Source organism: Dasypus novemcinctus, chromosome 14 (genome assembly GCF_030445035.2).
Source record: "Dasypus novemcinctus isolate mDasNov1 chromosome 14, mDasNov1.1.hap2, whole genome shotgun sequence".
In the NCBI taxonomy this organism is placed as follows: Eukaryota; Metazoa; Chordata; class Mammalia; order Cingulata; family Dasypodidae; genus Dasypus; species Dasypus novemcinctus.
The window spans coordinates 50,994,753-51,066,841 of NC_080686.1; positions in this window are offsets into that span (position 1 = coordinate 50,994,753).

Below are 72,089 nucleotides of genomic sequence, written 5' to 3' on the forward strand. Positions count from 1 at the left end.
TTATGAAAGCCAAACAATTTCCGGTCTATTGCCTTGGCAGCCTTTAGCATACTAAAACAGATTATGGCAGAAAGAGAAAATATATTTGCAATGTCTAAAACTGACAAGCTATAATTTTATAGACTATGAAAGTTCTGTTACATATTGTCAAAAAACAATTGGTAAAGTGGGTGAATAAGAATTCAGAGAAAGGGAAGCCTGGAGACTAACATGTATATCAAGAGGTATTCAAATTCATTTAATAAGAAAAATGTAAAGTAAATGAATTGAACAATATGACAAATTATTCATACCCATTAGAAAAGCAAATATTAGAAAGATGGATAATACTAAGTACTCTTGAGGTTGTGGATACATGGAAACTAGTGTAGTACTGATAAAAATGTAAAGTAGCATGGCTGTACTAGAAATTTGAATTTCCTAAGGCCCAGTATTTCTATCCTAGCTATTTAGCTCAGAAATATCCTCAAAAGGCTTCGTAAAGTAGTATGTACAAAAATGTTCACTGCAACGTTATTTGAGGTAACAGGGAGTTTGAAGTCATGTAGGAGTCTATTATCACAGTAGTGGGTAAGAAAACTGTTGAGAATCTGTAATATTGAACGCTTTGAAGAAGTAAGAAGCAATAATCTAATTATTCGTAGAACACCATGAATAAATTTCAAAACTGGTATGGAATGATAAAAGTAGGTAACAGAAACAGATCTATAAAACACTAACATTTATGTACATTAGAAACAATGCTCCCTATTCCCTCAAATGCTGTATATTTTATAGTATACACTTCTACATAAGGAAATATATTAAATACATTAATGTGGGTACCTATGGAAAAATAGGATAGGAGTGGGCTTCAGGGAAGAAAAAGACAAAATAAATAAGTAAAATAAAATCAAACAAAAGTGGTACTTTTATGGACCTAAGGCATATAATATACTATAAATAGAGGTATATGACAAACTCCTCAGGATCAATCAGAAAGCTTATTTTTACAAAACATTTTTCTTAATATTTGAATAAACTTTAATACACCAATAAATACAATTTATTTTAAGTGTGTTATAATCTTTAAGGAACTAAACAAAAATCTATAATATTACATTTTCTAATGCAACCATTTGGACATGTTCTTTTTGACTCTGATCTTTCATTTTAACACTCAACAATTTGTGCAAAAAATGTCTTAAATCACAGACCATTTAAAAGAATGAATATATTAGCAAATATAATTTCTAACAGCATATGAATAAAAAATGACTGACAGATACATATTAAAATTTCAGATAGAACAAGATTAACAATGATAAACAAATAACGCCCTGCTGGTCCAGTCAAAAATCAAATGAAAAACCAGCTGTGTAATTTTGATCTGAACTATTTGAGCCTTTCTTTCTCTATCATCTCTTTCTCTCTCACTCACTTTCTCTCTCTCTCACTCACTTTCTCTCTCTCTCACTCACTCACTTTCTCTCTCTCTCTATTACCTCTATCTTTCCTTTTCTCAAAAGGCATTGAAGTTCATGCACTCACTTAGGGCTGCAATCCGTATTTATTGTTAGCACTCTATTTTGTTTCTAAAACTTCCAAGTATTCAATATAATGAGATTTTAAGTAACTGCCTAAGGCAACACAGATTTTGTCATAAATAAGAAATTAGCTACAGCAAAAAGAACAGCATATTAGCATGCATTGGGCAATTGTTCCAGTTTTCCTTAACCTGAATAGAGCGTTAGTCTTTGCCATTTTCACACATTTTTGCAGGCAACTTGCAATGTGTTTGTATTTTCTCTCCCTAGTAAGTGAGGGTTCTTTATATTTGCAAATTAGATTCTTTTTTGCCTTTTATCTCCTCCCCAGGTTAAGCTAATGAAATAGCCATAGTAAATTACACTATACTCAAATTCCAGTTTTGAAGTTCTAGCATTTTAAGAATTTTGTCTAGTTCTGAACTCAGAATGGTAAAGACAAACATGAAATCTTCGACTGGTCCCTAGTTTCATATCTCTTCCTCACTTGAAAAGTATAAGGCCAAAGCTGTAAGAGGGTCACTTATCAATATAGCCCTAAACTGACATTTCTACATCCTGTTGAACTCCTATTTGCTAGTTTTTCCTAAAGACATCTTCTCAAGTTCTTTCATGACTCTACCCTATTCAAAACTTTCAAAATTTATCATTGTACAAAGCACACAGTTCCAAATCCTTCTGGTACGCAAGGCAATTTAATCCCTAATGTTATAACAGAATGTTAAATGGAACTTTCTATGTGATCTCAGAATTTCTACAGTGACCCCAGGGGCCAAGGAAAACTGTAGGCACCAGATTAGCTATGATGGTTAGGCTAATGTGTCAACTCTGCCAGGTAATGGTGCCCAGGTGTTTGGTCAAGTAAGTACTAGGCTAATTGTAAAACGAGGGCATTTTATGGACTTTGATCATCAGTGAGCACTTATGGCTGATTACATCTGCAGTTAACTGAGGCGATTGCCTTCAGCAATGAGTGAAGTCTCATCCAATCAGTTGAAGACCTTAAAAGGGGAAGTGATTTCAGCGTTCAGAGAGAATTGCCTTCTCTAATTCAGACAGCCAGTGTCTCCTGGGGAACTCATCAAGGACCTTTATTGGAGCCCCTGGCTTGCAGTCTGCACTACAGAATTCAGACTTGTGCATCCCCACGGTTGCGTGAGACAATTTTATAAAATGTCATACTATTTATTTACAGATATCTCCTGTTGGTTCTGTTTCCCTAGCAAACCCTGGCTAATATACCAGCTATGCAGAACATTTAAAAAGATTTGCAGCATTGGTTTTACAATCCTTAGACCATTGCTCACATCCCAGCTATATGAGGAAAGGCTGTCATGATGGGAAATAAAAGGCTCTTTACATTTCCCCCTTTTCCCCTGTGGGTATTTTTCCCACCTTAGGCCACATGAGAGGAGTTTAAAAATCCTTAACTATGTCTACAGGATGTGAGGGGTGGTGAAACCAGGACCACACGTGATAAATCTAAGGCCAACAATTCACAGCTGCTGTGAGTGCAAACTTCCCTCCCACCAAGTGGGAGGCCAAGAGTGTGCTTCTCATGTTCCAGAGTTGGATCTCCCTGGAATGGAACTGGATTTGGATTTTCCTGAAAGAAAATCATATACACAGTGAAGCACAATGAAGAGAGTCTTTGTGGAGTATACCCTACTTTAATCCAGTGGCTAAGGGTGTGCTGTGGAATAGGGAAGGAACTCAAAGGAACACAAAACACATTTAATATATAAAGTCAGATCGGAGCACATGCTATAATGCAAGAGGAACGATACCAGATTCAACTCTACCAATCTACTCTTTACTTCCCTCTTTTTCTGACTCTAATTTTGCAGAGATCAGAGGCAGTGGAGTGAATTTTGGGAGACTCTAAGAGATAGGTAATAGAGAAGAAACCAAATGCACTCAGCTTCCCCAACTGCAGGTTACAAAACCAAATCAGATGCAAACTGGGGTAACAGAGCTATGCTTTTCTTACAATGTGAGTTTGAAAATTTGATATTAGACAAGATTTTTTTTTTCCCAGCACCTGTAAATATTTCTATGCTATACCAGAGGTTGATTGGAACAATTAGAGAATCGACCTGATGTCTGATCCAGGGCCAGAGAGGGAAAAGGTGTCACGAACTTCCATAAAGCTGCTGTCCCTTTCACTACCTCCCCCCATGCACCGTCAATTATAGGATAGTGTTATTTTCTCCATCCATTTGACTGCCAGCTTTTCTTCAAGTTGATAAATACTTATGTACACTGTGTATACTATTTACAGAATAACTTCATGTTACGAATCTTTCAAAGTTTAGGTTTTGTAATTGAAAGATTGTGCTTGCATATTTTCTCCTACTTTGGGTGATATTATCTTCCCTCTGAGACAATGATTGCCACGTACTAAACTGGGGGCGAGGTTCATGGAAAGCAAAAGTTATAAGAACATTTGGGAGAAAACTATCATTGATAATATATCAAAATACTATCAGTGTGTGCCAAGAGACCCTTTTTTATATATTGTAATAGAATTTCAAGATGGTCACTTATCCAGATACTACATTTCCCAGCCAAAGAAATTAAATTTTACTAAATGGTTGTAAGTAAAATCATACCTATTCCTCTGCCAGGCCAAGTCCTTAAAGAGAAGAGATATGCTCTACCTGTCCTTCTTTTTCCATTTTGTGGTCTGGAAAACAAACAGGTTGTAAAACCATCTTAAATCCTGTGGATGAGGGCAGTGTTCTCTGCATGGCAGAACAAGTGACAGAAGAAGCTGCCATGTTGACCCGGGAGTGCTTAAGTTCAGACTGTTATATCAGAGAGCTGTAAAATTATATTTTATTTAGGCTAACTTATTTTGGACATCTTAGCCAACACCTCTACCAAAAATATGATAATTTTATATTAATCTTGCAATTTGAAAGATACCATGAAATAATATCTTGCACATTTACTTTCACATTCAAATGTACATGGTTGTTATTCATTTAATGTGGTTTTCTTAATCGTTTCAAATTCACAAGGTGACATATTTTGATTCTGTTATAAAGTTAAGAAAATTGTAAGGTGACTACTAATGTTCAAGAAGATTTAGCTAATGCAGTAAGATGAAACATTTATAAGAATTATAATCTTTAGTAACAAGAGAACTGAATTATCTTTATTTGCAAATGTTATGAAGTCTTAACTAGGAAACTCCGGGAAATAAAATGAAAATCATTCAATGTAAAAATAGAGTTCATAAAGATGTTAGTTTACAAACAAATACAGAAAAATCAATAGCTTTCTACATAATGAAATAATCCATTTGAAAAACGATTCCTTTCATGAGAGTAATAAAAACTATTAAGAGGAAACTTCTAAACTTCATTAAGGAATAAAAATAAAATAGTAATGATATAAGAGATAGATGATATTACTGAATGGGAAAACTGAATATTGTCTGTCAAATTCTCCCCCAGTTAAACTATAGTTTGATTTAATTCCTCTAAAACTCTTAATGGGATATTCTGAAACTTGAAAAATGACTCTAAAGTAACAAAAATAAATAACTAAATAGAAGAAAAAAGAAAAGGATTCTAAATCCATGAGCAAATAAATGAATGTCTTTCCCCTATATTGTCCAAATATTTGTTTTGGATTCAAATTCATTAGATTAACGTTCAGAAATTAGGAAATTAGATTTGGATCATCTGATCAAAGCAATTACCTTACAGACTGCTTATAACAACTTGGTAATGACATTTTAGAAATAGCATGCACAGGTGGAGTGATCACCCCCAGGACTGGGATGGTGAAGGGTGAATTAACAAAATAATCATCACATTCCCTAAACTGTAACAGCTGAAATGATTGGTTCCCAGTTGTGGGGATAGGTACTTCTATACCATATTTGGATATCATGAATATCTTAAAAGCTGTATTTCTTGTTATTATACAGATCACATTAGTATATTTTATCTGATTTTTATCCTGATTGATCTGATTAGAGGAATGACTATTATTTTCGTTTCCCAGCTGCTAAAACTAACAGCATATAATGGGTTGGCTAAAACATTTGGAATTTATTGGCTCATGGTTTTGAGGCTAGGAGAAGTCCACAATCAAGGTATCAGCAAGTGGTACTTTCTCCCAGAAGACTGGTATTCTCTGTGTAGACAATACACGTTGGTCCTAGGCTTTTCCATCACATGGTGACGCACATGGCAGCACCTTTCCCTTTCTGTTTTGCATTCTGTTGACTTCCAGCTCTTGTATCCTCCCTGTGGCTTCTCTCTCCATCTGATTGTCAGTTTGTTTATAAAGAAATCCAGTAACCCAGATTAAAACCCACCATGATTCAATTGTGCCACACCCCAAATAAAGTATAACTTGAAGACATCCTATTTACAATGGGCCACACCCAATAGTATACGGGTCAAGAACATGTTCAAATTGGGTACAGAATTCAACCCAATCATAGTTACCATCCTAAAATTATAAGTGAGGCAATTAAGGATGAGAGAAGTTAAAATTGGTTCTTTCAAGTGAAACAGCTAGTAGCATTTTAGTGTTAAGTCTATTAGCCCATGTTGCATCTCCAAATTCAACACTTAGCAATGATAGCTGCTGAAATGCTGAAGAACACCAGTGAAAGTGGACATCTTCCCATCTTTGTTTTGGATCTGATAAGACAAACCATGGAACCTCCCTTAAATTACATACCTCTAATCTAGGCTGATTCTGCATTTATTTCTCTTGCCTCTCCTTGTTATTCTACACAGGCTTCTTCCCTTCTGTCCACCCCACAAATGTTAGTGTTATACAAAGTTGTGTTGTTTCAGTTTTCTTTTCTTTTTATTACAGGGTTCCCCCATAGCCTTTTTCCTAAAGGCATACCTTAAAGATATTTTGAATTCATTTCCAGACCACTGCAATAAAGTGAATATGGCAATAAACTGAGTCACAAGAATATTTTGGCTTCCCAGTGTATATAAAAGTAATGTTTACACTACAATGTAGTCTATTATGTGTGTGATAGCATTACGTCTAAAAAACAATGTCTGTTTCTTAATTTAAAAATATTTTATTGCTAAAAAGTGCTAACCATCATCTGAGTCTTTAGTAAGTCATACTATTTTTGCTTGTGGAAAGTCTTGCTTAAATGTTGATGCCTCCTGACTGGTCAGAGTGGTGGTTGCTGAAGGTTGGGGTCACTGTGGCAATTTCTTAAAATAAGAAAATAATAAAGTTTGCTGCATCAATTGACACTTTATTTCATAAAAGATTTCTCTGTTGCATGCTCTGCTGTTTGATAGCATTTTACCCACAGTAGTTCTTTCAATATTCGACTCAATCCTTCTAAACCCTGCTGCTGCTTTATCAGCTAAGTTTATGTAATATTCTAAATCATTTGTTGTCATTTTATCAATTTTCACAGCATCTTCACCAGGAATAGATTTCATCTGAAGAAATCACTTATTTTGCTCATCCATTAGAAGTAATTCATCTGTTAAAAATTTATCATGAGAGTGCAACAATTCAGTCACATCTCCTGTTCCACTTCTAATTCTAGTTCTTTTGAGATTTCCACCACATCTGCCATGACTTCTTCCACTGAAGTCTTGAACAAAGTCATCCATGAGAATTTAAATCGACTTCTCCCAAACTCCTGTTAATGTTGATATTTTTACCTCCTCCCACGAATCATGAATGTTCTTAATGATATCTAGAATAGTGTATCTTTTTCAGAAGATTTTTTGGATAGTAATTTCCATCAGAGGAATCACTATCTTTGGCAGCTACAGACTTACAAAATATATTTCTTCAATAATAAGACTTGATATTCTAAATTACTCCTTGATCCAAGGGCTGTGAAATGGATGTTGCCTTAGCAGACATGAAAACAACATTAATCTCATACATCTCTGTCAGAACTCTTGGGTAACATGTGTATTGTAATGAGCAGTCATATTTTGAAAGGACTGTTTGCTTCTCAGCAGTAGATCTCAACGTGGGCTTAAAATATTCAGTCAGACAGGTAGTAAACAGATGTGTTGTCACCCAGGCTTTGTTGTTTCATTTACAGAGCACAGGCAGCATAGATTTAGCATAATTCTTAAAGGCCCTAGGATTTTCACAATAGTCAATGAGCATTGGCTTCAACTTAAAGTCATCAACTGCATTAGCCCTTATTCAGAGTCAGCCTGTACCTTGGAACTTTGAAGTCAGGCATTAACTTCTATTAGCTATGAAAATCTTAGATCTTCCAATAGAAGGCTGATTCATCAACACTGAAAATCTGTTGTTTTTTTGCATTGTCACCATCAATTATCTTAATAGATCTTCGGAATATTTTGTTGCAGCCTCTACATAAGCACTTGCTGCTTCACCTTGCATTTTTGTGTTATAGAGATGACTTCTTTCCTGAAGCCTCCTGAACCAATCTCTGCTAACTTCCTACTTTTCTTATAATGTGTTTTTAATTCTCTCAGCCTTCATAGAATTGAGGAAAGTTAGGGCCTTACTCTGGATTAGGCTTTGGTTTAAGGGAATGTTTTGGCTGACTTGGTCTTCTATCCAGACCTCTAAAACCTTCCTCTTATCAGCAGTAAGGCTGTTTTGTGGTCTTATCATTCATGAGTTCAACTAGAGTAGCATTTTCAATTTCCTTCAAGAGTCTTATCTTTACATTCACAACCAGTTTAATGGTTTGGTGCCAGGGACCTAGCTGCAGTCTATCTTGGCTTTCAACATATTTTCCTCACTAAACTCAATCACTTCAAGGTTTTGATTTAAAGTAAGACACAAATGACTCTTCCTTTAACTTAAACACATAGAGGCCATTGTAGGGCTATTAGTTGGCACAATTTGTCAGGGAATAGGGAGGCTTGAAAAGGGAAAGATAGATGAGGAACAGCCAGTCAGTTGGGTTGTGTTTTTGTTGTTTTATATGGTTGTGATTCGTGGAGCCCAAAAACAATTACACTAGTAACATACAAGAATATTTATCACAAATCACCATAACACATATAATAATGAAAATTGTTGAAATATTGTGGTAATTACAAAATTTGACACAAAGACATCAAGTGAGCCCAAGTTATTGGAAAAATGGCACCCATAGTCTTGTTCAACACAGGATGATCACAAAAGTTCAATTTGTAAGAATCACAATATCTGCAAAGCACAATAAAGCAAAGCACAATAAAACAAGGTATGGCTGTATTTTTGTATGTGTCTTCCAACTCAATTTTAATCTTCAGACCCTTCTTTGAGATCCATCCAGATTTTGAATATCATTGGCTTCTCGAAATATATGCCTCCTCACTGGACCTATATGGAAATTATCATAAACTTCATTTTATAGTTGGAAAAACTTGAGTCCCAGGAAGTCAAAGTAGCTTACTCAAGGTGCTTAAGGTAGAAAGTGCCAGATGATCTTTTAATCCAGACCTGTCTATAAAGATTGCTTTATTTGCATTAAATTATTTCAGAACTCTTATAATATCATATCATCTCTTTCTCCATCTTTCTCTCTTCCATTATTCTGAGGATTTCTCTCAGACAGAAATTATGTCTTTTTTATTTTTGCCTTGCAACATCTAGCAAAGAGTCTGACACATAGGACTTGTCCGCTAAAAATCTGGACAGTGAATGATCATAACAATACCAGGGACTATATTTTATGTCTGTAATGAAACAGTATGATTGTAAAATGTAAAATACCAATTTACTACTTTTATTTTCAGCTTACTGCTAATATTATTCTGTTCCTCTTCTTTTGTACAGCCTGTTCCAATGACACATGCATTTTTTTTCTCTCTAGAATAAAATGAAAGAGCACTGGGGCATTAGCTGCTCTGAATTACAGAAGATAATTGATCATGTACACTTTCGCTAAGCTGAAGCTAGGAAATGACCTTACTGCTTAATTTGGATGTTTCCTGTAATAGAGCCTCATACAGTAACTGCAAATTAGTAGGCTAAAGGAGCAACATAGCTTATGCCATGCAATGAAGGATTAACTACAAGAGTCACCATAATATAAGGGTAGTCTATTGCCACAGCTGTGACTGCCATTGTAGCTCCAGCGTTTTGTATGAATTTGCCTTTTTAAATCAATGAACTCTTTATAGAGCTCAATCTGCACAAGAAAATGTATTACACCATGCATTTGCTTTCTATTCACTTTTATTGTCCCAGTCAAACTGTAATGACCTCATTTGCCCATTCTAATTTGTTCACCTCTTCCAACATGCTTCTTGTTCTAAAGAGCTAATCCTCACATCAATACTATAATTCCTTATCAGTTTTCTGCAAATTACAATGAAGGTATGTAATTTTTCCCCATGCTTCAAAAACTTCCTTAAATTTTAACTGATACTAATTTTCCTTTTGACTTACCTCTATTATAATAATTGGGGGCAATTTTGCTGGACACCCTATTATCCCTTATGTTTTGTTGGCAATATCATTCCATAGATAAAAAATAAAATGTTGAAATTTTCACCAACTGCAGTTAAGTTTGAGATGATGCTTTTTTAAAAATTGCAAGTGCCTAGTCTTTTTTTGTTTTTTGTTTTAAAGATTTATTTATTTATTTCTCTCCCCTTCCCCTTCCCCGCCCCATTTGCTCTCTGAGTCCATTTGCTGCGGGTTCTTCTTTTTGTCCACTTCTGTTTTTGTTAGTGGCACAGGAATCTGTGTTTCTTTTCGTTACATCATCTTGCTGCGTCAGCTCTCCGTGTGTGCAGTGCCATTCCTGGGCAGGCTGCATTTTCTTTCATGCTGGGCGGCTCTCCTTACAGGGCGCACTCCTTGCACGTGGGGCTCCCCTATGTGGGGGGCACCCCTGCATGGCATGGCAATCCTTGCACACATCAGCACTGCGCATGGGCTACCTCCACATGGGTCAAGGAGGCCTGGGGTTTGAACCGTGGTCCTCCCATATGGTAGACGGATGCCCCAACCACTGTGCCACGTCCACTTCCCCTAGTTTTATTTTTTTATACCCATGCACTGCATGATCCCTTTTGACAAGTTTATTTTTTGACTACCAAAAACATCAAACTGAGGAATTATAATACCTACAAATGGAGAGGAAGAGGTGTGAAGCGAAGTCAGCAGGAGTTTTTCTCATGAAGCCTGATCTTAGCTTGAATAAGGTCCCATTTCCACTTGTTGGTTGAAACATTCAAATGAAAGCATTAAGTATAGTTTAACTATAAGTACTTTGGAATCCTTTAGCATATCAAATTCTTAAGGTACTGAGAAATGTACGTTTTATTATCTAGGCAAATTATGCTAATTGCAGTTTACTAAACTGATCCAAATTTTTTTAATGATAAACCTTTGAAAATGCCTCTTTACTGCAAATATCTTCTCCAATATGTACAGATTTCTACCCCTCTAAATCATCCCAATCCAAAGTATTTTTTTTTAGATTGCATCTGTTTTATTGATTTATTTTTTTCTTCTTTATTGTCTTTTAAATGCTACATTAAAAAACATGAGGTTCCCATATACCCTCACCCCCACGCCACCCCTCCCACATCAACAAACTCTTCCATCGTGGCACATCCACTGCACCCGGTGAATACATTCTGGAGAACCACTGCAGCACATGGACAGTGGTCCACATTGTAGTCCATACTCTCTCCCAGTCCATCTAGTGGGCCACAACAGGACACACAACGTCCAGCATCCATTCCTGTAGCACTACCTAGGACAACTCCAAATCCTGAAAATGCCCCCACACCATATCTCTTCTTCCCTCTCCCGAACATCAGCAGCCACGGTGGCGATCCTCTCCACATTACTACTACAATTTCTTCCCTTACTAACGACAATAGTTCCCCAGCAGAATAACAGTAAGTCCACTCTAATCCATACTCTATTCCTCCATCTTGTGGACCTGGGGTGGCTATGTCCAGTCCCCCTCTACATCAAGAGGGGGTTTAAATTCTACATGATCAATCCAAAGTATTTAAAGTATGTTTCTGATAGCTTCTAAGAGGTTGTGCACTATGTGAGGGCAGCTTCTATACCTTCTTTACATTTTCATCCACTACTACATTCAGAGTAAGGCTTTGCACAGTTGGTGCTATGTGTTAACAAGAAAGGAACTAATCTGTGCCTGTCAGTCTCAGAAAAATCTCCCACATTTTGATACTTAAAACATAGTTATTGTCTCCAGCAAAAAACCACAATGTTCTTTAAAGAATGTGTAAGCCAGTATTAAACAAAAAGTAATAAGTAGAATTAAATGGGAACTGTTGGGTATAGAGAAATATAATGCAAATTAATAATGAAGTACTATTACTTAATTATATTTTAATACAAAAAGACAGACTGTGGAATCAATTAGGATATATGAACTTCAGCTTTGATGAACTGAAATAAAAGTAAAGGATGGCTCAAGATTATAGATCATAGTTAAGGATACAGTTAGGTGAGAAACAAGAATATTGGAATATAAATTAATATGATATGACTTCATATGAATTCTATGGTTTAAAAGTTTCTTCACTCATTCAATAAACACGGAGTGCTTTTATGTGCCAGGCATTGTGTTACATCCCAAGGAAACAAAGTTGAGTAAGACTCAGGGGAGTCTACAGGTGATATACACCATAGTAAAAAGAAACAAATCCAGTTCAAATCTATGTATCTTTAAAAACAAAGACAATTAAAAAAAAATTTGCTATAAAAAAAGAAAAGAAAAGGTACTACATATTGTTTGACTCTGCCATACAAAATATATATACAAGTAAATTAGAGACATAAAGAATAGCAAGTATATACAACAGAGGAATAAGAGAGATTGAGAGTGATCATTAGGGGTAGAGGGTTTTCTTTATTTGTCTGTTTCTTTTTTATTATTATTATTATTGGAATAATGAAAATTCCCTAATATTGAATGAAGTGATAAATGCACAATTATGTGATTATACCAAATACAATTTATTGTACACTTTGGATGGATTGTATGACTTATGACTATGTGTCAATAAAATTGATTTTTTAAAAATCCAGTTCAAAGATACCTCTGTTCTTCTTAGATCCAAATAAAGAGCTCTAAAACATTAAACATGCCTTTAAAGTGTCATATTTATTCTCAAACATATTCTAGACCAATAGAACTGGCCTGGAATTCTACTAGTAGAGAGATGGCAACTAGAATTATTTACTCTAAGTTTCTAATTTTCTTCTTCATGAGGAAGATCACTTGGAAAGAAAAAAGAAACGTCAAAATACTTTTGCTGTAGCTCGCTTTAAACTGCTCTTCATAGCCATCCTGCAGTGACCTAATATCTGAGGGCTATAGACCCGTACATTGGTGAAACAAATCTGAGCATTTAGGGAGTCTCCAACTGAGAATCTTCCTAAAGGAAATGAGTGTGTGGGGAGACTTTCCCAGTCTTATCAGGGCACTCACAGAGGTAGTGACAGGAGGTATGATGCCTGAGGTATAGTCTACAAAGCACTGGGACTGTTTAGAACATGTATATCCTTTCTGGAGTTAGATAGCGTTTCGTCAAACAATGGGACTGTAGGATGCCTGCAAAAAAGATAGGCAATTGAATTGATATCATTTTACTTAGAGTTAGGAATAATTCTGTCAGAGAAGAGCACCCAATTTTGTTATGACTACCTTTACTCCATTTCTGACAGTTCAGGGAGAAAGGGATGCGGTCACCCCTCGGGCTGAAGTGTGGTTTGCTGGCCTGGTGGGGGAGCGGCCGCGGCAGGCCAAGCCGCTGCCCCCATAATAGGGTGGCTGGTCGGACTCACCGCCACCCCTGAAGGAAGCTCGGCATGGGCGCAGAGTGCCCTCGGGTCTCCCCTTCTCGGCAGCCATGCTTCCGCGGCCGCCCCTCCTCCCGGATGGCGCCACACGATGCCTGTGGGGCGGCACCCTTCTTCTTCTTTCTCCCTGCGCAGGCGCAGGGCGGAAAATTCCAATCTGCCCTTTTCCCCTCCCCTGACAGCAGCAACAGCCAGGCGTGGGCGGAAAATTCCAGTCTGCCCTTTTCCCTTCCCCCGACAGCAGCAACAGCCAGGCGTGGGCGGGAAACTCAAGTCTGCCCTCCACCCCAGCAACAGCAGCCACCAATCCCTAAACCCTGCCCCTTCCCCCAGCAACAGCGACAGCCAATCCCTAACCACCACCCCTCCCCCGTCCAGTACCGCCCACTGACCTTTCGCCGGCAACCAATCAGAACAGGGCGTGGCTTCGACCAATCAGACTTCCCCAGCCCCTATAAAACTGTTGCCTCTCCCTCAATAAAGTGGACTTGCGTGTTTACCTTGTCTCCGCGGTAGTTCTTCTGCCGTGCGCCCTCCAGTCCTGAGAGCCCCGGACAAGGGCCTGGCCTCCCTTGTCCCCAGTTCGTCGCCTGCTTCTCCGGGCGACCCCTTCATCGCCTGCTTCTCCGGGCGACCTCTTTGTCACCGGCTTCGCCGGGCGACCCCGTCAGCTGAACCGCACAACCCCTTGTGAGACCGATCCCTCGTCTGCTGCCGGACCGACCCCTTGTCCCAAGTGGGACCGACCCCTCGTCCCAAGCGTGACCGACCCCTCGTCCAGAGCTGGACCGACCCCTCGTCCGCAGCCAGACCCCACCTCTACTGACCGAGCAAGCCGCCGCAAAGGGATATTAAAGGTTGTGAGTATTTATTTATTATGCACCAGGTAACATCCTGGGCACTTCTACAAGAATTAAGTTATTTAATACGTATATAGTCTTGGGAAACAGGTATAACTGTCTCCATTTTATATATATTGAAATCAAGCTTAGTTAAACTGATAAAAATAAAAACTAGGTTTAAACTCAGATAAATTTCAACATGAATCCTTGACATCTATTCATGATAGTCAAAGTTTAAATTGTGGAAAGGAATAATGAATATAAAATACTCATTCACCAGTTTACCCAGTGATATGCTATAAATATTATTTATTTCTGTAACTAGGTAAAATTCTTTAAAACTGTACAGGATCTGCAATTATTGCTAGCCAAGTAATATTATATTGGAGGCCCTCTGATATCATCAATTAATTTCTCACCTCACAGGTAAAGATTTTCATGAATAAGGAGAGACTTTCATATTCAGAGAAAGCTGTATCAGAATACCTGTAGGTTAGAGCTAGGAATTAGAAAGAAATTTCAGACCCCATAGCTAAGTAAAAACTAGAAAAGATTACTAAAGGTAATTATGGAAATATGCTTGCCAAACAATATTTAGAAGTAGGAGAGATAATCAGAATTTCCCAGAATGCTTTACATTCAATCTGTAGAGATGCAAAAAAGATAACTTGATTTTTTTCTAAAGCATCTTTTCATTCTATTGTCTTAAGAATCTCCAATATTATAAGATTATTAGTAAAGATTTTAGGTACTATATTATATTCCTTCTAAATTTTTAAATTAAATTACATATTGATGAATTTAAATGCATTAGTTTCTGCCATTTTGTTATAAATGTTTAAACAGCTACTAATTTAAGAATTCTGCAAATTATCACAAATAATAAACTTCTAATTTTGCATTATTTTAAAAAATAATATAGGCTATAAACTGTAAAGCTTGAGGTTAAATTGCAGATGAAAACTTTTTTTATTGTGAGAATGAAATTGGTGCTTTATTAATACTTAGAATGCAAATTAATCATATTAATTCATTGTTTCTTTTTTTCAGAATCAGAAGAAAGATACTATGGGTTTATTTTGAGTTTTTAAAATACTGTTTGAAAATACCTCTTGTTTAAAATGAATTGATAAATTAAGCAATCCTTCTACATTTTCCATAATTTAATAGATGAAAAATGGAATCATTTTTAAAGAAAAACAGGCAAACTGTTGCTAATAACACTGATTTTAAATGACTAAAGAATTCATAATCCCACCTCTGAGAGAACAGAAATGTGTTAATCTCTAGTTGAATGAATTTCTGTCGTATTACTTAGGCACATTAGGGTAAGTTATTTGGAGGAAATAATGAATTTTAAATTAGCATAGTACAATATATACTACTTAACTGTGATATGAAATGATAGTGGAATAGTCATAGTGGAATATGATAAACATTAACTAAAGTCACCCTTAGGCACAAATATTAATACTATGTAAATCTAAATTATTTTGGGGGTTATATTTTTGTCTACATCAAATTTTTATTTTGGGGTATGTAGTAGTTTGATATTGTTTATGAATTCCAAACATAGATATTGGATTATGTTTGTGAACGGTCTGGGCATATTAGATGTATTGGATTCAGAGGTTTCACTTTTACTTGATTAAATAATGATTAAGGCTCTGACTGGGCTATATCAGTAGGATGTTGAGTCCCCAACCCCTTGGTGGATGGGTACTCACAGAGAAAATGACAAATCACAAGAGTTAGTTGTAGTTTCTGAGCTGGAGCCCTGGGAAGTAAACACATAGGAGAAGAACAAGAGGCACTTGGTTGTGAAGCAGAGGCCCTCGGAAGGGAGATGAGTCATTTGTCTGATAGTCTACAGATGGCCTTGTTGAGAGAGCAGAGCAGCTGAGCCCAGAGAAAATGAGCCCTGGGAAGAGAGGAACCCAGGAAGACTGAACCCTTGCACATATCGGCAGCCATCTTGCTCTAACACGTGGCAACAGACTTTGGTGAGGGAAGTAATTTATGCTTTATGGCTGGTAACTGTAACCTTCTACCCCAAATAAATACCCTTTATAAAAGCCAGCAGATTTCTGGGATTTTTCATCAGCATCATTTTGGCTGATTAACACTGTGTGTGTGTGTGTGTGTGTGTGTGTGTGTGTCTGTTTATATACATAAATATGTTTTTAGTCATATTTCAGGGAATATTATGTGCTTTTTCACAAATTTAGAATTTAAACAATTATTAATCTATAGCAAAGCTGTAATATTTTACCAAGAAGTAATTCCCCCTAAAATTCTTTTAAAACTCAAACATTTGTTTCTATAGTACCCCTCAATAATACTATACAAATGAAAAATTAAAGAGTCACAATTGTTCATAAACCATCTTGCTCTATTTAATTAGAACTGCTATTTTACTGTGCTTCACTAGTCATGACTTACTCTAGAGAGCTGAGTTTTTGTACAGCTAAGTATAAAAGTTACAATTAAAAAACACATTTTTAAATAAAATTCTATGGAATAAGATGATATAATTATTATAGGGTATTTTGCAGAATACATATGATTAGAAAATCTGAGGTCTCAAAAATAATAAAACATTGGTTAAAATATTGCAGATATTCTTTGTAGTAAAATTCTGGAATTAGACTAAAGTCTATTTTCAAAAAAATATTCTAAAAAACAACGACAACAACTGAACAAAACACCTTTGGAATATTATTAGAATGTTCCTTTTTCCTCATTTATTTGCATATTTAAAACATTTATATTAAAATTCCCTTTGAAATCAAGATAGATGCTTTGTATTTTCTACCTAATGTGTGACAAGAAGGCAAATTTGTTCCTTAATCTTTTTTTGAAGAGGAGGTTTTTGCTTAATCTGTCAATTTTTCACATCTCTAGCTATCCCATAAAGAATAGAAGGAAGGAATGAGATAAGAGAGTGAATAGCCAGTTATGCTTTTGCTCTATCTTGGTTACTCTGTACAAAAGAAGAAAGAAATGATCAAACCTTTGAAGTGGGATATCCAGTGAAGGTGAACGCTTCCTAGAGAGGGTTTTGTGAATATTGGATTTGTGCTGTTAAAGCAGCAGTGACTTCTGTGAACTCTCTGGTCTCTCATTAGCTCTCCTCTATTCCACCTACTGAACCAAAGTATATTAGGTTGGGGGTCAAGCTGTGGTTGGTGGAAGCTCAGTGTTCTGTTAGACTCTTTGGTAGTCAGTCGGCAGGCTTTTTTTTTGGTGCCATTAATCAAGGATCAAAAGGCAGCACCATTGTATTCTGTTCTTTTAAAGTGTTTTCCAGGTATTCTGCTGAAGTCTATTTTCAGTAACTTATAGATGTTCTATCCCAGTTTATATATATATATGATTACAAAACAAAAACAACTAGTAAAAGAGAAAAAAGAAGGAATTTTAAAATAAAATTGATTCAAGTAGAAATATTGACGAACATCTTGATAAAGTACAGGTGTATTTACCTATAAGATGCAGTGCAAAAATCACAGGTTTTGGGAATTTTAGCTAAACAATTGGAGGAATTTTTTAAATGCCTATCTGTTCCTTGATTATTTAAACAATTCAGATAGAAGCCATGTTCTCATGTAACTGATAATGTGGACTGCAGGATAAACACAAAAGTCTTCTTGTTTGTCTCTGCCACACTTTATGATGGATAAATATAGCCCCAGTGATATTGATCTTGCAGTGATTCACGTCAGTCAATAAAGCTACAGCTGTACTACATGCAGAGACTGAAGCAAAGAAGAGGCCCTCCATGAATACTGATTGATCAATTTCTAGATTTCATGGTTTGCTTTTATTTGTGAGATAGATTGATGCAGGTAGACATATAGCTTAGAGTTATTTTGACATTTGTAGGTGTATAGTTTTATTTTAGTACCTCCATATTTAGCACTCCAAATATAAATATCATGGTGTTGAGGATTGACTCATGTCCCCCACAAAAGTCCTGTTCACAATTCCAACCCATGATGTGAATCCATTTATGAATAGGATCTTTGAAGACATTGTTATTTAAGTTGTGTCCAAAGTGAATGAGCTTGGGCCTTAATCCAAAATGGCTGAAATCTGAATCTGCAAAGGAAATTGGACATGGAAGAAGCCACAGGGAGCAGAGAAGAGCTGGAAGTTAACAGAACCAGGAAAAGAGATGAGACAACACTGCCCTGTGCATTGCCAAGTGAAAGAAAAGCCTAGGACCAAGGTTAATTGGTGGCCAGCACCAGAATGCCATAGTCTTCAGGGAGAAGGTATTGACTTTCAGATGCCTCAGTTTTGGACTTCTAGCTTCAAAATCATGAGCCAATAAATCCCCATTGGTTAAGCTGAACCATTGTATGGTATTTGTTTTAGCAGCCAATAAACTAAAACACATGGCATTTTTTTCTCCAGGGTGTTTTAACTATTGTCCACGTATGTGGATTCCAGCATAATGAATTTCTATTGTGTTTCTGTCTGTTTCTTCCCAAATCCAGAGAAGGCAGAAAGAATGACTGGAATTTCTAAAATGAAACTTTGCTCACCAATACACCAAAAGAAAAATGATATAACACTTATACTAAAAATACTTGAATTTTTGATCTACTGGAAATGGAGATAAGTTTGTTCCATTGCTCTGTTGTGCAGGAATAGTAGCCCTAGGTCACAAACTGAGCCACCCCCAAGGCCTGGGAAGGAACAATAAATGTGTGAAGTAGGATGTGAGATAGTTGAAAATGGTGGGAAATACCTGGAGAGTGAATGCTTCCTTTAAAAGTGCTCAGATAACTAACGGGAAGCAAAACAACGAACCAACAAAAAATAATATGCTAGCCAAACCAAAGCATGATAGAATTCTTGTTTGCTGCCTGCTGCCTGCTGCCTACTGGTCACCAGATGGAGACCACTGATCTCAATTTTTAAGATTTGATGTTTAAATGAGTTACAACTATCTCCCTAATTAGCTGTTGATAGCTTTGAGTAAATTCAGCACAGTTCATTTACTATTATATCTTTTCAGCTGCTTAGTGCAGAACCCATGCTCTTTGCTCATTAATTGCCCTTCCTGTCAAATAAAATGATAAATATATTTGTAGTCTTAGCTCCAAGATTCATTTTTATATATTCTGTTTTTGGGGCTAATTAATTGCACCCACTCTTGTTGGGTGAAAATAGATTTCCTATAACTTAAAAAATACATACTTTGATTAAATTAATCCTTTCATGAATTATTGCTTTTAGTATCTCAGGAATTTTTAATTTCCATTTTTATTAGGATGTTAACATTAAAAGCAACAAGAAATTAGATTTATTCATCACTGGATTAGATTCCATTTCATAACAAATTTAATATGAATAACCTGCAGGGTTCTAACTCCTCTCACTGCCTTTGCAACCCCCTCCCCCAACCACACATACAAACACATATGTACAAACATATACACTGAAACCTGAAACACTACTACTATTGAATCAGTAGTAGTCATCCCAACATTTTAATTACAACCCCAAAGCTGACTTATTGCAGTTTATGAACATTATACCAGCTCTTCTTTCTCTTGTTATACATTCTCTCTCGTTCCTATGCGGTTCTCCTCTGTCCTTGTCATCCTTTCTCTAACCCTCCTTAGTGGGCACTTTGTTTACCTTTTCTCTTAAAGCAATATTTACTTCCTTTTCTGTAGTTTTGTTTCTATATTTGTACACAACTGAAACAATTTTTCTTTATGTAACCAATGAGCCTTTTCAATATGATTTGACTTGTCTCAGAAGGTGAGGTAGAGAAGCTTTCTTCTTCCCTGTAGCTCTCTGTGATTTTTACACAATTGCTCTAGCAACTTCCCTCAGTAATATTAGCTATTTTAAGTTTCCATTGGGAATAACATTCCCTCTTCCATCCTTGTTTCTATAATATATTGGTTTAAAGACAAATGACTCATACTCCTTCTATCACTATTCCAGCCCATTGTCCACATTCATGTACTCCAAGCCCTTGGAATTATCCTCTATGGTTTCTGTATCCTTGTTGGTAATTTTTAAATTATTCTGTCATCACTGATCCTCCTCAAAGTCAATAATTTCCCACTCCATGGCATGGCAGCTACCTGAGTCTAGTCTTATGATCCTGGATCTTGTGACCAATTAGACCAATTGTTTAAATGCCAACTATAAGCATCAACTATACTCTGCTTTCTCACTCTAGGCAGACCACCTACACTCTCACAGCATTTAGACAGCAGAAACCTCTGCTCTTCTCACAAATAACTCCACAGTTTTCAATAGCATTCACAAATTTCCACCATTTCTTTGTTTACTTATTTTCTCTTACCATCAGGAATATAACACCAAGAAGGCAGGAAACCTGTACACTTTATTCCTACTATAGCTCAATGGCTGATCCAGAATAAATACTCAAATATCTATTGCATGAATGAATGAATGAACTGTGGGCTTCCACAAGTTCCATTTTCCATTATCTTGGTTTTACTTTATTCTTGTCAAACTTAAATAAGTAGAATTCCTCCTTTGTTCTTTCTACTGTCTTTTTTTCCTCTCCCCTTTCCTTCCCAACACAGTTGTCTGTTCTCTGTGTCCATTTGCTGCGTGTTCTTGTTTTGTCTGCTTCTGTTGTTATCAGCGGCACGGGAATCTGTGTTTCTTTTTGTTGTGTCATCTTGCTGTGTCAGCTCTCCATGTGTGTGATGCCATTCCTGGGCAGACTGAACTTTCTTTAGCACTGGGCAGCTGTCCTTACGGGGCGCACTCCTTGTGCGTGGGGCTCTCCTACGCGGGGACATCCCTGCATGGCAGGGCACTCCTTGTGTGCATCAGCACTGCACATGGGCAAGCTCTACATGGGTCAAGGAGGCCCGGGGTTTGAACTGCGGACCTCCCATGTGGTAGACAGATGCCCTATCCACTGGGCCAAGTCCGCTTCCCTCTACTGTCTTTCTAACCTCAACACTTGCTGTTTGATTTCCCCCCATCAACCTTCTCTACTATTTTGCAACTTTTCCATTATTAACTCTATTGGCTCTTTCCTTGCTAATTAAAAAAAAAAAATGTTCAGTTTTCTGCACTCAAGGAAAAAAAATGTTCCCAGCCTACTCAAACTATGTTGCATATTTTCCCTCTCTTTTGCTAACTTCATGTTAACATAATATTCCTCAGGTACAAAGCTTCCATATACTTTAATGCTCCTTCATATATTCTATGAGATATCATCTTTACTTATAGCTACATCTATTTCCATATAACAGATAAAGAAACTGAGAAAATAAATAACATTCCCAAGAGGTACGACAAATTTCACATATGCATTTTATGTGAAGTTTTGATTACAAAAGAGTTCAAGTCACTTGTCTATTCCATAGAGCTTATACTTCAATGAAAATAGAAATTTATTCAGGTCCTCAAACTCAAAATCCTAATACTGCCCTCATGCTTTCATATTGTAATTGATTGCCCTAATACTACCACACAATTTAATACAAGACATTGTCTTCTGCCACCTCCACATTTATCCCTTTCCAATCTGTAGAGACAAATCTCTTTAATAACAGTGACTTGTCAATAGCCAAATCTTAAGATGCTCACTCATTTAGCACTACTGTTTATCTGTCTTTCGTTTCTGACACTACTGAGTACTTCTGCTTCTACATATCCTGTTTTCTCTTTATTTAATAATATGTTCCTTTCATGTTATCCAATCTCTGCACTTCTTTATAATACTATTTTCTTTTGTTATTTTTCATCCTCTTGTTAAACTCAGAATGTAGAATTTTCTGAATGTTCTTCTGTCTATCCTTTCTCCATTCTCTTTCATTAGCTTGGCTTTTAAAAAACTCTGCCTTGGCAATTTATTCTTCTGATTTCAGTTACTGTTTCTCTTTGTGCTAGTTCCAGATTGTTCTTTCCATTCCTAACTTGTCTTTTGACTGCTACCTCCTAATACCTGCTTCATTGACCCTTACAATTGGATGTCTGTCCAGCCACTCAAGTCAAATTCACCATTTACAAATTGGGTAATCAGGTATCTTCTCAAATTTATTCCTCTTCTTGATTTTTAAAACATTTTTGCTCATGGTGCTTCTATTCACTCCCAGTGGCAAAGAAAAAATGTTAAAGTCATTTCTACTTTGTTTTACTTCATGGTTTACCTCAACATCCCAATTGCTTCCACATTCCTAATAACAATCGCAAATATCAACATTGTTCTTATAACCATATTCATTTTCCTTCCTTTGTTATCCTTTATAGTCTCACACTTCCATCTGTGTTTAATATCTCTTTGAGACACAAACCAAATGACATTCTTAAAATAAACTCTTTATTTTGAAATAATTATAGTTTTATAGAAATGTGGCAAATAGTATGAGTTCCCATATGTCCTTTATTTAGTGTCCCCTTACTTAGCGAGGGCACATTTGTCAAAAACAAGAGATTAACATTGGTAAAATACTGCTATACAAAGTACTGAACTTATTCAAATTTCACTAGCCTGTTCCAGGATCTAATCAAGGATGCCATATTGCAATTCGTCATCATGGACTCTTAGTCTACACTGGTGCATGAGAGTTTCCCAGTCTTTCCTTGTTTATTATGACATTTGTATTTTAAAAGGCATTTTGCAGAATTTCCTTCAATTTTGAGTTTGTCTGATTTTTATCCATGTGATTAGACTGGAGATAAGTGCTTTTTCAGAAGAGTAACACAGAGGTGAATTTTGACAAGAAGCATAATGTAATTCGTATTTCTCCATATGTAAAGTTTCTATCCTCCTCCTATGACTGAGTATATTTCCTTGATTTTCAGAGGTTAATACTGTTTCATGTTCTCTGAGAATCTTACATCTGCAGTTTGGTGAGTGCTACCAACTTTGTAAAATTCTCAACCATTATTTCTTCATTATTCCCTCTGCCCCATTCTCTCATCCTGTACCTTCAGAGATTCCAGTTATAAGTATTTTACATGGTTTTACATTTTATAAGTTTTGACAAAATGTATAATGGCTTGTTTCCATCATTGCAATGTCATGCAGGACAATTCCAATATCCCCAAAATGCCCCCATATTGCACCTGTTCTTCCTCCTCCCTTCCCTTAGAACCTCTGGTGGCCATTGCCTCTTTAAAAATTTTCTGTCTCTTTATTGAGATTCTCATATTGTTCATTCATTGTTCTCTTGATAATCTTTAGTTTTTCCTCTGTGTTTTCCTTTATTCACTTGAGTTTATTGAAGATCTTTTTTAAAAAACTTTTTGTCTAATATATCCTAAAGTTGGTCCTCTTCCTTGGATTTTTGGATATTTATCTTTTCCCTTAGGATGGATCATCATTTCCATGAACCTTGAGGCATCTCACTCCTAAGTGATATAACCCTGTAAAATAATAAAAGGTGCTGCCTGCCCCTTTGTGTGGCTACCATTCACTGGCAAGCACCTTAAATATTTAACATTTTAACTCTGGGATGTAGGCCCTCAGCTTTCTGACTGAAGTTTATATCCATCTACTGATATTACAGTGATTTCTTTGAGTGCCAGGGTCTAACAAAAACAAAGAAACCAAACCAAAAAACACCTCTCACAGTCTGCAAATTTGCTCTGTGTTGGGTGAGTCTCTCCTTTGGAGCTTCTGTCACCTATCAAGATCAGTCCGGGCAAAAGTGAAGTGCAGGGTCTACTTATCTTTTCTGTGCCTGTGTTTTGTTCTAAGCTTGCATTTATCTGTGGCCTTAGGATTGCCCCCACCTACAGGAATACCAATGCCCACACTTCCTATGAAATAGACGTTCCACCACTCCTGACTGTATGTATTAAAGCTGGTAATCCTTTGCCCTAGACAGGTTTGGCTTAATTGCTCTTTTGCCCTGTTTTACCTGTCTGCAAGCTTCTTTTGATTGCAGAGTACGTTCTGGGAGGGTGAGCAAGAGATGTGTTTCCTCGTTCAGTCTTTTAGGCTGCTACCTGATAGCCTGGCACCAACATTCATGCATCCCAGTATGCACATGGAGGTTAAATTGCACCTCTTAGAACAGGGCCACTTATCCACAACGATAGCATATACAGCATAGAGCATAAAACTATGTTTTCTTGATTTGGCATTTGCCTCGTTACTGCAACCCTTTAACTGTTTTCTGGAGTTTTGAGAATATGGCTCTGCCAGTTTTTGTCACCTGTTCAAAGATTCTGTAGGAGACTGGAACCCTGGAGCATCTTATGCCACCATCTTGGTCAACTACAGAAATCCAGGCATTGCCAATTATGTTTTTAACTTTCAGACTGAAACTCCATCTTCTCTCTCCCGCTTAAGATCACTGCCTCTCCTCAAAGCCTGTTTGAAAATGTAGTTGATGTACTTGGTTTAATGAAACTTTTACATTCTTTCCCTCCTCTTTAGATTTTTGCTGTAATGACTTTTGAATTTAGGAATTCGCGCTTACCAGTGAGTGGTAGCCACGAAGAGAGACAGAAAGCACCTTTTATTTCTTACAGGGTTATATCACTAAGGAGTGAGATGCCTCAAGGTTCAGAAAAGCATAGATCATATGATCACACCAGAATCTCTGAAAAAAGTCAGTGAATGGAAGAAACGAATATCTTTCAACTCTAGATATGACCCAAAAATGGACAGATAGCTATTGCATGTAAGAATTATTTTAAATTATCACATTTGTGAACTAATACCTATTATTAATCTGACATACACTGTAAGAGTTTTTATGAGATTTATAACTTTGCTATTCATTCATTTAATAAAAATTGTATGTTTTAGAATATACTTTAGGGAATCGGACTCGGCCCAATGGATAGGGTGTCTGCCTACCACATGGGAGGTCCGCAGTTCAAACCCCGGGCCTCCTTGACCCGTGTGGAGCTGGCCCATGTGCAGTGCGGATGCGCGCAAGGAGTGCCCTGCCACAAAGGTGTGTCCCTCGCGTAGGGGGGCCCCACACGCAAGGAGAGCGCCTCGTAAGGAGAGCCTCCCAGCGCAAAAGAAAGTGCTGCCTGCCCAAGAATGGCGCCACACACATGGAGAGGTGACACAACAAGATGATGCAACAAAAAGAAACAGATTGTCGGTGCCACTGATAAGGATAGAAGCGGTCACAGAAGAACACACAGTGAATGGACACAGAGAGCAGACAACTGGGGCAGGGGGGAGAAGGGGAGAGAAATAAATAAATAATAAATCTTTAAAAAAAAAAGAATATGCTTTAAAGTTTCTAAAAATGTAAATATGAATGAATTATAGGAAATTTAAGAAACTTTGAAAGAATGCTAATGAAACACTGGAATAATTAAATAGAAGAGACAAAAGGAACCTATCTGCTGTGCAAATAAACATCACTTAAAGGTGAAAAAAACTGGAAATCACATTTGGAAAATCTCATTAAATAGAAATATTTGTTGTGAATCACTGACTAGTTAGAGTCTGTGTGGAAAAGACTAAACATGAGATAGGCACTGCAGTAAGAAATACCAGATATGAGTTGCATTTAATAAATGCAAAGGTATTGTTCATTTATATAAATTTTAATATATGAATATATCAATTATTTATTTGAATATTAACAATAAATATTATATCATGCCAAAATTGTACATAGGCCTAGAGAATATAAATATTGTTATTCAACCAAAGATATACCCTTAAATTCATAGCATATCAATAAATCTTGCTATTTCTGGCTAACATAAAGTAATTGAATGTGCAACTACTATGTAATAAAATATCATTGATTGCCAAACAAATTAGGGAAGGAAAGAAAAATATTCCAGATGAAAAAGTTTGTATATTACACAAAATGGAGAAGAGACTGATTTATCTCTTCCGTTACACAGAAGGAAAATGATTCTTACGTTTAAGTATTATGCTTTTTTATTTTAACTGCTGGGAGGTAGAAATTATGCCTTTTTATTTTTAAGGAGCTAAGTTGTGGAAGCCGTGTATAACATGCATCGCCTAATACTTACAATGAGGTTAATGTCTATTAAGATGGTTCTTCTACAACACATACCATATTTGTGTCCTATGCTTAATTCCCCTGTAAAACAATGTATATTTTTCAAATATTTTGTCTTAAGAAACTATGTACATTTTTAGGACTCAAGGGAAACATGACTATGAGATGCCATATTACATTTACTCTTGGATTTTCCCTCATTGGACTATGCCAACTTCACTAAACACATGCTAATGCCACTCTACCTGATCCAAGTTTACAGAATTCGTGGCAAAGCATTTATGAGCAAGACACAAGAATTTTTACCTTGATCATTCTAAAGGGCTAGATAAAAATTGACATGATTGTTTGTCTATATGGACAAGCATATAAAAGGTATTTTTGCTATTTTTTAATAAACATATTTTTGTTAGAAAAGTTGTGAACTTACAAAACAATCATGCATAGTGTGCAGAATTCCCATACATCATCCCTCCACCAACACCTTATATTGTTGTGTAGCATTTCTTATAGATTATGAAAGAACATAATCAGACTATTATCATTGACTATTGTCTATAACTTACATTTGGTATACACCTCCTATTATTAATACCATGTATTAGTATTGTATTTTTGTTATAGTTCATGAGAGAACATTCTCATATCTGTACTGTTAACTACAGTCCAGTCCATCTTCTACCTCATGGCTCACCATTTTATGCAGTTTAACGCTTTGTACAATCTATCCAAAATCTACCCTCAGTGGCTCTCAGTTTCATCAGAGTTGTGCAGTATCTTTGCTTTTATTGTTATTATGTTTGTTCTTAGCATTGAATTTATAAAACAGTTATTCCACAACAATCTACTAAACTGAATGACAGGTTTGGGGAAGACTACTGGGAACTGGAGAAGACATAATGCTTTACATATCACTGAAGTACATTTACTCTTTTTCAACTGAAAATAACATAATTATTTGGGTTATTATTTGGTCATGAGCTCGGCAATGGAGAAGTGATGATGTCTCAGTTTGCCAGGGCTGCTGTAACAAAGTATCATACTTTGGCATTGGTAAGCAACAGAAATTTATTTTCTCCTAATTCTGAAGACCAAAAATATGAAATCCAGGTGTCAGCAAGGCCATGCTTCCTCTTAAAAAGGGAGAATCTGTTCCATGCCTCTTCCTTGAGTGGCTGGCAATTTTTGGTGTTTTATGGCTTATGGTGGCATAACTCAGTTTTTGCCTCCACACATGACTGTTTTCTCTCTGTCTTCTTTGTCTCTCTGTTTCAAAATTTTCTTCCCTTATAAGGATGCCAATCGTATTGGATTAGGGCTCGCCCTATTCTAGTTTGGCTTCATTTTAACTAACACAACTTCCAAGATCCTATTTATAATAAGTTCATAGTCACAGGATGGGGGGTTGGAATGTGAACATGTCTTTTTAAGAACACGAGTCAACCCATAACAAATGGTTACAAAAGAAAAGCAAGAAATAGGTAGAAACACACAGCCAGAAAAAGAAAACACTTTTTGCCTTTTGAACAAGATCCCTAGTATTTTCTTTGGTTATTTTTCAATATGGGGAGTCTTAGTTATGCCATTTCATGTGTTTTTAAACAAGGGGTCCCTCAAAGGAGCAGAAGAGCTTATTGAAAGAGCTCCCAGTGACTAAACCTAGAAAAATTTGAACAAAAAAAAGAGAGTTGTATTGGATTATTACCCAAAATATGAAATAAATATCTATGAGTCCATATTGATAATAAATCAGTCATTGAAAAATTAATAAATAATGGAGAAGAGATAAATATCTTGAGCACAATAATTCCAAATAATTTATGTAGATGTCCTACCCTCAAGAAAGGAGGCATAACTCTCCATTTATTAAATATGAGCTGAGCATAATGACTTCTTCCAAAGACTAGAGTATGGAAAAGGGAAGGATGAAGAAGAAATTTACAGTTGAGAAACCTGAGAAACCCTACCTCAGTCAAGTGATGAAGGTCAACGTCAACAACAACAATCATAAATCTTGTTGATATTATGTAACCTTGATAAGATGTGATGAAAATGGCACTTTACCTTTGTGACCTTCCTCCCCATAATCTATAACCCTGAGTCTTATCATGAGAAAACATCAAACAAATTCCAATTGATGGGAATTCTATAAATACCTAGCCGGTATTTTTAAACACTGTCAAGGTCATCAAAAACAAGGATTGTGTGAGAAACCTTCACAGTCAGGAGAAGCCTAGGGAAACATGACAATTAAATATAATGTGGTATCACGGATGGAATCCTATAACAGAGAAAGGACATTATGTACAAACAAGAGATATCTGAAAACCATGACTTTTGTTAATAATAATATATCAATACTGCAATATATTCATTAGTTGAGATAAATGTATCATATAAATAGAAGATGTTAAAAATAAGAAGAAACTGTGTGGGATATCTGGGGACTCTATAGTACCTTCTCAATTTTTCTGTAAGCCAAAACTGTACTAGAAAATAAAGTCTATATTTAGAATGTGGAGTCATTAATAGCAATTCCAAGTTGTCTTTCCGAAGATCTACATGAATATTCTTAAAATTATGCTTTAAAACATAATAAACTACTTGCATTATAACACTGATCATTAAAGACAATAAAAAACTTAAGGATGCAAAAGGAGCTTTGTAATGGCCACAGAGTATTCATACAACCAAAAAATAATTTGCAGATTGATAAAATCAGCAGCCTGAAAAATCTGTTTCATTAGACTTTCTATTTCAATATGTCAAATATATAACATGGTCAGGCTTTCCTAGGCAGTTTCTCTTATAATAACAACAGAATTTTTACACCCCATGTCAATTTTTTTTAAATGCTCAATTCATGGTTACAGGGAAAAAAACAACTCAATGTGCTTGTATTAGTATCCAGTTCTCTTTCTTTGTGTAATGAGAACAAAAGCACTGAAACTGATGCCGAGGGCAGGAGAGGGAAGAAGAAGTGTGATATGGGGGCATTTTCAGGACTTGGAGTGTCCTGAATGATATTGCAGGGACAGATGCAGGACATTATATATCATGCCATAACTCACTGAATGGACTTGGGGAGAGTGTGAACTACAATCCATGAAGTGTAGCAGTGTTCCAAAAGGTATTCATCAAATGCAATGAATGTGTTACACTGATGAAAGAGGTTCTTGATGTGGGAGGAGTGGGGGTTTGGGGTGAGGAGTGGGATATATGGCAACCTCTTATATTTTTTAAGGTAACGTTTTGTGTGATCTATTCATCTTTAAAAAAAAGACAATTTAAAAAACTAAAAAACAAAACACAAAACACTGAAACTGAAATAAGCATTCAAACTTTTCCCTATCCATTTAGGTGAAATACTAAGCCCAGGAAAATAGAGTAATTATTATCAGTGAATTAATACATATCTACTGACGTGATCATTTTTTTTCTTTTATTTTTTTCTTTCTTTATTTTTTAAATGTTACATATACTCATATACCTCCCAGCCCCCTCACCACACCCCTCCCCCCATAACAACAACCTCCTCCATCATCATGAGATACTCACTGTACTTGGTGAATACATCTCTGAGCACCGCTGCACTTCATGGTCAATGGTCCATACCACAGCCCACACTCTCCCACAGTCTATCCAGTGGGCCATGGGAGGACATACAATGTCTGGTAACTGTCCCCACAGCACCACCCAGGAAAACTCCAAGTCCCAAAAACACCCCCACATCACATCTCTTCCTCCCACTCCCTACCCCCAGCAGCTACCATGGCCACTTTCTCTACACCAATGCCACATTTTCTTTGAATACTAATCACAGTAGTTCATGAATAGAATATCAGTAAGTCCACTCTAGTCCATACTCTATTCCTCCATCCTGTGGACTTGGAATGGTTATGTCCACTCCACATCTATATCAAGAGGGGGCTTAGATTCCACATGGATGCTGGATGCAATTCTCCTGCTTCCAGTTGTAGGCGCTTTTGTCTCCCTGGTGTGGTGGTTGACCTTCTTCACCTCCATGTTAGCTGAGTGGGGTAAGTCCAATAAACCAGAGTGTAGGAGCTGAAGTCTGTTGAGGCTCAGGGCCTGGCTCTCACATGGTCAGTCCAGAGATTCAGGTCCCCTGCATTTACACTAAACCCCAGCGCCAACTACAGATCGGTAAAAGTATCAGGAGAGGCTTGTGAACAAAGATCACATCTGAGTTCATCTCCATCACACAGAAACACAAACTCCAAAGTAGGGCCATCATTTAATACATGCCTAGTTTTGTGTTAAGTATTGTGAAGAAGACAAGATAAAAGCCATTGGGGTTGGCTTCGATTTAGGAGGCCTATAAGAAAACAGAATTATTAGGTATTCAGCAATCTGCCTCTCTTCATTTATTTAGTAGTCTAGTTACAAATTCTTCTTGTAGGATGATTGAAATTATTCTAAAAACAAACAGAATACTCCTCTGAATGAGACTGTGGTGCCATTTTTAGAAGTAGGTGAGATGTCTCTTTATTTTACCAGCAAATTCTACAGTCACCTAAAAGCAATTATAGTCTGTCTCTTCCTCTTCCCATGTGAAGCAATGTCAGGAAAAAGTAGTGGCTAATCTTGAAGTTTTTGTTGATCAAAAAAAAAATCATTATGAGACTTTAGCTCTTAAAATGTTTTGCCACCCTCAAAATCTGAGTGTTAAAGTATTTTTTTTTTGGTTATATCTGATGAGGAATGGTTTTTACTGTTTCTATAGAAGACAACAAGTGCTATAGGCAGACTTTTGATATTGATTCATTTTCAGGGTTTTAGCTAATCTGGTTTCAAGATTAAGAGTCTCAAAATTCATATGTCCTCTGTGCTACTGGCTGGCTGTAAAGTTGAGAGAGAGAGTGAACAGAGGAAGAATTGTAAAGGGCAAAAAATTCACAAGCTCCCTTCGATTTTCAAAAATACTTTTTCCCGTGAGTATGTTTGGAACTATTTTTATAAATTTTCTGCAGTCTTTTTACCTTTATATTCTGGCTGATTTTTGTCTGTTTTTATGGTTGTTTGAGTGAAAGTGACATCTCTGAAGAAATATTGGTTTAGAATTTCATTTTTAAGGTTACTTCTCCCTGAGAGAAAACTTGGGACAGATTCAGTTCAAAACATTTTCTGGAGAGGATACCATATGCAATACTAAACAAATGTCATATTTTCTTTAGGAGGCATGATGCTTTTATTGGCTGAAAAATAATAAATCAGTGCTTTATATCTCCTTCTATCTTTTAGGTGCATTAATTGACCGATTTCTAAGTTATGCTATCTTAATGTTGTGCTATCTTAACGTTCTCTCAAGACCTTACTCGGGAAAGGAATACAGTAAAGCTCTCATGCTGGGTGAATAGTGGTAGAGACATTCTGGTCATTTTTTTCCACAGTCCATGGTATACATAGCGCTTTTCCACCTCTCTCCATTTTGCTGCTGGTTTCAAAAACATGTTCATTTGCGGTGGCTTTGCAGACCACTAGAATGCGTTTGAATCCTGCCTCTTCTACTTATGAATTCTACAACCATGGACACATCTACTCTTTCGGAACCTTAGTATCTTGTTTATAAATGTGAATAATACCTTCAAGAGTTCTTGTGAGGAGTAAATGTGATCACTAATAGAAAACACCTAACCTAAAGTAGGTTCTCAAAGAATAAAGGGAACTTTCCCTATTCATTCTCCCAAAAGCTTTCTCTGAGAATTGAAACCTGGAGAATTTCCATTTTTAAATGGCTTTTTGTGAATCTTGACATACAGAGGAAGCACTGTATACTTTGATTATATATGCCGTGTGTATAGGCATTTAGAGAATTATTTTGAGGCAGAGGTTTCAGCTGAGTACCCTTCAGATTATTAATCCCCCACTCCTGGGGAGAATATAAGAATGCTTTGAAAGCTATCTCTATAACTGGTGAAATGAGACAATGGAGTACCACTATTTTCCTTTTTGAGGCTTGTTCTTTTACTTGTTCTCACCTGGCTATACTTGGCTGGGCTTTCTTTCATTGACTAAAAGGAAATCATTCTCCAGAATTTAAGACAGAAAATTTAGCTCAATATTACTTTGAGCTTCCCCAGCAAAAAGCATGTCTTATAAGCAGTGTTGTCAGCTCAGTTCTACACAGCAGTACTGACATACACATGCTAGTTTACAACTAAGAAATAAAAGGTTTGCACTGATGCAGCTAAGACGACGGTAAAACTAGGTCTAGAAGCCAAGTTGTTTTACACATACAAGCTACTGTCAGTTATTTTGTTTAAGAAACTTAGCTGAAACTTTTTGTTTTTCACAAAGAGAAGTGAATGACTAAGAGACTAGATAAAACAATAATAGTGAGAGGTTTTCTTTCTGCTATAAATCATTCAGTCTACTTGTAAATTTGCTCTTCACTTGACAATATTAAAGTGGCTTGAGCAAGTTCAATCGAATCTGATAGAAATGCCAGAGCACACTAAGATAGTTTATTGCCTCAACTTTTGTAAACAGACTCAGCTTTCACTTATACATTGTACTACAGATATTTTGAAGTTATTTTTGTCAATCTCCAGTAAGTTTGTCCTCCTAACTCCTCCCATTTCCCTAATAACTGAATGCTCATTGAAATTAGAGAAAGATAATGTAAAATATTTTGAATTTTGTCATTGTGAAATGATAATTAGTAGGACCTAGTTCTTTATAACTGGCATGAAATATAATTTGACAAAGAGTTTGATGATTTGGGTCTTTAGAAATCCACTTATTCCTTTGCCCCAAACAGAAGCAATTTTAAGAAGTATCTTTGAAGAGGCAGACTTAGCAGGAGATTCAACTCTAGTACTAAGTCATTTTCAAGTATTTTCTGTTAAGCGTTTTAGGCTAGAAAACTAAGAATCAAGCAGCAGCAATGAATTAAGAATCCTGTCTTCCCATACTAAATCTTTGTTTCTGATGTCTTTAAGGAATGCAAAATCTCGTGATTGTTCAACCTCTAACGTAACCCCCCAGACTTCCTGTTTCTGGTCCAGCTTATAGGGACCGTGGAAGCCATCACTGTTATCTCAACAAGAAGCGAAAACCTGAACAAAATGAATAACAGCACTTCTCAGCCCTATCAGAGAATTGAAGTTGCAGGGCAAACCATAGTCCCTGAAGCACAAATTGGCAGTTAAAGAGAACCATGGCTTATCTGGAGTAGAAGCTCCTAGCTGGAGCAGTACTGATAGGAATGCTTGAAGTAGGGTTTATGAATTATTGAAGACTCCATAAGACCCCAGGAGGAGAGGGGGGTCAGTTTTAGGGGAAGGGGGTTTATTTTTCTGAGTTTTACAACTAAGAACCCCTCCAAATTCTCACAGTGAAGCCTGGAAACAATATCTCTTATGATTCTAGCAGGGGCAGGGGAAAAGTAACCATTTTCAAGTATGCCCAGAGTGGTCTGTTATCCTTAACAAGGGGCTGCCCTCAAAAGATATTGTTTTACTGGAAGCTAACAGTTTGGGTTTTACTAGAGCTTAACCTTTTTGGATGAAAGAAAATACCCAATTCCAGCTCCCTCTAGCCTTCCTGGATTACCTAATGGAGGAAAAAAAAAGCCAAGAAGCATTTGTAAAGGTCCTGCCCCGGATCTCAGGGTCATTAAAATGATAATACCAAGTCATGGGTTAATAGAAGGCTTCTCCTCCCCCCACACCTTACCATGACTAGAATAGGATTCCTATAAAACAGTAGGGTATTAAAATGGAAAGGACTGTAATGCTCAGACCTTATTTAAGACGAAGTCTCTAGGAAATCCTAAAGAAAACAGAGGGCACAAAAACAAGGATACTAGAGGTAATTTTACCTACAGCTACAGCAAACGGTAAACACAGACTAATTTCTAGCTAGATAAGTCTAAAACCTCCCACCTAAGGCTATTTGCCTCAGTTCTTTTACCTAGTACATCATATCTGGCTTTCAACAAAAAATTACAAGACGGGAAGTGGACTTGGCCCAATAGATAGGGCGTCTGTCTACCACATGGGAGGTCCACAGTTCAAACCCTGGGCCTCCTTGACCGGTGTGGAGCTGGCCCATGCTCAGTGCTGATGCATGCAGGGAGTGCCCTGCCATGTGCACCCCGTAAGAAGCACGCCCCGTAAGGAGAGCTGCCCAGTGTGAAAGAAAGTACAGCCTGCCCAAGAATGGTGCCGCACACACGGAGAGCTGACACAGCAAGATGACGCAACAAAAAGAAACACAGATTCCCGGTGCCGCTGATAAGGATAGAAGCGGTCACAGAAAAACACACAGTGAATGGACAAAGAGAGCAGACAAATGGGGGGGGGAAGGGGAGAAAAATAAATTAAAAAAAAATTACAAGACATTCTAAAGGGTTAAAATCACTGTCTGATGAGACAGAACAAGTGTCAGAACCAGAATCAGATATGACAGAGATGCTGGAATTATTAGACTGGGAATTTAAAATAACGAGGTTTAATGGCCTAAAAGCTCTAATGGAAAAGGTGGACAGCATGTAAGAACAAATGGATAATGTAAACTCAGAAACTCAACAAAGAAATCAAATGGAAATATAAAAAATCAAAAACACTGTAACAGAAATGAATATTTCCTTTGATGGGCTCATCAGTAAAGTAACCCTTCAAATCTGCAATCATACTGAGGAAGAATTTATTTTCCTAAATTTGCTTTAGAGGTGGCTCCAAGGAAGGCATATCCTGAGACCCATGGCTGGAGCCAAAAAAATGCATTGAACAAGAGAGTTATTTCCAGAAAACAATCAAGAAACATTGGGTGGACTCAGCATAATGGACTCCAGCTTAGCTAATTAACAATTCCTGACCAGGGGAATCTGGAAAATTTGGGGAGCCATTAACTCCTGTGTGCTTCCCTTTGTCTCCATTGTTACATGGGAACTTTAAATATGTTTTCCTCTCCCCTGCTTTACCACTGTGTTTGGAATGGTCAGGATGAGATAATTTCTCTTTCACTATGTAAATCACTAGAATATATGGCCACATTTCAGGCTACTGGAAGAGACTGCACCAAAAATCCCCAACCTAGAGCAGAGTAAAATAATTGGATGGGATTTGGGCATTGTCTTTCTTGGAATGAGAGTATATCAAGTATGGAAATAAGGGTTCACATAAATATTTGTGTGGAGAAAGAAGTTGAAGCAGAATGCTAAGCTTCAATCTGTATTCTACCATTCTTTCAGAGCAGCCGTAGCCCCATAGAACATTCTGCATTGAGTTATCAAAAACATTCTTTAGCCACACTTTCCAACAACAACCACTTGTAGATCTGAATACTTGGAACATACCTAGTGAGCATGGAGTATTGAATTCTTTATTTTATTTAATTTTAATTATTTTAAATTTAAATAGTCACTTGGGACTAGTGGCTATTGTATTGGACAACACAGTTTGATAGTAATCCTTTTATGAGGCACTTGGCTGGCTGCACAGTGAAAGACTACTATTTCCTCTTTCCTGCATGTCTAGCCATGGTCATGTGGACTAAAATTTGGCTACAGGGTGGGAAAAAACACGAAGCATGCAAGTTCCAGATCAAACCCTTTAAAGGAAGGTATTCCATCTCCTGTCTTTGTTTCCTCTCTTTAAAACTGGTTGGAGGTTAAACAATTGAGTCACCCTGAACTATGTGACTGAGAGCATCACCTCAGTGATGCCAGAACAACAAATGGAAAGACAATGTCACAGAATAAGATTTTATCTTGTTCAATCCTCTGATATTTTGGGGTTTTGATATCATTGATATTTTTATATTGGTTTCATTTTCCTCTTAATATAGTTTCTCAGGATATGCTGTGATTCCTGAATCTAAGTGTTAAGGTATTTTCCTAAGCTAGAAATTTCTTAGTCATTATTTTTTGAATATTATAGCTCCTTTATGTTTTCTACTCTGGTCTAATAAAAATCTAATTAAATATATATTAACTCTTCTAACTCCATTTTTCTTAACTTTTCTGGCATGTTTTCCTTCCTCTATATCACTCTGTGATGATTTTAAGTAATTTCTTGAGATTAACCTTCCAGTTTTCTAAGTTTTAATTTATCTATGTGTTGTGTGACACTGAGATCTTAATTTCAGTGTTACTTTGATAAATTTCTCTTTAGTTCTCTTTCAATTTTGTTTGGCTGCTTTTTCATAGCGTAATTTTCCTTCCTTGAGTTCTTATTGACTTCTTTTATCTATTGAATATTGCAAACACACTTATTTTATGTTCCATGCTTGAGAAGTCTTATGTCTGCAGCTCACAGTAAGTTTTATTCTATTTGTTTTTCTTGCCGTCTTGTTCTGATGACTTATTCCAATATATTTTATAGTTTGAATTGTGTGTTCATGGTTGATAAGGCTATTTCTGAAGGTATTCTGAGATAGCTGGCTTGAGGGTGAGACCCTCCAGTGTTGAATTACTTGGACTCCATCAGGTTCTTAAGCTGGGTTTCAAGCCAGGTCCTGTGCACTGCTTGGGGTTTCCTTTTATCATGTTGGCAGTATCAATTCACAGGATACCCCAAAACATATTGCCTTTCCCTTAGTATCCTTTAATGTGCAGGATCTTTGGTTATTAAGGTCTACAAAGGTCCTGGTTTATCTGTAACCCAAACTGTATCATACCACTGTGATGTTTACTTCTTCCTCTGTTTTGGTCCCCAATCATTTCTTTTTCGTATGAACTTACTGATTTTTATGAAATGACATTTGTGCTATTTTATTCAGCATTTGTGGGTGTTATGTATTTGCAATTTTTTTCAGCATGCCCACCTTATTTTATCATATACTTATATTTGGCATACCTATTATATTTTATTATAAGTGTGTCTGTGAATTTTAAGACAATATATAAAATGAAAAATTAGCTTTGGTTTTTACATTTATTCAATTTATTGATGCTTCTCTCATCATAATTATTAGTAGGTGTGTTTATTTAAACTCTAATTAGTAGAAATAAAAATATCCACATGAAGCATGTTGTAAGTATTTTGAAACTTCCAACTTTTTCTCAAAACTTGGCAGCACAGACCTAACATTAGGCTGTTTGGAACATTCTTTCTTTTATTTATAATCATAAGTTTGTTTGCTCATTCATCATCCTTTCAATCATTAATTCTCTAATTATTTATTAAGCATATTCTGTGTTCCACATACTCTATCTGCATAGGGAAACTTTAAGAGACTAAAGTAGGCAATTCCAGGAACAAGGTTTAATTTTTCTTTCTTTTACATTGAGCTGCTTATTTTAAAGTGAATTTCAATGGATTTTTAAAAAATGCCAATTGAGTTCACATTCATTAATTAAAATATAGAAGAATTTCAAGATGCATTTTAAAATTAGAGTATTTTTTTACAGCTCTTGTGGCCGCCGCTGCGGTACCGCGGGCGGGTCGCTGCCGCGCGGGCGGGTCGCTGCCGGGAGTCGGGCCGAGCCCACGGCCGGACTGGGGCGGCAGCGGGCGGCTCAAGGCTTGGTGGGGACGCGCGGTTCGATGGAAGAAGAACCACGGAGACGAGGTCTATGCGCAGGTCTGATTTTATTAGGGAAGTACATGGGGTTTTATAGTCCCATGGAGGCGGGGAGGTTGTGGGAGGGGCATGTCCGCAGGGCAGCTGAGGATTGGCTGCAGAGGCAAGGGCGGGCCTGCGGTGCCGGGGCCGGATGCGGGATGAGGGCAATTGGAATGAGGCGGGGAGAACAGCAATCGGCTGGGAGGGGGAAGATAACAGTGGCTGGGAGGAGGGGCGGAGGGAGGCAGCAGCATAAGCTACTGCTGAGAAGGACCATAATACAGAGAGGTTACGAAGAACAGTCGGGTAAAGTATAGGGAAGCGTAGAGCAGGGTGGGAGCAGGGGACAAGCTCTTTGTTCTAATTTAAGTGAGCACTCATCAACATTAAAAATTAGTATAGTATCATATTGCCCTGCCTCTGTAATTACTTCATATATGGATCCATGTAAACAGGTGATAAAATGTGTTTGGTAGCTTGTAGTAAACAGAATAGAGGTTTTAATAAGGCTGGAGTATCACTTGCATATAGGATATAACAAAATTATTCCTCAGTCTTTAATTCAGTCTGGGTCTCTGTTTCTGTTTATAGGTGGCAAAATATTTAAATGTGCTTTTCTTTACAGTTACAGAATCAGACAAGGATTTTTGCAGTAAGAACCACTTTTTGAACATGATAAAACAGAGATGAATGTTACAGGGTAAATGCAGAAGTTGGCATTTGCCACATGTTCCCGCCTTTAGCAAACATTGTTGTCATGAAGTCATTTTTGGCATGATGCATGCTGTCATATGACTCACTGCACCTGTCTACGTAGGTTCACATGACAAAATCAACTCTTGCTTTCTGTTTTGCATTTTTTCTTTTTTAATAAAAAACTCTTGGCCTGTATTCTTTCAACATGAATCTAGATAATAATTCAAACAATATTTCTCACATGTTTACATGGCCATATTAATATTTACCATGTATTTTGTCATTCCCTTTTTTGTTAGATAATTTGACCCTCAAATGAAAGCTGTATGATGATTTTGCTTCAAGAGCTGAACGTTTTTGGTGTGCAATGCATATTCTTATGACTGTCTTTCCTTCTGCACATTTTTCAAATTGTATTTGCATTTATCTGTACCTGTACACTGAACAAATTACAAATTAAAGATGAAAAATAAAACCCTTGGTATAGGCTGCAATTGAGTAGTATAGGCATTTCATTTCACTGCAAAGAAAAAAATCCTGGTCCACAGATGGCGTACTACAGGAAATAATATTGCTTTCCAGTTCTCCACAGGTTTCACTGCTGAACAACAAGGAAACAAAGATATTAGAATAGTACATAAAATGAGATCATAGTCTACATTCAGACATGTGGGGATACCTATCAGACATCTGGTACCAGATTCTCTTTGCTAATCCTTGGCATGGATGGCAATGAGGTGACTCCCTTTTGAATGTGCCCTGCAATGCCAAATCCCACTGAACTAAAATACATAGCATAAAGCATAATTCCTTGGTACACTAAACTATGATTGATTAGAATTTTATTTTTCTCCCAAGGAATTATCAGCGTTTATTGTATGAAGACCTTCATGCTATGCTGTCAGTGATAAAGAATAGCATTTTCAAGATATAAATCAATAAACAAGCTTTACACTTCTAAACTCATTCAAAATGAGATTTGATGAAATTTGATATATAATATGTATTAGGAAATCTGGGATACTTAGTTAAGAAAGATCTTGAAAAGTAAAGTCAATGTAAAATTAACTAAATATATAAAGTCATTATCTATAACGCCCAACTCAAAATTTCAGAAATTTTGATGTCATCATATGTTTTATATCATTCTATTTGATGCCAATATCAGATGAAATAATAAGCTGAAATTTTACATTTTTTATTAAATAGAATATTTCTTATAAGGGGGAAAATTAGGGTGAAGTGGAAATAAAATATATGTTAGAGACAGAAAACCTGCGTGTAAATTCTGACTAAATCTCTTACAACCATGACATGACACTTTTCTGGCAAAATGGAACTATGGATAACTACCTCATAAAATTGTTGTGAGGTTTCAGCACAATGACATCTATTGACACTCAATGAATGTTATTTTAATAGAAAGGGTAAGTAATACTTCCACATTCAGGTGTTCATTGTTTAATTTGTGTTATGATAGCATGAGAAACAAAGGAGAAAGATTAATTTTGTATCTATTTCTCTGATTCTTAATTTTGGTGTGTCCTGTGATAAGAATGGCTATAAGAAACTGTATGAATTCTTTTGATATATTCTATAAGGCTTTTTTTTTTCATATTATCTTTGATGTTGTTGTTACAATTAGTTTGCAGTGCCTAAGATGTGACAGCATTATCTGGGAAACAGAAGGACCTAATTTAAAAAGCAACATTATTTATTCATAATTCTAAATCTTGCTAACGGCTATCACATTCTTTTAGGGAAAGTCCCATTTTTTCCTTTTCTTTTTATAATAACTACGTATTGACTTCTGAGATAGAGCAAAGGAATTTAAAATCTACATATGATAAACTAATCTTATCTCAATTCATACGTTTAAGAGGTTCTATATATAACTCTGTATAGTCAAATTTAGTTAGACCTTAAGTAGATTAAGACTTTTCATTTCCAGGAAAGTGACAATGAGCTTGTTCATTCTCAGAAGGGTGTAATCCTGAGAGATAAGCAGTAATAATCCTGTAAATTGTATGGAATTTTTTACTGACAAGGAGAATAATTTAGTCATTTCTGAATATTACCAACAAAATTCTTTGGAGGAATTGAATAGATCAAAAGTCAACCAATTAAAGTGTATGAAAGAGTTTCACAGAAAATTTTCCTAATTAAACTTATTTTTCCCAATGATTCTCTGAAATAGTTAACTAAAGAGAGCTCTCTCTCCCTCTTTCCTTTTCTTTCTCTCTCTATCACTCTTTCTCTTTCTCTCTCACACACACACACATACAGACACTTGTTAGGGTTAATATATTTAAATACCTCAAAAACTCATGGAATATGCTTATTCAAAAAACCAGGGGAGTAGATGTAGCTCAGTGGCTTTAGTTCCTTCTTCCCATGTTCAAGGACCTGGGTTCAATTCCTGGTACCACCTTAAAAACGATAGCAACAAACATACAAACCAAAAAAACCATGAATGACTCCTAGGAGAACAGAACGCAATGTTTTCCAAAATGGCTATGCATGAGTTGAAAATAATGCTATTTTATGAATTGAATTTTGTTTTATTTTAAGGAAGTGTGAGGTATAGAAAATTGAAGAAATGGGCTGTTTGTAGGATAATTAGAACACAGTGATTATTTTCCATCTGTTTCTTTATTCATCCTAGAACATGACTTAAGTCTTTTCTTAGTATTTCTTGTTCCCTAAAATTAAGGCACTTTTTCTTGGGTTAAAAAAGTGAGCAGCAAATACTATTATTTTGGGAAGCTTCTATTCACATATCATTAAGCTCACTGATTGTTTCCTCATCCACGTCATTTACTGATGAGCCCATCAGAGGCATTCTTCATTTCTGTTACAATATATTTTATTACCATTTCCTTTCTTAGCATTTCCATCTTTCTGTTTACATTACTCATCTGTTCTTGCATGGTTTCAATTTTTTCCATTAGAGACCTTATTATTCTTACCTGCTCTATAATATTACATTAAGTAAATTCACCATGATTTATTTAATATATATTCTGTGTATACTTAGATTATTTTTGATATTCTGATGTTATCAATAATACTTTTGTGAACATTCTTAGTTTACAAATTATTTTGCTTGCAAGTATTTCTGTAGGATAAATTTCATAATCTCACCTCAGGGTTATTGTAAAACTTGCTATTTTTGTCTTTCTGGTAAAAAATATTTGTTACAATTTTAATTTGCAAGTTCTCTTATTTTGAGTGATACTATAATAGATATCTTTAAATATTTAAGAGCTATTTGTATTTCCTCTGCTATAATTTATATGACTGCAACATTTAAACAATATCCTATTGTCATCTATTCACTTTTATATATTAAGGAAATTTGACATTTTAATACCATTTGCAGATAGTTTCTCCAGTTTGTCATTCAACTCCCCCCTCTTATGGCCATATGTAAACCTTATTTCCCTGTGGTTGAATAACTATTAAGCATGTCCTATATGATTTCTAAGACTTGTTTCATACTTCAGTTATGAAGACAATTCTTTTATGTTTTTTTAGTACATTTATGTCTTTACTCTTTAGGTTTTAATCCTTTAAATATCTAAAATTCATTTAAGAAATTTTGTCTTATGGAAGAAGCTTTAGACTTACCTTAGGGCTTAAAGAAACAAACAAATGAAAAAAAAAAGAACTAGAAAAAAAAAGAAAGAAGAGAGAGAAGAAATAATCCCCTGAAGTGGCCTACTTCACATTTAAAGTATGAAAATAAAAGTTGCACCTAATCTCAAGGACACTAAAAAAAATAAAAAATCTATTAAATGTTACTTTTAAATTCTTGTCAAGGATATTACCATTTTCAAGGCACTTTTGAGTCATAGTTGGCATTCATTTGCAACAAACTCAGAAATGCCATCTGTAATTAGGACACAACCTAGGGAGTAACTTAAATTCATTTAGTAGGTAAAAAAAAACAGCTCAGGGATTTCTGCATAGTTATCCCAGACGAACTGGGGTAGTTAATCAAGTCTCCATAAATGTCAGACAGGTAATAGACAGCTCCCATCAGAAGCTCGATCCTTACAAACTATTTAGATTTAAAAGATTTCTCATTTATGACAGTCACAGGAAATTCTTAGCGAGAGTTACTTGCAAGATTAATTGACTGGAATTATTCCCTTGCAAAAAGAGAAATGTAAAATGGTGGAAGAAAAATAGCAGTTATAACAGTGTCTTGATCATATTTCAAATGTGTGTAACAATGTATTAGAAGGTTAGGTAATTGGACCTCTATACATATTTTCATTTTCATAATGGTTGGGGCTTTGAAGTAAAATTTAACATGGATAATTTTTACCTGTGGTTGCCAACCAGGAACTAGTCAGAAGCTGCAGGGAGATGTAATGCTAGTAACTTGCTGTATGAAGAAGGAAGGCCAAGGCGCAGAGGAGTGACACTGGAAGTGTGCAGGCATATTGTAGCGGTGGTTATTGGAAAGCAAGTGTGAGGTCAATACAGAGTATTGGCATGGGCTTCTACTAATCCTCTTGATTTCCTAAATATAACTTCTAGTTTCAAAGTGAAAATGAAGTATACTTATGGTGAACATAAGAGAATCATTTATAAGTTTAGGGGGCAAGGAGAAGGCATTCATGGAGGGTCTTTTATGTGAAAGACGAAGCTTTAAATACTATTGCTATCTAATTAAGCCTTCACACACACAAAATTGGGGAGATAATTATTTTTATCTTTACTACGCAGATGATGAAATTGAAGTTCCTTGCTTAAGTTTAAACAATAACAAATAGCAGAATCCAAAATTGTAATCCAGAACTTCATTCTAGCCACTATGAATTGCATTCATTTAATGAACGTTATACATCTAATAATACCAATGATGAAAAAGGCAGATTTAATTCCTTCAAACTGTAGATGAACTCACAATTCAGTTTTCTATGGATATTTTTATAGTTTTAATTTTTTTAGACATAGGTCATAATTATCATTTTAGAACCTTCAAAGGGGGTGAAATTACTAAGTTGGATTTATTAATATTAAATATTAGCATATGTTTCTTTTGTGCAACATACCATCCTTGGAAGTTATGAAATTATGCATAATATGTCAGTATATTAGTAAATGATTGACAATTTGAAGTTTAATTTAATGCAGAATAACTTACCTGGAGTTGCCAGTCGTTTTCCAGTGGAGAGTTCTTTGGTTTAGTTCATTTTTCTGTCTGTTTCCCATTCCAGTTATATGGGATGGTGGGCACTTGATGTTTCAGTTTGTCGTTAGCAGATGGTTATTTACCTTCATCAGTTACAAGAAGAACATCATGAAGGGAAGTCTGTAGCTGTGGGTCTCAGGCATCATTTCCAATCCTGCTCACATTGTAACTTTGTTCATTAGCTCATTGAGCAAACACAGGTGAAACTAGGAAAGGACACTTACTGACATCTAATGGTGAGGACAGTGTATCCACTTGATTGCTGAGGAACTCTTCCACAGTTGGGTCCTTGATGATTATTCACATGGTACACAGGATTCCTTTATTCTGGGTTTGAGAGTTTCATCCATATAACTCTTCCTTAGATCTTGACACCAATTTTCTGAGCTATTCCTTGAATGCCATGGACTGTTGACCAAACCATTAGTTATTGCTCATGGGCTATGATTAATTAGACTTCAGTGCCTATCTCTTTCCAGACAAACAGACAACCAAATGTAAAGTTTAAAGATTGGAGGCTTCTCATTTTCTAGGGTAATTTCAGAACGTCAAATGAGTGAAGCTGAAATGATGCAACAGAACCACAATAACAGGTGCCAGCATATTATATAGTCATGTGTATAAACCTGACAATTTGTCAGTGGGAATTTACCAGAAAGAAAGAGTACAGAAGAAGTGGCCTTCCTCTTAGATATAAGATTTAGGTCCATTGGTACCTAATTAGAGACATGTGAACCCACAGTTCCAAAAACTTAATTGGGCTTTCAAGACTTATTCTAATCTACCTTACTCATATTCTTCTACTGCATGTTGAAGTGCTTCTGAGTACACCCAAATATATGGCTTAATAGATCAAATAGTATATATTTTTCAAAAGAACTCAAGTTCTGTGGTCACATGGAGTACTGGGTTAGATTTTCAGGGTCTACCAAACCAGGAACTTTCTCACAATGAGAACAGAAATTTGCCAAAAAAAGGCAGGTCTTTGCTTCAAATTCTTGGATGCTTGTGTTGTGATTCTTCCACAGGCCCATAAACAAGTCATATAGAACATCCTGATGTGCCACAGATCAATCAAATACCATTAGCTCATCTGGGTGGTAAAAGCAAGTGGTATACTTCTTTAAACAGCAGTCTGAGTGAGGTGGGCCATACTCAAGGCTGATATCTTTAGCTTATCAGTTTCTTGATAAAAAAAATAGGCAACAACAACAACAACAAATACAAAATGAGGCATGCTAAGTATTAGCTTGTGTTTAGTGGAAGATCAACTTATCTTTCAGTTTGAAGAGTATATGACAACATGTTTCAGATTACCGAAATCCATGAAAATATAGTACCCCTGGTTTTGTGACAATTTTATGTACTGCCCTCTGCCATCTATGTATCTTACTACCAAGAGCATTTTTTGTTGAACAAGGCTTAGAGGCAGGTCGTATTGCTGTAGTGAATTAGCAGAATGCTGTGTGGAATGATAGTATGAATATTTTGACACAGAGCTGGTGTTCATGTAGCCATAATTCAAGGTAGTCATGTGAAAAATTCAGTTAATTTTTTAAAGGTGAAAAACAAACACAAACTCAGCATGATCGCTAGTTTCTCAGCCATATATCAGGTATTAGGAATAGTGTAGGTTTATTCCAGTAAAAAGCCAACATTAAGCATAATAGTTACAATTGTATATGCTTACTGATTTGACTCAAATGCTTGATACATTTCGTATTAAGAATAAATGCAAATATTACAGTAACAAAGAGTTATCTAGTATCCAAGCAGCAATATAAGTTGTTCTCATTAAGAAAGAGATCATTTAAATGAACATAATAAAGTGGTTCTTGAATACATCACTGAGATTAGTGGGCAGTCTTCCTTGGCAGTATGAAATTTATATTTACATTATTAGCTGATAGATTTGCACTTAGTGATAAATACAGTTACATAACTGAGGTTGTGGTGTTGACAAATTGTTCATTTTCTATATATAAGTCTTGTGGCAAATATTCCAGCTTGACTCAGTCAACTAATTTCCAACCCTTTTATTTCAAGGCTTACTATATTCTAGATGTTACAAATTTAAAGGTTACATTTCCTTTACCTCTTTATGGTTTATGTCCTATATACGTCTCAGTTCCTGGGACAACTTGATTACTTTCAAGAGATATAAAAGGTGGAAGTGATGGAGAGGCTCTGCTGTATCCCTTGTTTTTACTGCAAGCATTTTCATGGATGCATGGCATATTTCAGGAGCAGTGATATCAGGAGATCCACTCCTCAATCCCTAGATTAATGGGCACTGGACACCAATTTTTCTGGTAGGAGTGAAGGCTGAGAAGTTTGATCCTGGAGATTTTAGATGGCTTTCCTATTCCCTAGATACTGGTAAAGGTGGACTGAGTAGTTGGGGTGGCAGCTTCTATATTTTCCAGCTTTGAAATTGAGTCAGAGATAGGATTTTCCTTGGAATGCCAGTTTTGTGGTGTCATTTTGGGAATCAACATCGGAGGTTCCACATGGAGCGTTCATCCCCTGCCATTGCGATATGTACCTACGTAAAACTTCTTTCTGTTTGTTGTAGGTATAATGGTTTCTAATATACATAAATGAAATCTGATACAGCTAATTGGATTATTAACTTCTACCGGAAATGATATGTCATGTTTTCAAACTGCTAGTCTTCTTATTATACTTTATCAGTACAATAGTTTTTATTCAGCTTCCTGTTATTCCTTTTAAAGGATTAAACATTCAGCATGGTTTCTTCATTGAAATTTATTTTTTAAATAGTTTCAATAATCAATAATAGGAATCTTTCAAATAAAAAGGTTTTATGCATTGAACACAAAACATAATATAATTAATATCATACTTTTGAAAATATATGTGATATTCTACCTGTTAAGCATTTTACAAACGTCTTCCATAGGCAGTCAGTGGAGATAAAATTCCTGGAGAAGAAAGCTTCAAAGGAGTGTTAGTAGCAGCTGGCCTATGGAAACATTTGTTAGAACATTTGTGCACTTAGATGGGGCCAAAAACAAACATTTGTTTTGTCTTAATGATTGAAATAAACATTTAAATTTAGGTAGTATTTGACACCAAAACAAGTACCTCCAAATAAAATAATATTTGGGCAAGTAAGACCCATGCAAATATGTTTCTTGGCTTAAGCAACTATCTTATTTTTAAGTGTCTGCCAACACAGGTGTTAATATACATGTTAAGTAAGATGTGGGTGTCATTCTTAATGGTAGTATAAAGGATACAACTTTTCCCTTTTCTGTAACTATTCCCCAAACCTAGCAGGTAAAGATAATTCAGTAAAAATGATAGGTATTATAAATAGTTATAAGCCAAAATATTTATTATTAACCTTCATTGAAATGCATTTGCTAAATAAAGCAATGAAACTTAAACTTTATCCAGATCATAATATGTATTTTTAAAAAGTTATTATCTCCACCCTCTTGTGGCTTTTTGCATGCTGTCTGCTCTCTGTGTCCATTCACTGTGGGAGAATGTCATACCATTTAGCTATCCTGCACCTTAGGAAAAGGTTGGTGCAGGTTCTTTCCATTCTCGACCCTTGCCCACCCTTAGTCCCATAGATCATCTTAGGTATAAGGGCATGGTTAGGTTAGGAAAAGGGCGAAGATACGTTATTATTAACCAGTCCCAATCACTTCTATTAAGAGAGCAAGTAGTCAGAATATCAGGACATTGTTGGGTCAGAGGAGCCTAATCACTAGGAGAAGAAAACACACGTTAATAAACTTCCATGTGGTCAATCTATATGCTAGAGTTGAAGCAGACTTGCAAAGTCATTTTGAGTCAAGAGAACACTGTGAATTCATGTTTTAAATGGCCTTCTCTCCTTCAAGATAGCCAAATAAATACATAGAAATTTAGACCTTTCCTGCTGTATGGGCCAGAAACTCTGATAAGCAGAGGTTGAAAACATGATGTAAATTCATAAAGAGTTATTCAACTCCTGATAATTAATAGATCTTAAAAACTCACATCACTTAATTGCTGATGGAAAATACTTCTCATTCTTGTATTCTATACTTAGCTAAACTATAATCAAGAGTGAATATAAGAAAACAAAACTAAACAAAACAAAGAAGCAGAATCTATGAGAATTTACCACCTTGATAAAATAAACTTCTAACAAAATAAAACCCAAGTGAAAGGAAATATAGTGGAAAAAGTGAAAATGCTTTTGGGAAATCAGCAATATTCAGTCCTATGTGAATGTATAATTCAGTGAATGGTTAAAGCATGCAAAGATTCTTATGTTGTGCATGAATAGAATAGTAGAATAGAGGTAATGAATAATTATTTGAAGAAAAATATATGGTTAAGCACATACATATATAAAATTATAGTGTATCTCTGAAAAAATAAAAAAATTAATTTGTATATATAATATAAAAAGAAGAAGCAGGAAGAAAAACAGTAACATTCAAACAGGTACAGAGAATAGAAAATAATCAGTGGATTGAACAAAAGCATGCTAAAATAATTAAAATAAAGTGATAGGAGCATCTGCTTTTTAGTATGATAGATTAGATCCAAGATTAGTATGATAGATTAGATCCAAGAAAGGAAAGAACTAGAGAGAGCAACCATGTATGAGATAAACAGATCCAAAGAAGCTCAGCTAAAGACAGAAGATCTGAACTAAAATGAGGGCTGCTGTTCAATAGCAGTTTTTCAATTCACCCCCAGCCAAGCTAAAACAAAAGAATCACACTCATAAAAATGAAAACAAGCAGTTTACAGAATATTCACAGCTACATACTCATAATGCCATAATGTCTAGAACATAATCCAAAATTATACATTTTAAAATTGAGAATGGAAAGAATGAGAGAAAGAAGAGAGGGGAGTTATAAGAGTATGCTGGCAATCCTTGTGCTTCACTCTCTGCCTTGGTAATCACATGATGTTCTGTTCTCTCTATGTCTGTGTTCAATTTCTCCTTCTTATAATTTTATCAGTTATATCGGGTTGAGGCCTTCTCTAATCCAGTTTGACCTCATCTTAGCTAATAACATCTACAAATGAGGTAATATTCACAGGACTGGGTGGTATGACTTGAACATTTGGGGGACACAATTAACCCATAACAATGTCCCATGGTCTAGCATACATATAACTGGGTCCCAGAAGTAAAGAAGAGAAAGAATGGAGCAGAAAATGTTATTTGAAGTAATAATGGTTGAAAATTTTCCAAATTTGATTAAAAAAAGAGATATTTGTGGATACAAAATGCTAAATGAGCACGAAGAATAAAATAAGAACGTTTGCCATGTGAGGGCTGAATGTTGTGAGTAATTCTTGAAAAATGCAAGAAAATAGAAACATATTACAGATAGAAAAATAATGATCAAATAAATATCTAGACTTTTAATCAGAAACTATAGAGTCAGAAATAATGGAACATCCATGCTAAAAGGAAAAAAAAAATGTCCAACAAGAATTTGATATTCAGCAAAAAAAATCCTTCAAAATGAAGGTAGAGTAAAAATGTTTTCCAATGGAAAAAAACTAAGAGAATTTCTCATGATCAGGCCTGTACTATAAGCAACAAGAAAGACAATTCTTCAGGCTTAAGGGACTAGATACAAAATGGAAACTTAGATACCCTGAACCACATATATAGTATACATTTGGTTAATGCAAATGACAGTAATTTTTGCCTATTAGTTACTTTATAAACCATTTAATTCTCTAAAGCTAAATTTTGTATGCCTCTATCAACTTCACCATAAAGTAAAGGTGGAAATGAACCAATATTCTAGACATATGTGCAGTTTCTATAGTATATGTGAAGGAGTACAATGTTATATATGTGAAGCAGTACCTTATTCTGAAAGGTAAAGGATGTATATTGTAATATGAAAAAAAAAAACAGCAAACATACAAAGGAAAGAAAAAACAATGCAATAAGGTATAGCTAAAAAATAGAAAAATTAAAATTGAAATACTAAAAAAAGTCAAATTATTGAAAAGGCAAGAATGTTGGAACATATGATCAAATAGTAGAGGAGAAACAGAAAAAATAGAATAAAAGTGTATATTCAAATTGAACTATATTATTATTTTTAAAATTTATTTTATTTCTCTCCCCTTCCCCCCTCCCCCCACACCGGTTGTCTGTTCTCTGTGTCTATCTGCTGCGTCTTCCTTGTCCGCTTCTGTTGTTGTCAGTGGCACAGGAATCTGTGTTTCTTTTTGTTGCATCATCTTGTTGTGTCAGCTCTCCGTGTGTGCGGCACCATTGTTGTGCAGGCTGCACTTTCTTTTGCGTTGGGCGGCTCTCCTTACGGGGCACACTCTTTGCATGTGGGGCTCCCCTACGTGGGGACACCCCTGAGTAGCATGGCACTCCTTGCGTGCATCAGCACTGTGCATGGGCCAGCTCCATGTGGGTCAAGGAGGCCCAGGGTTTGAACTGTGGACCTCCCATGTGGTAGTCGGACGCCCTAACCACTGGGCCGAGTCTGCCGCCCTGAACTATATTATTGATTGCATTAATTGTAAATTAATTTCTAACTATTTAAAAGTTAGAAATGGTCAGACTATTTCTAACTTTATTTAAAAGTTAGAAAAACACACACAAATAGACAAAACATCAGGTTGTTTACAAGAGATGCCCTTTAAATATAAAGACATTTAAGTGGAAAGTAAATGTGTAGCAAACATATACCATGGAAACAGTAAGCATAAAAATGATGTATTAGCTAGATTAATATCACACAACATAAACTTTAGGATGAAATATTACCAGAGACATTTTATAATAATAAAAATATCAAATTTTCAGGAAGACATAAGTTTTATGAATTTATATACATATCCGTAATAACATGGATTCAAAATACATCAAGTAGGTGGGAACATGATGTTGGATTAAAAGATAAAGCCCAGTGCTCTCACAAAAACAATGGAGAAAGAGCCTAAAGCTGTCTGAGGGATCTGCTTTGAGGGTCAGAAGACCAGGACAGTGCTTCATAACTCCCAGGAGGGTGAGGGATAGAAGTCAAAATAACAAACTGTGAGTTATTGAGCCTCCTAGCCATGGGAAAGGGCTTGCCTTTACCACCCCTGAGATATTTAGTGGCAGTAAACCCGTAGTACATTGAAGCTGACTGAGAGGGTAGCAGATGTCTTCCTCCCTGTGAGCTGTTATAAGGGAAAAGAGGAGGGGTGCCAGGGGACTTTTCATCAGTAAATTCAGTCAGTGGAGACAACTTTGAATATTGGCTCTGGCCACACCAAGACAAAGGAATACCGAAAAAGATACACCTCTATGGAAACATGCACCAACAAGCACCTCTGCTGACTGGTCTTGAAATTACATGAACAGAAACTTTTAGAGCTCTCTTTTATCCCCCCTGAGAGAAAGTCTGCACCCCATTAGTGAGTCCTTGGCATGGTTTTCGGTAACTTAAGCTGGGCAATTTTAAAGACTTAGGATAAATTGGAACCAAATATAAAAAATCTGTGAAAAAAGAATAACAATAGGCAAGAGAGAGAAATTGTCCATTAGAGCAAATTCGCCAACATATTAGATGCCTAGATATCAGCAAAAAATGACAAGCCATACTAGGAAACAGGTAGAAATGACCCAGCCAAAGGAACAACCAAATATCCTGAAGAGATATAGGATTTAAGACAATCAATGATAATCACACAACTCTCCTAAATAAATTCAAAGAATTGAAAGAAAACATGACTACAGAGTTAAAGGATATTAAGAAGACACTGGTGAGAACAAAGAACAATGTAGAAGTCTGCAAAGAAGAGTAGCAGAATTTACGGGAATGAAAGAAATGATAGATGAGATTAAAAATACATTAGAGGCATGTAAGAGCAGATTTGAATGGCTTGAAGGCAGAATTAGTGAACTTGAAGACTGAACATCTGAACTTGAAAAGACAGGAGAACAGAAAGAGAAGAAAAAAATGGAACAAGGTGTCAGGAAATTGAAAGGCAACATGAAATGCAAAAACATATGTATTATTGGCATTCCCAAAGGAGAAGAAAATGAAAAAGGAACAGAAAGAATGTTTAAGGAAATAATGACTGAAAACTCTCCTACCCTTATGAAAGACATAAATATCAATGTCCAGGAAGGACAACACCCCAACAGAATAAACATGAATAGACCTATCCTGAGACACCTACTATTCAGACATAAAGAGAAGATTTAGAAAGCAGCAAGAGAAAAGCAAAGCATCACATACAAGGGAAACTCTATAAGATTAAGTACTACCCTCTCGCCAGAAACCATGGAGGAGAGAAGAAAGTGGTATGATGTATTTAAGGTTTTGAAAAAGAAAAACTGTCAGCCAAGAATGCTGTGCCTGGCAAAGCTGTGATTCAAAAATGTAGGGGAGTCAAAGTCTTCACAGACAAACAAAAATTGATAGAATAAGTTATTAAAAGACCAGAATTACAAGAGATACTAAAGGGAGTGCTGCAGCCTGAAAGGAAAAAGACAAGGGCAAGAAACTTGGAGAAGAGTGTAGAAATGAATATTAGAAAGGTAAAAAAATAGTCTATAGTTTGAAATGACAACTGAAAGCCAAAGGTCAAAATGGATGAAGTAAGTAATGTCTTTACAGTTATAACATTGAATGTTAATGGCTTGAACACGACTTTGGCCCAGTGGTTAGGGCGTCCGTCTACCATATGGGAGGTCCACGGTTCAAACCCTGGGCCTCCTTGACCCGTGTGGAGCTGGCCATGCGCAGTGCTGATGCGCACAAGGAGTGCCCTGCCACGCAGGGGTGTCCCTGCATAGGGGAGCCCCATGCGCAAGGAGTGCACCTGTGAGGAAAGCTGCCCAGCGTGAAAAGAAAGTGCAGCCTGCCCAGGAATGGCGCCACCCACACTTCCCGTGCCGCTGACGGCAACAGAAGCGGACAAAGAAACAAGACGCAGCAAATAGACACCAAGAACAGACAACCAGGGGAGGAGGGGAATTAAATAAATAAATAAATAAATCTTTAAAAAAAAAAAAAAGATATAGACTGATAGAATGGATTAAAAGATATGACCAATCTATATGTTGCTTACAAGAGACTCTCCTGAGATATAAGGTCACAATGAAGCTAAAAGTGAAAGGTTGGAAAAAGGTATTTCATGCCAATAGTAACTAAAATGTAGCTGAAGTAGTAATACTAATATCAGACAAAATAGATTTAAAATGCAAAACTGTAATAAGGGATGAAGAAGGTCATTATATTTTAATAAAAGGGACAATTTAACAACAAGAAGAAATAAATATTCTAAATATTTATGCACTTAGCCTCAGTTCCCCAAAATACATGAGGCACAAACTGGCAAAGTTGAAGGGAGAAATAGATGTCTCTGCAATAATAGTTGGAGACTTTGACACTCCACTCTCAATATTGGATAACCCATCTGGACAGAGGATAAATATAGAAACAGAGAACTAGAATACTATGAAAAATGAACTAGACCCAACAGATATCTATAGAGTAGTGCACCCCAAAACACCAGGATATACATTCTTTCCAAGTTGTCATGGACCCTTCTCCAAGATAGACCATATGTTGGGTCACAAGACAAGTCACAATAAATTTAAAATGATTGAAATTATACAAAACACTTTCTCTGATTATAGCAGATTGAAACTGGAAATCAATGATGAACAAAATAAGGGAAAATTCATAAATATATGGAGATTAAACTACACATTCTTAAACAAGCAATGAGTCAAAGAAGAAATTGCAAGAGAATTCAGTAAATATCTTGAGATGAATGAACATGTGAACACAATGTATCAAAACCTGTTGGACACAGTAAAGGCAATACTGAGGGAGAAATTTATAGCCCTCAATTCTTCATTAAAGAAGAAGAAAGAGCTAAAATTGAAGATCTAACTGCACATGTGGAAGAAATAGAAAAAGAATGACAAACTAATCCCAAATCAAGCCAAAGAAAAGAAATAACAAAGATCAGAGCAAAAATAAATGAAATCAAGAACCAAAAACAAAAATCAAAAGAATCTACACAACCAAAATTTTGAGAAGATCAAGAAAATTGACAAACCCTTAGCTAGAGTGAAAAAGAAAAAAAGAGAGAAGTACAAATAAATAAAATCAGAAATGAGGGGCAGACCTTACCACTGACCCCAAAGAAATAAAAGAGATCATAAGAGGATACTATGATCAACTGTATTGCCAAAAGACTAGAAAATGTAGACAAGATGGACAAACTCCTGGAAACACATGACCCACCTACACTGACTTTGGAAGAAATAGAAGACCTCAACAAACCAATCACAAGTGAAGAGACTGAAACAGTCACCAAAAACCTCCCAAAGATAAAAAGCCTGGGACCAGAAGGTTTCACAGATGGATTCTACCAATGATTCAAAAATGAACTAAAACTGATCTTGCTCAAGCTCTCCCAAATTATTAACAGGAAAGAATGCTACCAAACTCATTCTAAGGAGCAAACATCACTGGATAGCTCTATCCAAAAGAAAGAAAGAGGACCCCTATCTCACACCTTATACAAAAATTAACTCAAAATGGATCAGGGACTTTAATATAAAAACAACAACCATAAAACTCCTAGAAGAAAATGTAGGAAAACATCTTGTGGTAGGTGGAAGTTTCTTAAAACTTATGCCAAAGCATAAAGAAAAAATAGTCAAATGGGATCTCCTCAAAATTAAACACTTTTCTGCATCAAAGGACTTTGTCAAAAGGGTGAAAAGGCAGCCGACTCAATGGGAGAAAATTTTTGGCAATTACATATCTGATAAGGGTTTAATATACATGATATATAACTCAACAATAAAAAGACAAAGTATCTGATTACATAATGGACAAAAGACTTAAAAAGACAACTGTCCAAAAAAGAACTACAAATAGCGAAAAAAACATGTGAAAACATTTCAACATCACTAGCCATTAGGGAAATGCAAATCAAAATTACAATGAGACATATCATTTCACACCTAGTAGACTGACTGCTATTAAAAAGTCAGAAAACTGTAAATGTTGGAGAGGATGTGGAGAGATAGGAATGCTTATTCACTGTTGGTGGGAATGTAGAACGATACAGTCACTGTGGCGGACTGTTTGGCAGTTCCTAAGGAAGTAGACTATAGACTTGCTCTGGGACCTGGCAATTCCATTGGTAGGTATATACCCAGAAAAACTGAGAGTAGTGACACAAATAGAGATGTTCACACCAATGTTCACAGCAGCATTATCCACAGTAGCCAAAAGTTGGAAGCAACCTAGTGCCCATCAACTGATGAATGGATAAACAAATTGTGGAGTATACAGATGATGGAATATTATTCCGTGGTAAGATGAAATGAAGTCATGAAACGTATGACATGGATAAACCTGGAAGACATTATGTTGAGTGAAGCAAGCCAGATGCAAAAGGAAAAATATTGTATGATTGCCATATTATGAACTAAATTATGTGAAATAAAAATAAATCATGTGAAATATGAATGTGGTAGAATTGCATATAGAAGACCATTTTTCCTTGAAGCTGTAATAATGTAAGTTAATACTACACAATGTTAATATCAGACCAAAAAAAAGTACTAAGTGAAGGACACCAGATGCAGAGTACTACATAATTTATGATTCCATTTATATAAATGTAAATATAAATCAATTCATAAAGATGAAAGTAGATTAGTTGTTATGTAGGCCTGAGAAAGGTATGCTAAGGGCTTTAGAGTCTTTTTGGAGTAATGAAATTCTTCCAAAGTTTTAAAAATGATGAATATACAACATTGTGATTATACTAAAAGCCATTGATTATATACTTCAGATACAAGAGCCAGAAACAGCAGTTATATACAGTGAGGGTTGCATAGAGAGATTGAGAGGTGAGAAATTTTCTTGTTTGTCTGTTTTTTGTTTATTATTTTATTATTACTGAAATAATGAAAAATTCTCTAATAATGATTGAAAGGATGAGTGCACAATTTTGTGATTATAGCAAATATCATTGATTTCACACCTTGGATGAATTATATGCCTTATTAATATGAATCAATAAAATTGATTAAAAATACATTAAGCAAAAGTCAACAGAATTAAAGGGAATTGTAGAAAATTGTTTGAGCATAATTAGTTAAATTAATACCCCTCTCAAAGCAATTTATAAACAACTTGATGGACAGAGGAGAACTAAACTCTTCTGACCACCTAAATTGAAATTTTTAAGATATTAAGTCTAACAGCAGCAGAATACACATTCTTTTCAAGTGCATGCTGATTATGAGAATAGATCATATTCTCAGTCATATAACAAGTCTCAATAAATATTTTAAAAGATTGAAATTATTCAGTGTGATCTGTGATTAAAATGTAATTGAATATGAAATTAATAACAATAAGATAATTAGGAAATACTTAATAGTTATCAACTAAACAACACACTTCTAAATAATCCATGGATCATAGAAGAAATCACAAGAGAAATTAGAGAATAATTTTAACTGTATCATAATAAAATTCTAACTGTAAATAAAAAATTGTGGAGTGCTGCTAAATCCGTGCTTATTAGAAAGAAAAAGAAATATATAAAATCATTTGGAGTTTCCATCCTAAGAAATCAGAAAAAAGCAAATTAAACCCAAAGTAAGTAGATGGAAGAATATAATATAGAAAAGAGTAGGATTTAATGAAAAAGAAAACAGGAAAATAATAGAGAAAAGTAAAGCAAAATCTTGTTCTTTAAAAGTTGAATAAAATTAGGAAACTCCTAGATAGTATAATCAGGAAAAAAAGAGAGAAGACACAAATTACCAACTTGTGGAATGAAAGAGGGGGGACATCAGTACGTATGCTACTGGTATTAAACAACAGAATTTCATTGCAGTTCATCGAACTTGCTCAGGAAAAATAAAATGATGATGATGGACAACAGCCATCCCCCAAATCAGAGAGTATTTACAACTACAACCATGACAGTTCCATCCATCTGCCCCATGGGCTCTAAGCCCCCTTTCAGTTGGAAACAGTGGGTATCACCATTCCAAAATCTTCAAGATTGAGGAATGAACAAACAAAGGGGGGAATGCAACTATGGACTAAAGTAGATTTATTATTATTCTAGTAATGGAATAACTTGTAACAGTGATATAAAGACAGTGGTCACCAAAGTTTCTGAGAGGAGGAAGAAGGAAGAATAAGTGTAACATGGGGCAATTTTGGGACCCTGGAATTGTTCTACATGACATTGCAGTGATAGATACAAGCCATTATACATTTTGTCAAAGCCTATAAGATTGTGTGTTCAAAGTGTAAACCATAATGTAAACTATAAACCATGGTTAGTAGCTTTGCTTCAATATGAGTTCATCAGTTGTAACAAATGTACCGCACTAATGAAAGATGTTGATAATGGGGAAAAGTGGATGGGGGGAATAGGGGTAGATAGGAATCTCCTGTATTTTTGATATAACATTTATGTAATATAAAGCTTCTTTAAAAATAAAATAAAAATTAATAATATTTGCCATATAATTGCCAGCATTATCTGTTATCAGATTTGTGATTTTTGTCAGCTAGATGAGCTTGAAAACAGTACCCCCTTTTTATTTAATTTGAGCTATCTTGATTACTATAGATGTTGAGCACATTTTAATGTGTTTATTAGCTATAGTTTCCTCATTTTCTATAGAGTGGTTTGTCTTTTCCTATTGATTTTTGGGAGTTCTTATATATTGTAATTCTAATCCTTATCTTTTTCATACATTTAAATATCTTTACTACATATGTGCTTTATCTTTTTACTTTGTTTTTGGTGTATTTTGCCATTTAGATGTTTTAAAATTTAATGTAATCATCTTACACAATGTTATTTAATTTAATGTTAGTTTTAGGACAGCTGTAGGATAATATAGGGAATGTATATGAGTGATTTTGGTGGTAGATGAGGATTGTGATTAATAATATATACACAGAAATATTCTTTTACCACAAGGTGTTAAGAATGGTGATACATAGGAAAAATATATCTAATGTAATATATAGACTATAATTAACCATATTGTAATGTTTTTGTAGCAGAAGGAAAGAAGGTACTAGATTAATGTTAAAGGTAAAAAAAAGAATATTGGTTTTGATTTTGTGAGATATGAATATAATTATTTTTTTCTCTTCTTCATTTTTTTCATAAGAAGACCTTAGCCATGTCATTTAATCTGTGTTTCTTCCTGAATACTCTAGGAACAATTGAGATCGTTGTTGGAATTAATAAGATAGAAGTGCCTGGATAGAACTTTCTAGGAGTAATGCTGCCCTAACTTGTTGAGTAGCATTTTGCATTTTTAAAAAAATTTAAAATAAAGTTTAAAAATTTTAATGAAATCACACATCCATATTAACTCTTATTTTGTATGCCTCTGGTGTCTTTCTAATGAAGTTTTTACTACTGTTGATGCCATAAGCATAATTAACTAATGTATATTTTAATACCTCTCATAATTTATTATAGCATATTCCATAATAATATGCAATTATTTCTATGTCATTTATTAAACAGACTGTTCATAGAATGATCTGTTAAATATGCTTCTTGTTATATAGCAAAATACCATAATATATCAAGGGTCTATTTTTGAACTTTCTATAATACTTTGTTCAAATTATTTTAACAATATTAAGTTGTGATATCAAGTGGAAAAAGCTCTTCTTACCACTATCCTTGCCGCCCTACTATTTCTTCTGCTTCAGACTATTCTAGGCATTTCTTGGCATTTTTATATTTCATTTTTACATTTCACTTTACTTTAATGCAGGGGTTCTTAGTCTCTTCTGTTCTATGGAACACTTTGCCAGTCATGTGAAAACCAGACTCCTTATTAAGTCCACACTAAACTGTGTATTATTTAATACATACATACATCACACACAAACACATCCCCACAAGAATAATGTCTTTTTTTTTGAATTTCAATTCAAGCTTATGTACCCCTTGTTAAGAACTCCTGCTTTAATGGAGTCTATGAAAATTCCTATTGAGAGCTCTGGCAGTTTGATATTATTTATGAATTCCAGAAATAGATATTGGATTATGATTTTAAACTGGTCTCTTTCTCTGGACATATTAGATTATATTGGATTCAAGGTTTCACTTTTACTTGATTAAATAATGATTAAGGCTTTGATTGAGCCAGACAGTAAGACATTGACTCCCCACCCCCTTGATGAGTGGGGGCTCACAGTGAAGGGAGGTTGGAGTTTTGATATTGGAGCCCTGGGAAGTAAACACACAGAGATGCAGATATGTGAGGAAGGAGAGAGACTTTGTTAGCCACAGTCGAAGCCCCAGGAAGAGAGATAAGCCATTTGCCTGATTGTCTACAGCTGACCTTGTGGAGAGAGCAGAGCAGCTGAGCCTGGAGAGAAACAAGCCCCGGGAAGACAGGAACCCAGAAGCCTGAATCCTTGCAGATGTTGGCAGCCATCTTGCTCCAACACATGGCAACAGACTTCGGTGAGGGAAGCAATTTATGCTTTATGGCCTGGTAACTGTAAGCTTCTACCCCAAATAAATACTCTTTATAAAGACCAGCTGAATTCTGGTATTTTGCATCAGCACCCTTTTGGCTGACTAATACAAGAATTATAGGACATTGATTTTATTGACTAAATAGAGGATAATTCCCATCCTTCTTATATTAAAAATTTCCAATCTTGATTATTCTATATTTACTTTTCCTTTGGGTCTTTTTTTATCTTCATTTTCCATTGCTATTTTAAATAATATATATTTTTATTATATGTTCAAATATAGTTTAAATAAATTTAAATATTTATAAGTTAACTACCTAAGTTTTCTAGTAGTTTTTTTTTAGTTTTCTTTAGATAATCATACAATAAATCAAATGATGGCAGCTTCACTTATTTTTTCCAAGCTTAATGTAATTTTGTTTCTTTTTCTTTACTTAGTTTACTTCCTGTTCTAAGATTGAATAAAATCAGCAAAAGCAGGCATTTATATCTTATTCCTGATATTAAAGAAAATGTTTCCAACCTTTTATCATTAATTTATGTCTGGTAAATATTTTGTAAAAGATACCTTCTTAAGTTAAGAATATATTATACTATACCTGGTTTTCTATGAGACATTTTTAAATGCTTGGGTACTGAATTTTATCCAGTTTTTCTTTTACTGAGATAAAATTTTCTTCTTAAACCCTTATAATAGAGAATTCTCTGAAGTGCACCTCTAATGTTCAATGATTTTTTTCATTCTTGCAATAAAATATAAACGCATGTGCCCAAACATATGTACAAGTGTGTTTGTGTGTGCATGTGCATATGTATGTTTACATATACACACACATATATATATACACACACACACACAACTGAATTTGGTTTGCTAATATTGTTTTTAGTTTCTTATTCTGGTTATATATTTGCCTCATAAAATATGTTAGTGATCTTTTTATTATTTACTCTTCTCTAGAATTTTTTAATATGATAGGAATTATGATGGATTTTAGAAATAAACTGTAAAATGACTGAAGGTTTTGAAAGTATGTGCGGTTGGTATATGTGTTTAGTGTGTATACATACATAATAGATCTTGAAATACCATTTCAATTTATTTCATAATCATAGATAAATCTAAATTTTACATATTTTCTTAAGTCAAGTTTGTTAAGCTAAATACAAACATAATTCAATTATATACAATACACAATATAAGTGGATAAGATACTGAAATAAAACAATTGCCTAATTTTTAGATTTAATATTACCAAATTATTGTTATGAGTCTGAAAAACATCTACCTTGTTTATAACTATACCTCTTAAATTCTTAATATTACTTCTTGAATCTTTTTCAATCTATTTTGTCTGAAGTAAATAAACTTTATGTTTTGTAGGAACCATCTCTTAGGTTGTCGATCTTGTATACTGATTTGTCCTAGATTTCATTAATGTATGGCTTTTTAAATGTTTTTTCATTTACTTTTTGGGGTCGTTATCCTATCCCTTATACTATATTTGTTGGATAAATCTATCATCTATCTATAGATCTATATCTGTCTCTATAGCCATCTATATCCATCTCTATGTATATCCATGTGTATATGTATATCCATATCCATATATCTATCTATATCTATACTTATATGTATCATTTCTAAACTATTTGCACACACACACTTTTAATTTTTGGAAACGCCTCTACTGTTTTTGCTGCTTATCACATTTTGAAAGGAAGATATTTTATTGGTTCTTTGCTGTATTAGGAGTTTATATTTTATCCAATATGTTAAATTTAAGTTTTAACTTCTCTCCTTTTTCCCTATCCCTCTTCTCTTTTAGTTCCTTTTTTGAGGGATTAGCTTCAAAAGCATTTAGTTGGCGCACTGTGAAGAAGGTGTCCACACAAGGAGGAAGCCTAGGTTCAAGTGCCAAGTCCAGGGAGGGTGAGGAGGGTGCTCATGCATTGGAATGACTAAGTGTGGAATGTCAGAGTCCAAGCTGGGTGAATATGGTGTGTCTGTGGAGGCTGGAGGGAAATTTATTAGTTTTCTTTTGCCATGTCACTTAATTAACCCTGAATTTAACTTTAAAACCATAAACACATACTATCTGATGCAGTTTCTGAAGAGTCAGGAATGTGAAACAATTAGGGCAGTGGTTTTCACTTAGGAGCTCATGAGGTTGTTGCTAAGTTACCTGCAAGCTCAACTGGAACCAGAGAGTGCAATTCCAAGCACGCTCATGTGGTGTTGACAGGTTGGCCTCAGTTTTTCACAGGATGTTGGCAAGAGGCTTTAGTTCCACCCCACATAGGTGTGGCCATAGAGCAGCTCACAACATGGCTACTTGCTTCCCCCAGAGTGAGTGACCCATGAAAGAGAAAGAGAAAGGAAAGGTGAGAAGGGAGAGGGGAGAAAGAAGAGGGGAAGAGGGGAGGGGAGACAGGAGAAGGGAGAGAGAATGCTTCCAAGAGAGAAGTCACAGGCTTTTCTTTTTTAAGTTTGTCTTTAAAGAAGTTTTAGATTACAGAAAAGTTACATTGAAAATATATCCATATACCTCACCCCTTCCCCTTCTCATAATTTCCCTTATTAATATCTTGCGTGAGTGTGGTACATTTGTTATAAATTATCAAGAAATATTGAAGCATTGCTACTAACCATGGTCTGCAGTTTACATATGGTTTACGCTTTGCACAGTACAGTTTTATATGTTTTGACAAATTGTATCCATCATCGCAATATCATGTAGAACAATTCCAATCTCCTATGTTCCACCTATTCTTTCTTCCCTTTCACTCTAAACACCATCTGCTAACCACTATCTATATATTACAATGTATTACAATATTACAATTTCTTCCATTATTACAATAATAATAAGTCTACTTTGATCCATGGTTCTATTTCCCCCAAATCTTTGTTAATTCCTCAGTCTTGAGGATTTTGGTATGTTGATGTCCACTCTGCTTCCAATTGAGAAGGGCTTAGATCTTATGGGGCAGATGGTAAGAACTGTTTTGCTTGCAGTTATAGACACTCTTTGCTGTTTGGGATGGGGGTTGTCCATCATCATCATTTTATTAGCTGTCCTGAGAAAGTCCAATGAACTGGAGAGTAGTTTTTGGCTGCAAATCCGCTGAGACTCAGGGCTCAACTGGCATATGAACAGACCAAAGATTTAAGTCTCTGACACATATATTTAACAGGTATAATGGTAATTATAGGTTTGAATAAAAGGGGTAGAAGAATCATGTTTAGGGACTTTATAAATGAGTCTCTAACTCTATTACAGTGGAGAAATAGGTTATTGTATATTCCAAGGTAAGGCCCACAACGTGGTGATGATTTTATGGCTTTTGTGCCTTGCCTGTAGTGTCTGTAGTGCCTGTAGTGTCTTGGGAACACCACTTTTTGAGAATTTTATTTACTATTAAAGGGACACAGTCTTTTATAACCTAATTGTTTTAGGATTGAATCATGTCCCCCCTAAAATATATGTTCAAATCCCAACCCCTTATCCTGTGGTTGTTAATGCATTTGTTAATAGGACATTTTAAGATATCATTATTAGTTAAGGTGTAGACTCATTTGTGAATAGGATATTCTAAGATCTTATTTAAATGAGACCAAATTGAATCCGGGTAGACTTTAATCCATATGACTGGAGACCTTATAAGGAGAGGAAATCTAGTTAGAGACACAGACAACTGAGCAAGAGAAGTAGAAATCAGAGTCAGTAGAAGCCAGAAGTCAGTGGAAATCAGAGGAACAGTGAGAGATAACCTTGTGAAAGAGGGCTGCTGGGCACTACAGACTCTAGGAGAAAGCAAACCCTGACAATACTTTGATATTGAACTTTAAACACCAGAAGTGTGGGATGATAAATTCCTGTCGTTTAAGTCACTCCATTCTGTAGTACTTGTCATAGTAACCCTGGCAAACTAAGATGTTAGTGTGAGACATGCCATACCATCATTTCTGCACTAGGTTATTAATCACACACTCATGCAATATTAACATGGGTACAATGTGCATGGGGACTATACAAGGGTGTGAATACCAGGAGGTAGAGGTCTTTGGAAACTCTCATAAGAGGCTGGTTACTTTAGGGTGTCAACATCCTGGAAGATTAGTTGGGTATTCAGGAAACGAATGTACTGGAATGGGGAAATAGCACTCAAGAGAAGTGAGAAGTTGTCTACACTTGTTGGCAACCTGCCACAGAGTGTCATAGTCTGAACAGGGTGTCCATACATAGAGGCAGCATGACATGAGGATACAAAGCCCAAGTTAGGTGATAAAGTTGAGAAGAGAAATTTGAAGGGAGAGGGAGGTAATTGCATTCAGGATTTGGTTACATAGAGGGAGGTTGATTACCTCAATAGTTATATAAAGGGAAATGGGAATTAAGTTTTTCTTTGTTGGAAAAGTATTTGCAAATATGGAGAAAACTATTACAAACTCACTGGTATTAGACTGCAATTGGAGGCACTGATTCAAGTTCATGTATTACAATAGTTCATAGATGATAACTAGATGATAGAGAGATACATTTGAAATAAATATAGATGTAAATGTATATAAGTGCACACATATATATATACAAACACACATTCCCTAGGTTTGTCCATGGAAAGTCTCCTGTAGAAGCAAATTCAAAATACCAATAAGCAATTTAACTCCTAGAGAGGAATTAAAAATACTTTTTCCACTGAAAGTTATCAGTGTTCTATGCTGAAAGGGCTGTTTTCTCAACTGGGGCAGGGAAAGGACAAGAAGAGCTTGGAACATCTTTTTATACCAGAAAGCAAGGAAGAATTCCAAGAATGATGGGAACATGTCAAAAAGGTAAAAGCTGGCTTGAATGGGCTCGCAGTGGCTAAATTCCATAGAATTTGAGCATCTAAATAAACAGTGATGACAACATTTTATAATCCATTGGATAAGTAGGAAAATAAGTTCATATTCATATCAATTAATATATGAAAACAATGAAAGTTTGAAAAGGAATGGGAAATGTACATAGTTTCAAATTATTTCACACAAAATACTTATTATTTATGAAGGGGAAAAAGAGTAGTTTCACAGGAGAGAAGTCTGGTAGATACCACACTGATCAAGATCAAATGGTCAAAATGACCATTGTGTGTAGGTGGGAAATCAAAATTGTGAGACATTTGATAGTCTGCAATCAGAACATAGCAACACTTCTGTGATTCCTGCCAAAGATGCATAACTTGAATCTAATCACAAGGAAATATGAGACTCATCAATTTGAGAGCAAATCTACAAACCAATTTGCTTGACATCCTCTCCTGAATAGTTGCTACTTTGATCATAAAATTCTAGACTGAGAGTTACAGTCTCCCAGATATTTGAAAGTATTTTCCACTGTTTTACCTCTAATGTGGCTGTCAAAAAGTTTATCCATATTTAGGAGAGGTATTACTGAAGTACAAAGGGTAAAATTAAATTATGTCTGGTACTTGCTTTTTCAAAAAGGGGAGAAATGTAACAAAATAGGACAAAATCTTAATTCTTTATCTGGGTAATGGAAACTCATTTGAATATTCTAATTTTAGTATCTTTGAAAATATTTTTAGTGGTTTTAAAAGGAAATTTTTAAAAAATCTGTCTCTTAGGATATCACATACTATATCCTATCCCTGGACAGCCTTAGCTTCAACTCACATGCTTAGCTCTTTTCTTTCTCTTTCTGCTTTTTTTTTTTTTTTTTAAGATTTATTTATTTATTTATTTCTCTCCCCGCCCCGGTTGTCTGCCCTCTGTGTCTATTTGCTGCGTCTTCTTCTTTGTCCACTTCTGTGGTTGTCAGCGGCATGGGAATCTATGTCTCTTTTTGTTGCATCATCTTTTGCCAGCTCTGGGTGTGTGCGGTGCAATTCTTGGGCAGGCTGCACTTTCTTTCACGCTGGGCGGCTCTCCTTACGGGGCACACTCCTTGCACGTGGGGCTCCCCTATGCAGGGGACACTCCCCTACGTGGGGGACACCCCTGCGTAGCATGGCACTCCTTGCACTCATCAGCACTGCGCATGCACCAGCTCCACACAGGTCAAGGAGACCCGGGGTTTGAACTGCGAACCTCCCATGTGGTAGACGGACGCCCTAACCACTGGGCCAAGTCTGCTTCCCTCTTTCTGCTTCTTTTTCTTAACTTTTGGAGATTTTTCTTTCTTTCTTGTGGGCTCTGCTGTGCATTGAAAATAATTTTTGTTACCTTTTATTTAGATTCTGTGTGTTTATACTGCAAAAGTTTACTATTATCTTGACCTGCTGTCTCACTGGAAGCACCCATTTTCAGAAAGGTTTTGGAAGGAGGAACAATATCTTTCTGAAAAGAAATTATAAAGTAAAGAAATAATTTGACTACATCAAATTAAAACAGATATTATAAAAAATGCCTTGAAACATAAGACATAATAGAAGCATTTATAATAGGAAAAGAATTATTAAAAAATCTGACAAATAAATAAGATGATCAACAAAATAAGCAAGGAAAAGGTCAATTGATTCACAGAAAGGAAAACCAGTTTAGTCAAATTTCATAAGACAAGTTCTTCAACCACACCATTAATTGGAGAAATACAATTAAAAACAAAATTAGGTTACTTTTTTTTTCATATATTGTCTTTATCAGTCAGGTCAAATAATAAACCAGAGAATACATTGATTATTTTTACAAAGATAATTTAATATAAGGAGTTCCTCAATTAGGGATTAGAGGACCTGAAAGGCAAGAGAAAAACATTACCTTTTCATGGAGATAACAACTGTTCTGTTGGAAGCAGCTACCACTCCAAGGCTGAAGGAACAAATGGAAGGTATTAGAATCTAAATATTTGAAGCAAAGAGCTTCACAACTGGAAATAATCTCCAAGGAGGAGTGTTTGTCACGTTGGTCCAGTACTACAGAAGCTCAGAAGAGGGACCCTGAAGTGCTAGGATGCAGACCTCTCTGGAGGAGGCTGGAAGTTGCTAGCCTGAGGAATTCAGAGGGAAGCTTGATGCACTGATATTACTGAGGGCAAGTGAAAAGGTTGGTTGGGGACTATGGAAGGAACTAAGCTGAAATCAGTTGCTGCTGCTGGGGCGAACTGTTTTCCGATGCTGACAGGAACCGCACACACACAGCAAAAGCAAGGCCCCTTCTTCCTCCTCCAGCCTAGCCGTGTCTCCTTATGCCTCCTATTAGCAGAACCTAACAGGGATCCATCTGTCAAAAGCAAAAATGCAGAGTTAGTCTCAACTCCAGCTTTACAAGGTGGATTTGGAGCTAATAATCATAACCTAATCACCAGTGTAATAAAGTTCAAATGGACAAAAACAAAACATAGCAAAAAAACCCAAGCCATGATAATAACAATTGTTGAAGAGGATAAGTATAAATAGAAACTTTATACAAGGAGTTATAATATAACTTGATATAACCATGCTTGAAAACTATATTTGAAGTATCTGCTAAAGTTGAAAAAGAGCATACACTATGATACAGCATACTTCTTATTATATGCCCTATATTTAATTTGTGCATAGGAATGTATATAAAGTTGCTTATTGTGCTTTCTTAAATAGTTGTAAAAAAAAAATAATTGAAATTATAAAGAATAAGGGAAAACAACAATAAACTACTATACTTTTCTATGATGTAATATTTTAAAGGCTTGAAATAAATATATATCAATAAATGATAAATTAATATATATGCATATACATTTTAAATTTATATTCTGTTAGTACCTTGGAAACACAGATTTAAATCATGAAAATGCTGCCACATAACTAATAAGCAAGGTCCTTAGTCATTGTCAGAGTAATCAGGCAAATCAAAATTACTTACTATTTTTTCATTCAAACAAGTATGTTTGAGTCATCACTGAAAACATCTCCCTTCTAAAGTCTAATTCTAACGTAGATGAATTGAGGAATGGATAGATATATAGACAGACAAATAAACTGATTGGAAAGATAGGGAGATTAGTCATGAGTATGCGGCAAGCCTTAGGTGAATAAGGCGTTCCCCATTTCTCACTTTATAGCAAACCTTTCCTTGTTTTGCAGCCCTGGTATGCATGCTCTCTCAAGAGCTATACATTTTCTATCTGTTCCTTTGGTTCGTGCCACAGAACTTGATATCCTCAAAAGAACAGCGCACCATCCTTATACTTAAGGACAGTGAGAGGTACCCCTTCCTTTTGTAAAGTGAGGTAAAGGTAGTCATGAGTGGAGATGTTCAAAATAAATAGCAGACTGCAAGGTTATTTTCCGAGGAACAATTCTAGGAAAAAGTGCATATAGTTGGTGGGGATCTGGAAAATTGTTTCTTTCACTACCATGTCTGTATACCCTATGGAAAATCATTGCTGAGAATAGGAGTAACCTACTTCCCAAGGAACTAAGCTGATTTTAAGTTACTTACAGTATCCATGGAGATTATGAAAAAGAAATAAAATATCTCAAGCAACTTCCTTTTAAAATATGGAAATTGCAATTGAAGTAGACATGACAGGAGCAAAGTACAGACACTGGTTCCAATGTTTTAGAGCACTTTTCTCTGGTTATTTTAAATAGAAGCCATTTTCTTCAGCAGAGGGCTGTATATTTTTCTGCAATCACGCTAGGAAGGAGAGACAATTATATTCAAAAGAAAATGCACGGGGTTAGCTGTTAAGTTGCTTACCTTTTGTGTTCCTCTGTTTCCTATTTTTAGTTGATTTCCTTAAAAAGTGAACTGAGAAAATACATTTACCCTCCCTTTATTCTAATTCACTATTTAGGAAAAAAAGAATGAATTCAGGCTAATATTGAATCCTAGAAGCAAGCAAGCAAACAAAAATATACTCAGGTTATTTCAAAATCAACAGCATCAAAAATGTCTTATGCCTACAATACAAATGGAGATGATCGCTGTTCACACCTGACTACTTTAAACACCACCATTGTACACCTTGTAGCCACTGCAGTACCGTCATCTTAAAGTAAGGCCATTATCCAAAAAACTGTATTCTTTTCACAAGATTACTCTGTTATACATTTAAAAGGTTTATAAGACCCAGAAAATGAAAAATTCTAGAGATGAAAAATTTATTAGGAAAATGATGGAAATAAAAAACAGATAATTTCTAATAAACAAATTATGCAAGGATGATAGTTTATTTGGAATTCAAAGATGAATAAGACATAATCCCCATAAAAATAATAGCTAATAATTACAAAGCTCTTATTATGCACAAGATATTTTTCTAAGCACTTTGTATTACTCTCTCAAACAAAAAAGAATCCTTGGCTATAGTGCTTGGAAGGGTAATGTTATTTGTGCAAGTCATTTATCTAGTCACTGACAGAGGCAGAATTTGAACCGTGACTGTTCCCTGTTATTACCTGTATCACTACCCAAAAGGAGCCTGTAACATTTTTATTGACAAAACAAAACTCTCCAAACCATTGCAAGAAATTAATGCTAGACTATCAAAAGGTGTTATTGATTCTAAATAGTGAATTAAATATGAGCACGTTTTCATATTTTTTAAGTGAGTATTACAAAGTCAAATATAGAATTAGCAGAATTATTGACACGTTACTATGGGAGAAAGGTCTGACCTAAAAAGCCTAAACACTTTCTTCTATAAAAATCTTTTCACCTATTCAATTTTGTGTTGTTTCATTTCCTATAGAGCTTCCTGCTAGAAATATCAAACAGGATTCTGGCCTGAAGGCATTTTACTGACACAGTGGTCCCTGCAATTGCAAAGACCTGTTTACTTTAAATAGCAATAGAATCTTAACATCAGGTAGAATTATTCACTTTAAATGCCAACTCATGCTGAGCACTACATTGCTTATTCAAATAACAAAGACAACAAAAGAGGGTAATGTTGTAGAATTTGAGAAAAGTTCAATTATTTGAGTATAGAGAGGCCAGGACTCAGGAATGATTTTGAGAAGGAAAAATGGTTTATTGACGGCCGGCCGGACTCGGGAGCTTTCTGTTTGAATCCCGAGCCCTGAACAAGATTTTCAAATGTCTTTTATACCGCAAGGAAAGGCCAAATGGTCGCTTTGTTTCAGTTCTCAATAGGCTTGAATTAGCATATATATCTTCCACATCTTAGGTAAGCTTTTAGCATGGACTCCAGACATTCTAGATAAGCCTTTAGCATATTTGGTTTGCATTTCCCCTGAATACTTAAAGTTTATAGACCTTGCATTGTTAAACTGTTTCCTGCTCCCCAAGGGCAGGACTGCAGCCTTTCATCATCCCACACCCACAAGTCTCAGATAGTTTAGATTATCTCTGAAGAGACAAAGAGCCTGCCACCCATAGCCCACATCATTTCCCCCCTTTGCCAAAGTTTAACTTGCTAAGCTTTGGCATAATTATTGTTGGAGCTATGAGATGGATGGCTGTTTGTTGTTTTGATTGATTATTTATCAATCTTTAGTGTAGCATCCAGGACTGTTTTTAAGAGTTTAGAAGATTTCATTCTGGACAGCAGAATCCTGGGGCAGGAGTCTCCTGCAGTCATCCTGCAGCCACCGGCGCTCACATGGATTTCCAGTCAGGTTCCAGATCCATCTATTAATTTTATTTTACCCTTGAAGAGTTTACACCTTTAATTTAAAAGGGGTGCTGAAGGGAGATGGATCTCTTTTCTGTAACTGCTTCCTGCTGACCATGGGCTGTAGTCATTGCCTAACAAGGTGTAAAACTCTTAATTTATTCTAACTGGAGGAAGATGGATCTGGCATTCTGTACGAAGTTGGATGAAGTTTTCATATGGTTAATAAGATGTTCACTCTGAAAGAAACAAACTTAATTAAAAATTTGGAATACCCGTTTTTAAAAGAGGACACATTGGATTACAGAGGTAGACAAGGTTAGGTGCCTATAAAGATGGCACTCCTTAAAAGCTGGTGGGAACAGCATATATATTCTTTTTTAAGTTATCCATCTTTAGAGAGAAATTGCAACAGACACTTAGCTTTGTCTGAAGACACATTCCAAGCTGTTCAATGATTGACACTCATTCGCTCTGTCAGATGCTCCTGGTGAACTGGCACTCCTTGGGCAACTGGCTTCACTCAGGATTAGAACACTAATTTGGAAATACTCTTAGTTTTCACCTGTGGGAGTGATCAGAACTACAGAATAAAGATTTTTACATCTTGGTTTTCATTGTACAATTTCTAGCAATTTTGACTTGTTCAATAGGTGACTCACCATCAGCAAGCAAGCCTCATTTTTGCTACATAGCAGAGTACAGCAGAATATAGAAGTTGACTGAGACTGGCTGAGACTGCCACCTTATTCTATAGACATGTTATTAACTGTTTAGAAAATGATTTTACCAGGAATTTAACATGTCTAATATACTTCTGCACTTGACCCAAAATAGAAAAGTTAACATTACAATTATTAGGCATATATTTAGTACAGGATAAAAGTACAGCACTTAATATTAACTAATGTATTACTTAATGCATAAGGATTCAGAGTTACAATTATTAGTTTTGAGTTTCAGGTTTGTAATACCTTACATGTTATCTCTCCATGAGAGCAGGCCATAATGCCAATTGTGTTTAAGTTTCACTTACAGTATCCTGGTATCATGGCTCCACTTAGCATGTTCTTCAACGCAGTGAGCAAGTCGCAGCATCCTTGATCTTAGAGAGATTTTCCAGTATTCTACTAGCCTGGTGCATAGTGCTCTCTGGCACTATGGAACAGTGCCAGTCTGGAGGCGATATCCATTGTACACTTGGCTGTACCAAGTCATTATTGGCTGCTGCAGGAGGCTTGAAACTGCAATATAGTTTCCATCGACTTCAGGAGCAGAACCAGAGACTGATATAGCACATATTTTAATTGAGGGGTCAGTGACCAGCCTAGCCAATAACTCACATGGAGAGACCACCTGTAATGTATTCAAGGCCTGGTTTGAATGCACAAGAGTTTGACAATGTTAAAGTTTATTCCTTGTTTTTATATATATTTTAAACAACTTAATGCAACACATATATCAAATGACTGTTTACTTACACAATTTTACTATGAAGATAACAGTAGGTACTTTACTTTAGTAATAGAGGAAAAATATTATTTTTCATTGTTAGAATGAAAACAGAATATTTCCAATAGAATCAAGACAACTTTTTATTACCATTTACTTAAATGTGTACTTTGCAGTGGCCTTCAGACAGGTTTATTATCATGAAGTTATTTCTGCTACCAATACCAATCTAAGTTTTTTAGTTAACAATGACTTCTACAATTAGAACTATTTAAACATTTTCAGTTTGGAAGATGTTTTACAAACTCTTTATAATTGACTATAACCACATTGACTAGCCACCTCATGTTTAAATAAACTTACTAAATTACAATTACCAGTGAAAGAAATTCACTCTTTATTTAAGAGAGCATATCTACAATCTTTTTCCTTTAGCCTAATTTCACTAGTGTGAACTTACAATTTTCATTACTCTAAAGATTTCGTACATAATGTTAATTTAGTTTATAAATTAACTATGGGAGATTACACTCAAGTTAAATAAAATTGAAACCATAATAGTTTATGTAAGGAATGTTCTCTTTTTCCCTTACAGGAAGCTAAAACCTTCTTTTCTTTAAGTTATGAAAATTATTAATTTAAAAGCATACTGACTACCAGGTTTTAAAACACATTACACAATTAGTTAATTTTTTAAAATCATAACCCAGGAAAGATCTCTCCATAGTTTTTATGGACTTTCCTTTACTTACTGAAATTTGTTAATAGAGCCACTAATTACCTTTATTTTGTTGGAAAGAAATCTTCTGGAAGAAAATAAGGCTCACCAGATTGTGGAGAAGAAAATAATTTATTCTCAATCTTGCAAGAAGGGGTGCAGAGCCAGATATGGCTGGTGCCACGAACAAAGAAAAATGACACAATTTATACCCCTAAGCCTAGCATGCAAGCTCTTCCTGTTTTTCC